Below are 72,089 nucleotides of genomic sequence, written 5' to 3'. Positions count from 1 at the left end.
TGGGCAAGGCCCATTGTGATGTATTCGTGGCCTATGGGCAAGGCTCATTGTGATATGTGTTAGGTTCATTAGTGCGGCCCATTAATACAGCCCAATTGATGTATATGAGGCCCACTGGTGCGGCCCATGGGATATGGCCCACATGATATGTATGAGGCTCATTGATGCAGCCCGTGGATGCGGTCTACTTGATGTATATGAGGCCCATTGGTGCGGCCTGTAGACACGGTCTACTTGATGTATATGAGGCCCACTGGTGCGGCCCATATGATATGACCGACTCAATATATATGAGGCCCATTGGTGGGGCCCGTGGATGCGATCCACTTGATGTATTTTATGGCCCATGGGTTGAGGCCCAATGTGATGTATATAAGGGCCACGAGTAAGGCCCAATGAGATGTATGTGGGGCCTTTGTATGGGGCTGAATGTGATGTATATGAGGTCCATTGCGATGTGTGATTACTCCATGATGTATGTAATGATGATTATGGCAAGTCATGCCTTGGGAGCAATGATAGTTTACTGTCCACATTGATGGGCAATAATGGTTAAATGCCCATATTGTGACCTTTCCTTAGGCCCTTTGTTAAGCTGATTCTAATTATCGAGGCCGATTCTGATCATCGAAGCCGATTCTGATTGTCGAGGCCAATTATCGATTCCAATTATCGAGGCCGATTGTTGAGGTTAATTCTGATTTGTCGAGGTCGATTCCAATTGTCGAGGCCGAGTCAGATTGTCGAGGTCGATCCCGATTTCGATATTGAGGCTGATTCCAATTGTCGAGGCCTATTCCGATTGATAAGGCCGATTCTAGTTGTCGAGGTCGATTACCGAGGCTGATTCCGATTTATCGAGGTCGATTCCGATTGTCGAGGCCGAATCAGATTATCAAGGTCGATCCAGATTCCGATTGTCGAGATCGATTGTCAAGGCTGATTCCAATTGTCGAGGCCGATTCTGATTTCGATAATCAAGGCCGATTCCGATTATCGAGGCTGATTATCGATTCTGATTATCGAGGCTGATTATTGATTCTGATTGTCAAGACCGATTTCGATTGTTGTTGCCAATTCTGATTGTTCTGGCCAATTTCGATTGTCATGGCTGATTCCGATTGTCGATGTCGATTCCGATTGTCGAGGCTAATTCCGATTGTTGTGGCCAATTCCGATTGTCGTAGCCGATTTCGATTGTTGTGGCCGATTCCGATTGTCGAAGCCAATTCCAATTATCGAGGTCGATTGTTAAGGTCCATTGTTGATGCCCATGTGATATGACCCACTTGATGTATATGAGGCCATGAGATGAGGCCTATTTGTGGTGCATTTGAGGGTCAGGCGATGGAGCCCATTGTGTTGTATATTAGGCCCATGTGAGAGGCTCATTGTGATGTGTATTAAGCTCTTAAGTAAGGCCCCTGGTGTTGTATATTAAGCCCTTGTGCGAGACCATAGGTCCACTATATGTTAGGCTCTATGTGGGTCATTCCTTAGGGGCAATGTTGGTTAAATGTCCACATTCTCGAGACTGATTATTGATGTCGGTTATTGATATTGATTATAAGTATGTGACAGCATAGCATCATGATACATGCTCATACGCATCATCTACATGTTTATTATGAGATGTGGTTGACCATTGCATATGTCATTGGGTAGGTTATTATGAGACTCCCTGATAGGTGGAGATTATCTCACATGAGCGCATGGTATGCGTAGGATTGATGCATGACTGAATTGTATGACTCATACATCTTGTATTGTGTGTTGTGATTACTATACACCCTAGCCACATCAGGGTCGTAGCCTCCACAGACATATCGTGGATGGCCAGATGAGACAACGAAAATATGTTATTAGCATCGGGTAGCCATAGATGACCCTGAGTGAAAATCTCTAAACCCTCTTGGTACTATAGGACGTCCCAACGTCGAAACCGAGTGGATATATATAAGTGCATGAGGGCCGTATACCTATAGGTCGCGTCTCCCACTGTGTCGTAGTCGGTTGGGAGGGGGTGTGGCCTTACCCGCCTGAGGGAGTAGGTAATGCTAGGCTGAGTTTGACCAGCTCGTGAATGGGTCCGCTATCGACGTGCCAGGTAGATATTGGCTGACTACTGGTCAGGCGGATAGTGAGGTCTCTTCCACTTACCCAGTTGTGCGCTTGATGGGGCGGCAAGCTGGTGTAGAATGTATTAGACCCCGGTGATGATCCCAAAGATATACAGTACTGATTTGTGGAGCAGGAGTTGTATACCCATTCATTCATTCATTCATTCACTATCCACTCGGGCTGGTGGTGTACAACTATTTGTTACGTGTACCTTTGCAATGGCCAAGATTTTAATTAGGGCACACGACTAACCTAAGATCAGGAGTTTACCATATTGAGTCTGACTATCCAAATTAGGTATGGGACTGGTTTGGATAAAAGTCCCTTGTGATGGACCTCATAGCCTGCGATACTACATACTATCATCCCGACTTCACACTCCAGTATGGTCATTCCATTTGCACTGCATATTGCATTACATCTGCAGTATATGGCATTTTGGGTTACTGTGTTTTTGCATTTATATAGTCTAAATACGGTTGACGGTATTCGTGAACTCATCGGGAATTGTATATTACATTGCATCCTCGGCATCTGATATTTGGCTCTTATTGACTCCTCGTTTGCATAGCTGATCTGTATTGCGTACTTTGATATTGTTTGACTCATGGACTTGTCAGTATTTTCGTTTCATCTAATATCGTACGATCCATGATCTTAACAGTATTTTCGATATTGCATGATTATGACATTATATTGAATACTTGGCACTTACCTTGTGCACACACTTACACCACCCTCTAAGCTTTCTATAAGCTTATGCACGATAGATGCGTGCAGGTGACGATAGGATGCAGTCGAGCTGGGGCAAGAGCGTGCAACAAAGCTTCTAGAGATTTTATTATATGCATGTATTTTCTTTTCAATATTGTACTCAAATGATTATATTAGTAGATATGTGGTGATGATGTTGTTCTTATGATTTAGGTATACTTGTGGTTATGCTTCTTATGAAACAATTTCATGTTGAAAATCCTCCTTGTAGGATCCCAGGATCGGAATCTGGCGTATGAGCGCTGAGAGCCGAGAATGGGGTACTACAGAGGTTATTGGCACTAGATTCGGCAATCGGTAATTTTGTGAGTCTGGTTTCCGAGTTTGGGACGTAACACTTATCTTCGATCTTCAACTTCCAAAGGCTCAACTGACTTACTGACATAAGACTCACGTGATTGACAAATAGGTGTACAAATAAGTGCACTAACGAAGCGAACTATGACTTTTGTCACAGTCATTCCAGAATATATGGGTATAAATTCTACAGTTGAGCCTGTGATCACTGCAAATTATCATGTTCAACCTCATATACAAACAACTAATGAAGGAAATCAAAATCAAACTCAATAAGGTGATCCCTTAAGGATATCACAAAGAGAGAGAGAGAGAGAGAGAGAGAGAGGAAGCCTATAATTCCAAACGATTACATCATATACTTATAGGAACACGAGTTTTGCATGGCGGTGAAAAATGATCATAAATACTTTATACAAGCAAAAAAAAGTGTTAACTCTTCTCGATAGATTGATGCCATAAATGATGAGTTAAAATTCATGAATGATAATAAAGCTTGAGATCGTATTAAATGACCCAATGAATAAAGCTGATTGGTTGTAAATTGGTGTTTAAAATCAAATGAGACTCCAAGAGTAATATTAAAATATATAAAGCCAAACTTGTTGCCAAGGGTTTTAACCAATGTGAATGCATTAATTTTAAGAAGACTTTGTCATCTGTATCTAAGAAATACTCATTCAAGATCATAATAACTATTATAGTTCATATAAATTCGGTACTGCACCACATGGATATAAAAATTGTTTCTCAATGAAAATCTAAATGAGAATGCATACATGTTACAATCAAAAAAATTTACAACCGATGTCTTAGAATATATTGTCTACAACTTAAGAAATCTATGTATGGGTTAAAACATTCATCACAATAGTCGTACCTAAAGTTTCATAAGATGATCTCCTCATACAATTGTGTAGAAAACTTTGTAAATGAGTGCATTTATGTCAATATCAGTAGGGGTAAGTTCATCATATTAGTTTTATATGTTGATAACATTCTATTTGCTAACAGTGACATTAGAATGTTATCGATACTATAAAATTACTAGCGTAAATATTTGAGATTATAAGTGCTAATGTTTTAAGCACACATGTAGTTGTCAAATTTTATAGACAAAATATGGTATGAATCTTCATCACACTTCAGTTCTCTATGATACTTCAAGAGCGTGACTCAACATCTTAAGAATAGAAGGTTTGGAATGATTTCAAGTGAATGATCAATTGTATACCAACGTATGGGTAAAGATAACCTTAAAAAAGACCCTAAGATATAGTGCATTATCATGGCTTTTCAAACTTTAATTTTTGAAATTTTTACATGAAAAATTGAGGGTGTTCGGTCAGCTCAACCGAACTATCTCGGGTCAGCATGAGATCAGCCAAAGTCAAGTTTCCAACAACATGTATTTTTTATGTTGGAAATTTGGTCAACCCGACCCTGTGTTCGGCCAGCCAAACTTAGCTTAGCTTAGGTCAGTCCAAGGGTGACCTGGGTCAAGTTTACAGCAATGCATGTTTTCGGATTTCTTAGAGCTTGGGCGAGTCGAATTCTTGCTCAAGTAGCCTAATTTTTTATAAAATCAAATCCCACGAAATTTGATAGCCGTTAGAACAATATCATGAAAATTTGGCTAGCCGAAGAGATTCTTAGGTTGACTGAAGATCCAAAACCTTTGGCTATAAATAAAGACATTTTTTTATTATTTTAAACATGAAAAAGTGAGATAATTCTTCCACAAACAAAGAAAGAAACTCTAGTATTTTCCAAGCTATTTGTGTAGTAATTCTTATTTTTTTTATAACTTATTCAATTCCCTTCTCAAGTATATTTATATTCAATTAGAGAGTATGTTATATTCAACTTGAGATTAGATAATTGAATCTGCAACTTTTATGATTTTATTCCTTGAGAAATTATATATCCCTAGATCCTTTCTGGTTGAGCATACATTGATTCATCATCATCCAAGAAAGATAGTCGCTACATTGATTGAAGCGTCTACTTCTAAAAGGCTTCATTAGTATCTTCGGATCGATATTCGTCTTTGAGAAGATAAGTATTTAATTTCCATATATTACTTTCATTTTAGGTTTATTGAGATTGTCATGAAATCTCATCAAGTTGTGTAATGATTAGCTTAGAAAAATTACTTAAGGTTTTATTGTGTTAAGCTTGTGAAAATCACAAGAACTATAAAAGGTTGTTAAGATGATCCTGTGAAAACATTAAAAATAGTGAAAAGCTAAAATTATGTGGAGTAGTAATTTTAAGAGTAGAGTGGGTATGTGTTAAACACTGAACCACTATAATTCTATGTGCATTATGGTGATTGATAATCTTATTATTTAATTTTATTATTTTGAAATATTAGTTTCAAGGACGTCTAAGGTTTTAGGTGAAGGTTGTCTTACGACTTGGTTAAAATCAAGGTTTTAATATCTTTTGCAATTGAGAAGTTATTTTCCACAATTGATTATCATAAATTACTTTGGTCCTATTCACCCCGACATCTGTAGCTCAACTTATAGAGATGAAGGATCTTGGTGATGCTTCCTTTGTCAATGGTATTGAGATACACCGTGATAGATCATATGATTGGTTAAACTTGTCATAGAGGGCTTATAATGATACGGTACTCAAAAGGTATAACATGCAAAATTGTACTCCTGGACAATCACCCATTGTAGATGATGATAAATTCAGTCAGTTTCAGTGTCTTAAAAATGATTTGAAAAAGAATTGTATTAAAGAGTTTTCGTACGCATTAGTAATAGGAAGCATCATATATGCTCAAGTATGTATGCAACCAGATATAACTTTTGTAATTAAAATGTTAGGCAGGTATCTCTCCAATCTGAGAATGGAGTATTTGGTAGCTGCAAAGAAGATTTTATAATACCTGTAATGGACGAATGACTTAGGACTCACATATAAAAGATCCAACTATTTTAAGTTGGTTGGATACTTTAATGTAAATTTTGTTAGAGATGTTGACACTAAGAAGTTCATTTGAGGTACATCTTTATGATCATTAATATGTTTATGTGATGGAAGAGCATAAAACAGTTGACGACAACCTCATCCACTATGGAAGCTAAGTTCATTGTTTGTCATGAAGCTTGAAATCAGGTTATTGTGGGGAAAACTAAACTGGCCTACCATACGACAAATACAACCAATTATAAAAGAAATGCCTTAAAACTTAGCCGATTAAAATACCAGGATGAGCTTCCCGAGCTGATAAGGCACCAAGCTCAGAAGATATAGTAAGTGACCCTCCCAACAAAGAGATGAGTCTTGAGCCGACCCTGAGCTGAGCTACTTAAGGGCAGAGCTCAATGATGAGAATCATCTCTTGAACTGACCAGATCAATCCCGAGGCGAGATGGAAAACTCAAAAAGAATCTCACCTTAAACTAAGAAATGAAATATTTTGCACGATTCTACCTGAACATCGCGTCGACTGAGGCGAGCTCGGCAAAACTTTCAAAAGTAGATTTTCATCCAAATAAGGACCCTCTAGTGAATTTAGTGGATCCCACCAAGATACATAAGTCTTGAAGCCGCATAAACACCATATAAGTACACGCATTGCAATTGGAGGGAGGTAAGTAACAAAAAACCCCAACTCATCGTTTCTACTTTTAATCTATCCGCCTGGCTCAGGCATTGGAGGGTCCCCGACCGCAATCGATACCCCTGTTGTCCTTTACATATTTTTGGTGCAGGTATACATGCATCTACAAGCGGCTACATTTGTCCATTCAGATTCAAGTAATAACAGAGGTAATATAGTCATAGCATTTCTTCTTAGGATTGTAGGTGTTGGAGCATATATATTCCGAAAGCATTGAGAATCCTTTGTGATAACTGAGTTGTCATTTCCTTCTCAAGTAATAAGCATTTATGAAGGTCGAGGTATATCGACATCAAGTATCTTGTCGTGAAAGAAATAGTAGAGAATTTTCTAGTTCTGTAGAGTTCATCAGCACTATGTAGATTATTGCAAATCCATTCGCTAAAGGACTCCCCACTACACTATTTCAGGAGCACGTGACATCTGTGAGAATTATTGATCCCACAAATGTATTCAATTAGTGGGAGTTGAGTATGATATATCTATTTTACATAAACATGTATAGAGATCTCATTTTTAAAAATAAAAAATTATGACTATGATATTAAAGTTAGGGCCTGTTTGGCCTGGCAGATCCCATGGTATTAGGAGGGACGGGATCAATTTTAAGGTAATGATGGTGGTGCCAGTGGATTGTCTTAAAATCCATGGGATTGCTTATATCCCGGGACAAGTTCACTGGGTCTGTTTGGCACGCCGTGCATATCCTGGGATTTTACCTTCCCAATCCATCCAACCAAGGGATAGGATCAATTTTAAGGTAATGATGGTGATGTCAGTGGATTGTCCTAAGATCCATGGGATTGTTCATATCCTGGGACAAGTTCACAGGATCTATTTGGCCCGTCATGGCATGCCTATCCCAGGAGATTGCCGATCCCATCCCTCCTAATACCGTGGGATCTGCCTGGCCAAACAGGCCCTTAAATGCATGTAAACATAAATGATGACTTTCTTTGTTAATTTGCTTATGTTGGCCTCTAGGGTTTTTTAAAAAGAGATTTGGACTTCTCACCTAAACTCGGCAGGCCCTACCATAATTCACGTACTCTATCTATGCCAGTCATTCATTTGTCAGATCATTTTAAGACATGAGCCAAAAAATGGGCAAATCCAAAACTTCGTTTGTCTACCGAAAGTTTTCAGTGGTAGTCATTCAAGGTTCGCTGATTCCTGTGGTGTAGTCAACTAGAGCCTTGGATCTACCTCATTTTTGTGGTCATGCCCTGGAATTAATAATTCGGAAAAAAAAAAATATAACGTATGTACATCATGGTGGAGCCCACCTATTACCAGGTTGAGTTTTACTTATTTTTCAGACTAAATTCTCACATTAAACAAAACGATCACTTGTCATGATTACTTATTTACAGCTAACCAAACAGAGGATGGTGTGGATCGGTTCCACCGTGGTGTACATATACGCGAAAAAACACCCGCTACGAGTAGTAGGCGTTGCAGAGAATTTTACTCTATGGAAGAAGCAACATCACGATGGTCTCCCTTGTAAAGAAAAGTACGCCATGCATGTTTTTTTTTTTTTTCAAGGATGAACTTAATTGATTAAAACTCTAAAAAGCAGAACAAGAAGACTACAACAGAAACAGCAACAGCAGAGAAACAAACAAAAAGCAGCAAAAATGAATTACAACACCCCAACCCCTATGTTAGGAAATCCACTCCCTTAACAAGGAAAAAAAAAAAAACCCATTTTAACTATACAAGCAGAGGAATGATTGTTGTCCCTGGAACATCTCTCAATTCCTTTTTTCCCACCCTTTATTTTCTATTAGAGGTGTATCAGTACCACTAAGTGTATACAGATGTGAAAAAACACATGCGAATAGCAGGTGGATTGTTGCCACTGTAGTGTATGTAGATGTAAGAAAACAGAATTACTACTAGATAGCTGTGGACGAAATCAAACCCCTCCAAAACAGACCATACAAGTGGATCACTGCTTCCACAGATCGCGGAGAGATCCTATGGAAAAGATTTTTTATTTTTTCACACACCCACTTCACTCTTCTGCCAGTTCTACCTCACTGTTTCTCTCTATCATGAGATGCCAGGATTTTTCTACTTCTTCTTTGAGTCACACCTCAGACATGGATTCTGTCTTGTTAGTGGAAGCACCAACACAAACACAGATGAGACCCCCAGTAAAAGGGCTGATGAGATTCCAAGCATGAGCCCCAACAAAATACGAGCATCATACAAGCTTTTTCCTTCATCCACCTTATCAATAACATATCGCCTGTTTCTCTCGTCGATGTTCTTAATCCTCATAATGATTTCTTTCAAGCGCGCCACGAGCCGATGCCTGAAGATAATTTTCCCCGCGAGATGAATGGGGTTGAAGATGAAACCCTTGAATCCACGATTCTTCTTCCTTTGCATCTGTCGGGTGTAATCGTTGATGATTTCCTCCACAGCGTTGGTGACCTCTCTCACTTGTTTCACCCATGTTTTCCTTCTTTGGTCCATATCTTTCATTCTATCAGCATCCTCCAAGAACGATCGCATGCTATCAAGTTCCCACTTGAGTTCTTCGACTTTCTTCGTTAGTCCTTCTTGAAAGCCTGCTTCTTGCTTGATGACGCTGATCACCTTTTCGAGCATGTATTGGAGCAAATCATCCGCCATGATCACGCTGCGAGAAGCTAGGGCTGGAAAAGCTGTGATCTTCTTTGTTATTTGGCCTTCAATTCTCTACCACAAAAGGGCTCTGGACGGACTTCACTTTTTAAGAGTTAGTGGGCTATGATCTTCTTTGTTGTGTGGACTTCACTACTCTACCACAGAAAAGGATTTGGACGGACTTCATTGTTTTTTTGGAGTCTAGTGCATTTAATAATAAGGTTTTTATTTTATAATTCTAAATACCCATGAATGGGACACTTCCGATCGAGGTACGTGTACGGTGGACATTTCAGATTGGGAAGCGGATTAGGTGAGACCCCGGACTCACCCAAGACGGTGCGGCCCTTACCATGGGGCCCACCTTGATACGTGTATTCTGTATCAACTCCGCCCATCCGTGTTTTCAGATCGTTCAAGGGCGATATCCAATTAAAAAATGAAACGGATTTAATTATCAGGTGGACCACACCATAGGAAATAGTGGTGATGACCATTAATGAGGCACGACAGTTTTGGATCAAGCTGGTATTTATTTTTTCCCTTAATCCACGCTTATGCGACGTTATCAACAGATTTGATGGCAAATAAATATCATGGAAATATTAAGGTGCACCTTAAGAAGTTTTTAATGGTAGGGTGTTCAGTCACCATTGTTTCCTAGAGTATGGTCTACTTTAATAATTGGATCTTCTTCATTTCTTGGATACTGTCCTAAAATGATGGGGAAAACAGATAGACGGGGTGGATACAGAGTAAAACCACCAAGGTGGGTCCCACAATAAGAGTTGCACCATCCTAGGTGAGGTGAGGGTCTCACCAACTCTGATCGCGTGACGCCCTCGTTGTGTTGCACTACGAAGATTTGAGGGGATTTAAAATCTCCGTGTCTGTTTGTCGCATGATTATTTTACAGTGCCAAAGAGACAAAGATTTTCAATCCTCTCGGTCGGAACTTTATCATGGCTTAGTAGTAGACTCACGGGAGTTTCAACATGAGTTCATGGGTTCCGGCACCCATTATAGCGTGAGTGCACCAGGGTGTTGGGTGTGTGAACTGCCAGTGAAATTAAAAGAAATAAACCTTCAAATATAGGATTCGAAATCTACGATTTCGTGTAAAATGCTCTCATAAGTAACAGCATGTGTGACATGTGTCACTAGGCTACTAATCTATTGAGCATGTGACCCACCTTGATGTATGTATTCTATATCTATGATGTCCATCCATTTGGCTGGATTATTTTAAGTACATGAGCCTAAAAAGAAATAGATACAACTCTAAGGTGGATCATAGTATGCCAAATATTGATAATTGACCATAAAAAACCTGTGGCACACCGCAGAAGCTTTGTATTAAGCTGATATTTGTTTTTTCCCCTTCATCCTAGTTTGTATGACCTTATCAACTGGACGGATGACAAATGAATATTATATAAACATCACATAATGGTAGAGCACTCAATCACCACGGTTCCCTATAGTATAGTCCACTAGAGACTTTTATTTACTTCATTCTATGAATCATGGCTTAAAATGATCTAGCAAAATAGATGGACAGCATTGATATAAATATATACATCAAGGTGGGCCAAGGGCCGCAACTAATTCACTCCACCATCAGGACCTTACAGAATTCTCAGACCCGATAGAAACCACTCCCGAATCCAGTGTGTGCATGGACGAGAAGCTGACAAAGCATGTGTAAAAAATATATTCAATTATTGAAGGGAAGGGCTACCTCGATGTGTGGTTGAGATTGGGAGGCGAATTAGGTGTGACCAGTGGGTGTTAACCTTGGCATGAGGCCCATCTTGATGTATTTGTTATATGTGTTGTTGATGTCTTAAATTTGTGAGCAACAGAGTTTGTCGATGCCATTGAGAGATTGCTCAATGCTATCAAGCAAAGTACAATGTCATCGAAAAAATCAAAAAAATCCATGTCTTCTTACTGGAATGTTTTGGTGATTTCTCGATGCCATCGAACTGCCATTGAGCGCGTGCGCAAAATCGCACAAGTGCAGGATTTATTTCTGATTTTGATTGTAATTCTCATAAAGGTTATATATATAGGTGTAATCTGGATTTGGGTAGAAAGAGAGGTTCTAGGTTTTTTTTAATCCGTTCCTAGGGTTTCAAGGGCATAGCTTGGGGAGTTTCGAGGCTTGTTCAAATAGGGTGATCTCTATCTCTTGTAATTTTCTACTTCATAGTGTATTACTGCGCTTTGTGCTTTGGTTTTTTTCCTGCAAGGGTTCTTCCATGTTAAATTCAAAGTGTTTGTGATTAGACTTGATTGTGTGATTAGAATACTTCACTTGATTCATCTCTGTATGCTTTTGCGGTTCCCCAATAAGTGGTATCAGATATTAACGTTGGGATGCAATTGAATCTGAAATCATGGTATCAATGGCTTCTAATCATAAGTTCAATGTTGAAAATATTCTGAAAAAAATAATTTTGAATTATGGAATGTTAAGATGATCAGTCTTTTAGTTCATCAAAGATTGGACGATACACTCCTTGAGAAGAGACCGGAATCTATGACAAATAATATGAATGAAACAAGATTGATAAGAAAGCGAGAACCTCTATCCAATTGTGCCTAACGGATGAGGTCCTCTGTATTGTCATGAGAGAGAAAAATTATAGCAAGTACATGAGCAAAATTAAAGGATATCCACGCGAAAAAATCTCTTGAGAATCGCTTATACTTAAAGTTTCAGTTCTTCAATTGAATATGACAGATGGAGCTAATGTTGAGGCCCACATTAATAACTTTAACAAGTTAATTTGCAAATTGTTGGATGTGGAGAAAACAATGAAAGATGAATATCAGGCATGCATCCTATTGAATTCTCTCTCTGACTTCGTATGAGTCATTCAAATACTTATTGTGCACTGGTAGATCGACCATTGGCGTCGATACGTTATCTCAGCCCTCATGGAAAGGCAATGAAAAATAAAAGCAGTGATGTGGGCACATCTACTAATGCAGGCACATTTATTGATACAGTGGTTACGAGGGGGGTAGAATTATGAGTAGGAAAATGGATCTTCTCAATCAAGGTCCAAACCTAAAGACAAGTGCAAATGTAAGTTGAAGTACTCAAACTGTGGGATGTCTGAGCACATGAAGAAGGATTGTCAAAATCCTAACGCAAGAAAAGAGAATTCAGAAGCGGGTGGAGCAATCAGTTGGATGTCGAAGCTTCGGTCTATGGTGACTCTTTTTACAATAGAAGTTGAGTATATGGCAATGACGGAAGAGTTCAAGGAATGTGTTTGGTTGAGAGGGATGATAAATCAGTTAGGGTTTCAATAGGAGGTTATGCCGATTAATTATGATAGTGAAAGTGCAATCAAATTGACTAAAAACTTTGTTTATCACTAACGTACTTAACGTATTAGTGCATCGGGTATCCACGAGCTAAAATCACAACTCATAACCTAGGTGCACCTATCGAAATTGTAACCTGTCAATCAGCTACACGACATTTCAGATCTGAAATGTCAAATCTGGATTTTAAATACACACACACGCACACGCACAAAAGTCGGGTTTCAAATCAGTCAAGTCAGAACCAAGTTGGATTTCGGGTCAAGTTGAGTTGAGTTACTGGGTGACTCGAACTTGGCTTGATTTGAGTTCGGATTGAATGAAGTCTACTCAGTTTTGATCGACTCACACACTTGGCTTGAGTCAAGTCGGGTCCGAATGAGTCGGACAAGTTGAGTCTGTTGAGTCAAGTCGTCCCGTGCCCAACTCTATTTGTTACAACGCTCGTGCCTGTAGAAAGTTCCTGTAGCGGGGGCTACATGGGCCTACTGCAATATCCATGGAAGATCCACTTTGTCCATCAATTTCATCAGCTCATATTATCAGCTCATATTATGATATAAATACCAAAAAAAGAAGAAGAAAAAAGCAAACCTAAAACACAAGTGTTGCATGACACATGAAATGAATGGAGATTGAACGCCTATCATTAGAACTTTTGCAGAGACATAATTTTTAGACCATGCTAACATTCATGTTTTCAATTAACCCGTCAGGAGTGAGCTCATGACTGTTTCAATTGCATAAAAAACATCATGGCATCTCGAGAAGTTTCTAATGGTGGGCGTTTCCATCACCACCATTTCCTAACCAGTGGCCTACTTAGAGATTTTGATTCGCTTCATTTTTAGGTTCTAGTACAAGTTTGAGAAATTGACAAATAAAATGGATTTCTCATGGACATCAGGATGGGACCTTCTAGCAAAAAGTCATCACTTTACATGTAGCTCGGTCCTTCTTTCCTCGAGTGTATAGCCCACACCCTCTATCTCCTACCCATACCTTTTTTTATCCCAAATAGGTCTACCAATGGGATAAGTTTGAACCTTGGGCTTTCAGTCCTGGCCCACCTTGGGCCGAACTTGGGCTCAAGTATCTGTCTAGAGGGCTGAGCTTGGGCTTAAAATTCAAGTTGCTCATCAATCAGACAGACATGAACCATGTACAATAACCTATCAACCCCACCCAGTAGGTTTACAAGGGAATAAAAAAATACTACTAATGATAATTAGTACTACTAATCATATACTAATGATAAGTAGACCAAGTGGGCCCATCGAAATGTTTATGTGAAATCCATCCCAACTATCAAGTGTGTCACCCCACTTAGGCCCATCGCCCAAATATCAACCTCACCTGTGATTCAGGTGGATTACATGATTGGAAACAATGTACAGAATAATGTCCACCCTCCAAATCGTTTCTTTGGTGTAGCCTAGTTGAATCACATATGGGCTTGAATTTTGGGCCCCATAGCTACATTTTACCCTGGCATCTAATGGTTGGAGTGGATTTCATATAATCATCAGGATTGACCCTACAAAAATCAAGGGTGGACATCTCTTTTCCATTTGATGTGCCCAAACGAATCATAGGTTAGCTTGGCTTTCTGGCTTTGGGTTGAATTTGGATTACACATCTAATGATAACAATGGATTTCAAACACATATCACAGTGAGCCTATGAAAAATCAAGGGGTCGCTCTCCCAACCATTTAAGAAAAAAACCCCACCAATGTAGACTTCCACCGGTATATTAAGAATGAAATTTTACAACAATAATAATAATATGAATTTACATGCTGGTACATTTTTTTAATTCGGAAAGCTACCTTATTGATCAGTATAATTATTATTCCACTACCTTCCAGTAGGTTTCTTTCATTGCAAGCTACATGGGTGGACCTCAGGGTGATGTTTATGTAAAATGCACCCTTACCACCAGGTACATCACCTCATGTTAAGCCAACATACCAAAGATCACCGAATCCCCTATTAAGGTGGAACACATGATTGAAAATAGTACACATGGCAACGATCACCCTTCAAGCTGTTTCCCTTGGTATGACCCATTTGAATCATAGATAGGCTTGAATTTTAGGGTGTAGGCATAATTTTGGTGTGATATCTAATGGATGGAGTTAAATTTGATATAATCATCATAGTGAGCCCTGTAAAAATCAAGGGTGTGTGTCTCTGCCCCAAATGTTTCTTTGTTGTGGTTGACCGAAGTCACAAGTTAGCATGATGTTTTTTGGCTCTAGGCTTAAATTGGGATTATGCGTCTAATGGTTGAAGTGGACTTTTCACATACACATTACTGTAGTCCCCACCAAAAATCAAATCGTGTTGCTCCTTCTCCGTACTAAGATTATTTTGAAAAAAAAATATATGGAAAAAAGGAAATTAAATGGGACATAATTCTTCATTTTAATGGGATTCACCATGATGTTTATGCAATATCCACTTAACCATTAGATATTTAATTCCATAACAGGCCCAAAGACACAAATCATGTTAATTAGTGATTTTGGTTGGCCACATGAAAGGAAACATTTGGGAGTGAAATGTTCACCCTTGATTTTTTATAATGACGGTGGTTCGGCTAAACCTTTTAGCTAGGGCTAAGAGGTGAAGCTTGTAGCATGATAGGGTGGTTTCTATGGTTTGGATTCATGTTTAAGTTGAATTACTTTGATTTTAATTTGATTATAAAAAATGCTTTTAGTTTTAATGATTTATTGTGACTTAAATTACAATGGATCTGCGATAGCTATGAGCGTATTCTTTTCATTATTGAGGTTATGAACTTCGGAATCCCTGTTGTTCACCATCGTCTCACGGGCATGGTTAGGTGATGGAACCTTTCCTAACGTTCATAACTCCCTTAGATTGGAGGTAAATTAGCTAAATTCTGTTGTTTGCTTTGTCTCATGAGCATAGTTTTGTGATGGAATCAATTCTAATTCTCATATTTATTTGCTATTGAAAACTGGATTAAAGGAAGTTCAAATTTGGATTTTAATAAAATATCTTCCAACTGGATGAAAATGGGACTCTGAATCCAGTTGCGCTTATGAATCAGGCATAGATTTTTTTGATCTCTACAAGTGGATCCTTGGCACCCTAGTTTTCCACTTTTAAATATTACAAGTTTTATTAAAATAGTTCACTATTATTCTCCTTGATTTTACTAATATTTAAATTACATCTTCGCCTAGTTCTAATTCTAGTTACTTTCAGAATATGTAAAAAGGTTCAGTCCTTGTGGATTTGACCTCGGTCTTTTCGAAATTATTACTACATCACAACCTTATACTTGGGGTGTGAACAAGTTTCCGCGGCTAGTGATTGGTTCTCTGTGACCCCACCATGATGTATGTGTTTCATCCATTCCGTTCATCCATTTTTACAAGTCATTTTAGGAATTTATCCGAGGAATATAAATCTCAGGTGGACCACACCACAGGAAAACAATAGTGATTGGATATCCACCATTAAAATCCTCAGCCCACTGTGCTGTTTATTTGACATCCAATCTATTTATTAGGTCACACAGACCCAGATGAAGGGAAAAAACAAAGATCAGCTTGATCCAAAACTTTTATGGCCTTAAAAAGGTTTTTAATGGTCAACGTTCATTCAACACTGTTTCCTGTAATGTGGTCCAATTGAGATCGTGATATACCTCGTTTTTGGTCTCATAACATAAAATGATTTATAAAAATAGATGGACAACATGGATGAAACACATACATCATGGTGGGACCCATAGAGCACGACCACCAGCCATTGGCTGGTGGCAAGGGAGTAGATGGTTGGTGGAGGGGAGTAGCCAATCCATTTCCCCTAAAATGAGCTTTCAAAACAGATGGACGCCCTGGATGTAAGGCATATACATTAAGGCGGCAAGGGATTGGCTACTCCCCCTGCCACCACCCAATGGCTAGTGTTCGGTGCTCTATGGGCCCCACCATGATGCATGTGTTTCATCGATGCCGTCCATCTATTATTATAGATCATTTTATGGTATTATACATAAAATGAGGTATTTCCAAATCTCAATTGGACCACATTACAGGAAACAATGTTGAATGAACGTTGACAGTTAAAAACTTTTTGGGGGCCATAAAAGTATTGGATGAAGCTGATCTTTTTCCCCCCCTTCATCTGGGTATTTATAACCTAATTAACAGATTGGATGTCTGATAGACAGTACAATGGGCCTTAGGAGGATTTAAATGATGGATATCCAATCACTATTGTTTTCCTGTGGTATGGTCTACCTAAGATTGATATCCCTATTTTTCTTAGGATAAAGCCCTAAAATGATTTTTAAAAATGGATGAACAGAATGAATGTGCCCAAATGAATCATATGTTAGCTTGGCTTTCTGGCTTTGGGCTGAATTTGGATTACACATCTAATGGTCACAGTGGGTTTCAAACACATATCACAGTGAGCCTGTGAAAAATCAAGGGGTCACTCTCCCAACTATTTAAGAAAAAAACCCCACCAATTTGGACTTCCACCAGTATAGTAAGAATGAAATTTTACAAAAAAAAAAAAAACTAATATGATTTTACATGCCGGTACATTTTTATTCTTCGGAAAGCTACCTTATTGATCAGTATAATTATTATTCCACTACCTTCCAGGAGGTTTCTTTCATTGCAAGCTACATGGGTGGACCTCATGGTGATGTTTACGTAAAATCCACCCTTACCACGGTGCATCACCTCATGTTAAGCAAAGGGACCAAAGATCACGGAATCCCTTATTAAGGTGGAACACATGATTGAAAATAGTACACGGGGCAATGATCACCCTTCAAGTTGTTTCCCTTGGTATGACCCATTTGAATCATGAATAGGCCTGAATTTTAGGGTGTAGGCATAAATTATGGTGTGATATCTAATGGATGGAGTTAAATTTGATATAATCATCACAGCAGGCCTTGTAAAAATTAAGGGTGTATGTCTCTGTCCCAAATGTTTGTTTGTTGTGGTTGACCAAGTCACAAGTTAGCATGATGATTTTGGCTCTAGGCCTAAATTGGGATTATGCGTCTCATGGTTGAAGTGGACTTTTCACATACATATTACTGTAGGCCCCACCAAAAATCAAATTGTGTTGTTTCTTCCGGTGCTAAGATTATTTTGAAAAAAAAAAAAGGATGGAAAAAAGGAAATTAAATGGGGCACAATTCTTCATTTTAATGGGATTCACCATGATGTTTATGCAATATCCACTTAACCATTAGATATTTAATCCCATAACAGGCCCAAAGACACAAATCAGGTTAATTAGTGATTTGGTTGCCCACATGAAAGGAAACATTTGGGAGTGAAATGTTCACCCTTGATTTTTATAATGACACTGTGATGATTATAATAAAATCCACTCCAACCATTAGATTTCACACAAGTATATAGGCACGTGACCCATAAATTGCATCCCTTCATGATTCATGTGGGTCACATCAAACAAAACAGTTGAGAGAAAGCCGTACACTCTTAATTTTTACATGGCCCATCAGGGTAATTAAATGGCACTCTAAAATCTAGGCATGAGGCCAAAATTTTGTCTAAATGTGATTTAGGTGGGCCATACTAAAGGAAATATTATAGAGGATAAGCATTGTCCACTACACTATTTTCAATTGATTGGTTTATCTAAACCACCGATGAAGCTGATATTTGAGCCCTGGTCTCAAAATTGGGCGTCACAACTGGTGGCTAGGGTGGATTTCACTTGGACATTATGGTGGAGGCCACTGAAGCCGCTGGCTCCTTTCGGGGCTGCTTCCATGTATCCATCACGTAGGTGGATCCCTGTCTATGGAACCGCCTTGATGTATGCAAGACTTATATCCACATTTCATTTTAAGACATGATCCTAAAAGTGAAGCGGAAGCAGGTTGAAATTTTAGATGGACCATATGACAGGAAACAATGATGATTGAATACCCACTGTTAGAAATTTCTTGGGGCCACTGGAATGTTTGTTTGCCATCCAACGTACTGATAAGGTTAAAAAACTTGGATGAAAGGACACAAACACCATCTTGATTCAAAACTTTTGTCGTCCTGGAGAAGTTTTTAACGGTCACTCACCAGTACTGTTTCTGTAGTGTGGTCCACCTGAGGTTTGTATCCCTGAAATGGAGAACGGATTGGCTACTCCCCCTGCCACCAGTGATGGGTTCTCTGTGGCCCACCATGATGTATGTGTTTCATCCATTCCGTTCATCGTTTTTTCTTGATCATTTTAGGAACTATGGTCAAAATTGAGAGGAATATAAATCTCAGGTGGACCACACCACAGGAAAACAATAGCAATTGGATATCCACCATTAAAATCCTCCTAAGGCCCACTGTACTGTTTATTTGACATCCAATCTGTTGATTAGGTCATGAAGACCCAGATGAAGGGAAAAAACAAAGATCAGCTTGATCCAAAACTTTTATGGCCTTAAAAATGTTTTTAATGGTCAATGTTCATTCAACACTGTTTCCCATAATGTGGTCCAATTGAGGTAGTAATATATTTTATTTTGATCTCATAATATAAAATGATCTATAAAAATAGATGGACGGCATGGATGAAACACATACAACATGGTGGGGCCCAGAGAGCACCGACCATCAGCCATTGGCTGGTGGGAAGGGGGAGTAGATGGCCGGGGGCAGGGCAGTAGCCAATCCGTTTCCCCTAAAATGAGCTTTCAAAACAGATGGACGGCCTGGATGCAAGGCACATGCATTAAGGCTACCCAGGTGGATCCGGGAATCCACTCAAGCGGCGCCCTTCCGTTGCTGCCACGCTACCTGCTCTCGTCTTTCAAGCAGCAGCCCACGCCCCTGTTTCTCAATTTTCCAAGCTCCGAAATCTTCCTCTCTCTCATCTTCCAAGCTCTCATCTCTTCCTACCTTTCGCCGATCACCGCTCCGCCGGATTTTCGCCGGTATCCACTCCGAATCTGACGCCATTCTCGCCTTATAGCCTTAAACAGGTCAGTCTCTCTCCCGATTAGAGAAACACTCAGTGTCAGACGCAGCATAAAAATATCAGGCTGTATTCATGCTGGAATATTTTGGCTCGTCATGGGCTCGGGCTGGACTTGGGTCTATGTTGAACAATGCAGACCGGGCTTGGACACAGCTTGGCCCGGCCCGTTGACACCCCTACCTATACCCTTTCCATCCCAATCCTAACTCTCTCTCGCTGCCTCTGTCTCTATTTAAAACCGCTTCCCATTCCTATCATCACATATAATTTTAGGGCTGAGGTTAGGAATGTGTTGAACGAACTAGGGCTTAAGCTGCGAAGTGGAAGAGGAGAAAAAAGATATGGGTGCAGAGGAGGCGGTTCTCAGCTTCCTTGAATCGAACGAAGAGATATCGGATTCGGGTAAGTTCTCCGCTACCATCGGGATCGACCACAATGAGATCGTCAACATAATCAAGAGCCTCCACGGCTTCAGACTCGTCGATGCGCAGGTTCGTCTTTGATGGAACTTTCACGAGATCCACCCTGTGCATCAGGTACCCAGCCACATTTTAACCACTGGTCCCAAAAATCATGATCTTCCAAAACTCAGGTAGGCCACACCACAGGTAACAGATGGGTTGGAACACCCACCATTAGTTTTGTGTAGGACCCAGCATGGTGTTTATATGCCATCCCATCTATTCATCTGATGTGCCTCATCAGGATGAAATGATTACCCAACAATCACAATATTCTGTTATTCAGGTGGGGCTTACCGTGTGAATTTTGAGGTTGTAGGTAAAATAAATAAATTGGGGTGGCCCACATGAGTGTTGAATCATCCTTATTTATGGGAGCGTGGCCCAAGGAGGTGTGGTGTGTGTGATGGACAGCGTGGATTTCATGCGTGCTTAGGCATTTCTCCCATGTTAGTGAAGTAGGTACCTAGCATGAGATACCCACATATTTACCTTTTTAAAGTCAGCTTGTTTCAGAATTTCTCTTGTTATGGGTTTCTATGAAAATGGCTGTTAAAGAACCTGTTTTTATCTTCTATAACAATGGTTTCTTCTTGGTGGTGCAGGATATCAAGAGGGAGTGGTGGGTACTTACTGATGAAGGTAGATCATACACTGTTGCCGGCTCTCCCGAAGTGCAGCTCTTCTTGGCTGTACCCCCGGAGGGGATCCCTCGCGAAGAGCTACAGGTTAGGATGGCAAAATGGCCAATGTTAGAAGATGGTTTGAAAATTGCACATTATTCAATATTCTCGCTTTTCGTTCCTTCTTGTTCAATGCATGAAAATTATTAAAGGATGTTAGGCGCTTAATGAACCACAAGCTACACGACACTAAGGGCCTGTTTGGTTTTTCAATTACAAGGTAAATGTCCGTAAATGAGTAATGATTATTTACTCTTGTAATTATGTGGTGACATCATCGACATTTGATTGCAATGATGATTTTGCTACATTGTTTGTTTCACCCATAAATCACTGCAAAATTGGTAATTTTATAATGTGAAAAATGTAATGATTACAAATTACTTTACCTACTTTCTTTACAAGTGTATTTGACTCTTGATTTACAAGTCATAATTCCTGTTTAAACAAACACCTAGAAGTGATAATGATGGCTCATTTATTTTGCATTTCATAGGAAATTGGAAAACTAAACAGGCCCTAATACAAAGGTGACGATGCATGCCTGTACATAAGGCCAATCTTGGTATACCATGGTTTTAAAATCTGTTATATATGATACGTGATGCATCTGGGCCATCTATATTAATTGGAGGACCCCCCTTGTTTGTGGGGCTGGATCTAAAACAGCCCATACACAGGCTATTTTGGTTATTTTGGGAGGACGTGTTGCGATTTAGAATATTTATGTTAATTGTTATTCCTGAAGACCTGGCCCTTGATAGAGTGGAATGGCCGAATATGATTCATGTAACCAAACCCGGTTAATTGGGATAAGGCTTAGATGATGATGATGATGTTAGTTGTTATTCTCCTTTTGGATTGGATATATAGATGTCAAATTTTAGATTATGATTTAGATTTAAAATCAATGGAGTCTAGATTTGAAGATCTCTTTATGTCATTATCATATATATATATATATATATATATATATATAAGGCCATGCGTATGAGGAGTTGATGAATAATGTGATTGGAATATAAAAGAAGTGTGAGGTTGAAGAACTTCTTTGAATTGTGTGGGTTGTTCATAAATATGTTATTCTCATCCCATTTACTTTTTCATCCATCTTTTGTCAAATTGCGCAGAAGTATGTAAACCAATGGACCGTGGAGGTGTAATTCTACGAGATTTGGAGGTAATGAATAGGGCATTGTTGGGAAAGTGGGTCTGGAGGTTTGGGTAGAGGTAGGCAGCTTGTGGAGAAAAGTATCGTGTAGAAAATATGATGTTGAAGAAAGGGGAAGGTGGACAAAAGCATCATCTTTGTATAGGGCCTCCGCATTATAGAAGTCGGCAAATTTAATGAAAGAATAGGTTTGGGAAAATGTGGGGCTCCTACTCGGGAATGGTAAGAAGATTCACTTTTGGGAAGATGCATGGGTCGGGAGTAAAAAATTGAGCATCTTATTTCCCCGATTAGCAGGTATCGCCACAAAGCTGAATATTTTGGTGGAGGGGTGCTTCTTGTTTCATGGTGAGGCAGTCATTTGCACTCCTTGCAGAAGAAATCTTAATGATGAAGAGTTGGAGGAGTTGGGGCTTCTAGATCTCTTGTCAAGTCGGCATCCATTACCCCTTGGGGGAAGATAGATTGGTATGGCACATCGAAAAATCCAGTAAATTCTTTGTGAAGTACTTTTATAAGGATCTAGCTGGTGGGCTGTATGTTGGGCTGGGTGCATGCAACTAACTTTTTGGCTGCTGATCAGTTTCCAGTTAGTTGGCTAGTGTTATAAAGTTTTTAGTCATATTGTCTTTTTTGCTTTTCTTTGCATTGTCTTTTTTGTGTTCTTTGGCCTCTAGCCTTTCTTTTAATGAATTTCATTATCATTGTTTCAAAAAAATAATCTTTGGGCTTGTGTAAGGCAAATGATGAGCACCGAGGGGAATGTCATGGAGGAAATTATACGAAGATATGATTATATGGAAGTAATGCTCTATGAGATTTTAAGTCGACTAGATAATTGCTTCTATCTATACGACTTCAAAGAGGGACTCTTGTGCGAAAAGGTGGCAACATCTTGGAATTTGATTGTAGCGGTTTTGATGGTGTTTTCTTCTCTCATCCTCATTGTAAAAGAGAAGACTACTTGAAGGATTGTGACTGTGTTTATGATGCAAAACACAAGATGCTTGAGTTTTATGAAGAATATGAGAGTTTCAGAGAAAGCAAATAAAATTCATTAGAAGAAGTGTCCAAATATCCGACGAGTGATGTGCATATCAAAAGTGCTGAAATTCAAGAAGAGAAATTATTGTTGCGCGAAGCGGTAATAAATTTAGGTGCGGGAGAGGACAATAATGTTTAAAATGTAAACAAGTATAAATGGGTAGAAAGTGGGAGTGAGAGTGAGAGTCTGAACCACGACTCTAAGCGGGAGTGGCACCTAGTTGGAAGGATCCTACAACTAATACATGCGAAGAGTTTGTTGGTGGATCAATAGATGAATTTATCAACAAATCATATGATGGATTAGTTGATGAAAGGATTATAGATTGACCTTTAAATTGGAGGAGATGAGCAACTCAATAGTTGAATTAGTGCTAGTGTAGTTAAAAGGCGTGGGGCAGAATTGCCCCTGAAACGCTTGTGATTCTAGGCGCAATTACTTTTTGAAATTGATTTTTATATGATACATTTTATATAGAGGTACATATTGTTTTAATAGTTTTAGCTATAAATCTAATTTTTACATAGTAAAATATAACTAATTGTAATGTTATTACATATCTTAATAGCATGAAAGTTAGACACCACTTCAAAAACTCACACCTACTCAATCATTCAAATGAATCCATAGAACCCTAGAATTTCAAATCCCCCAATTTCCCAGACATTGAAGCCCTAATCTTGTAAAATTTCTTCTTACTCCTAGCTCAAGATCCCAATCTCAAATTTTCCTTAAATTTGGCTAATTATAAACCCTAAATTTTAAGTTTCCCCAAATCCTAATCCTAAATTTTATAATTCCCCAACTTCACCAAATTCCTCAACCCAAAATCATAATTTGCTAAAGTCAATGAGTTTACAAACCCTGAGGGCTTGCTTGGATCGTGGGAACTGCAACTCCATGCGGGAGTGGCAACAACTAATGCATGTGAAGAGTGTCTTGGTGGATCGATGGATGAATCTATCAATGAATCAATGGATGGATTAGTTGCTGAAAAAGACTATGGATTGACCTTTAGATTGGTGAAGGAGATGAGCAACTCAACGATCAAATTAGTGTTAGTGTAGTTAAAAGATGCTGGAAGAACTGCCCCCAAAATGCTTGCGACTCTAGCGCAATTATTTTTTAAAATTAATTTTATATGATGTGTTATATAGAGATACATATTATTTTAATAGTTTTAGTCCTAAAACTCATTTTTGCATGGTAAAATATAACTAATTGTAATGTTATTATCTATTTTAATAGCATGATAGTTAGACACCACTTCAAAAAATTATATCTTCTCAAACATTCCAATGAATCCACCACAAAACCCTAGAAGTTCAAAGTCCCCCAATTTCCCAAACTTATAAAGCCTAATTTCTTAAAATTTCCTATTACTCTTAGCTCAAGATGCCATTGTCAAATTTTCCTTAAATTTGCTAAACTATAAACCTTAAATTTTCAGTTTCCCCTAGTCCTTACCCTAAAATTTCCAATTCCCAATCCAAAATCATAATTTTGCTGAAATCCCCTTAGTTTGCAATCCTTGAGGGCCTACTTGGATTCAGGGAAAAGAAAAGACAAGACAAGCAAAGAAAACTCAAAGTTTTTCCATTGTTTTGATAACAAAGGAAGTACTAAGATTTGAAATAGTATTCATTAGCCTTTTCCATAGTCAAAATCTAAACATGACCTTAAAAATGGATTCCAAATAAGAATATGGTTTAGATTTAAAATTTGTGGAGTCCAGATTTGAAGACTCTATAGATCATTATCTTTTGTATTTAGTCCTATATAAAGATCTTTAAGCTATGTGTATGAGGGAATTGAATAATCTGATTGGAATTAAAAAAAAAAGGAAGTGTGAGGGAATGAGTTTGGAGAAAATATTCTCTTGCAAAGGTAGAAAACCTAAGACTCAACTTTGAATTGTGTGGGTTGTGCAGAAATATGTTATTTTTCTCTCTTATTTACTTTTTCATCCATCTTTTGTAAAATTGGTATCGAAGAAAGTTCATTTGCGGGCTTGTATAAGGCAACTAATGATCAAGGAGAGATGTTGTGGAAAGAAATAATAAGAAGATATGATTATGTGGAAGGAATGCTCCATGTGATTTTAAGTCAACTAGATAATTTGCTTATGTTGACACAACTTCAATGAGTGGCTCCTCTTGTGCGAGAAGGTGGCGACATCTTGGAATTTGGTTGTGGTGCTCTAATGATGTTTTCTTTTACAATCCGCATGGTAAAAGAGATGACCGATTAAAGGATTATGATTGCGCTAATGATGTAAGACTTGATCGAAGGATTATGATTACACTTTTGATGTAAAACTCAAAATGCACAAGTTTCATGATGAATAGGAGAATTTCAAAGAATACATTATGAGATTCATTGGAATAAGTTTCTAAAGATCTGACAAGTGACGTGCTTGTCGAAAGTGCTAAAATCCAAGAAGATAAACTATAGTTGCAAGAAGTGTGAAACGAAGTCACAACAAATTCAAGTGCAGGAGCAGGGATGGGTCTGTTTCAAAATGTAAACAAGCATAAATGGGTAGAAAGTGGGAGCAAGAGCAAGAGTCCGATTCGCAATTTGAAGAGGGAGCGACACCTAGTTGGAAGGATCCTACAACTAATAGACATGAAGAGTTTGTCGGTGGATCTTTAGATGAATCTATTAACGAATGAATGAATGGATTAGTTGATGGAACATACTATAGATCAACCTTTAGATTGGTGGAGGAGATGAGCAACTCAATTGTCCAATTATTACCAGTGTAATTAAAAGACGTTGGGCGGAACTGCCCCCGAAACACTTGTGATTCTAGGTGTATTTTTTTTTTTTTTAAAATTGATTTTCTATGATATATGTTATAAAGAGATAAATATTGACTTAATAGTTTTAGCTCTAAAACTAATTTTTACATAGTAATATAACTAATGGTAATATTATTATATATTTAGTAGTGCGATAGTTAGACACCACTTCAAAAACTTACATCTACTCAAACATTCTAGTGATTCACAAAACCCTAGAAATTCAAATTACTCAATTTCCCAAACTTTTTTTAAAAAAAAAAAAGGTCATGGCTTTATTAAGGAGCACAAAGGCTCAACGAAAAACAAATTTAAATTACAACTAGCCAAGAATGACCATTCACTTTGGCATATATCATTAGAACATGACACCCACCCAATTACATCCATTCTAACCCTAGTCTTAGAGACCCTAATTTCATAAAATTTCCTATTACTCTTAGCTCAAGGTCCCATTCTCAAAATTTTCGTAAATTTGCTCAATTATAAACCTTAAAATTTTAATTTCTCCAAATCCTAACCCTAAACTTCCCAATTCCCAAACTTCTCCAAATTCCCCAGCCTAACATCATATTTTAATAAATTCCCAAAGTTTACAAACCCTAAGGGCATGCTTGGATTTTGGGAAAATAAAAGAAAAACCTCAAAGTTTTTGCATTGTTTGGACCTTTTGCGTTGTTTGAATAACAAAGGAAATACTGAGATTTGAAATAGCTATCATTAACCTTTTCCATAGTCAAATCTCATGCACAGGATATGGGTGAAAATTGTGAGAGGAATATGAGATTTCCACTTGCCATCCAAATAAGTCCCTAAAAAATGGAATCCATAGGAATCCATATTTTAATAGTGCTCAGGGAATACATCTTGGATAATCATTGCACTTTTCTTTTCTTTCCCACAATCCAAATATTCTTAAAATCCAGAATTTCAATAACATCAAATCCTCTAATCCAAAATTTCTGATTCCCCTAAAAGCCCTCCCAATCAAGGTATCCCGTATCAGTATCGGTTGGCGTAAAGGTGCCATCCAAAACCGATACGGATACGGGGGCGTAATGGCGATACGGGGGTGTAACGACGCAAAATTTTTTTTTGCCAAAAAAATATGGATTAAATCCGAAATATTCCAAGCATTCCAAATATGCATTCATTTATAAATTGGAACATGTTTATGATGGTGTAACGGTCCACTCTTTGGTGAGAAGTTGTATCAGACTATCTGATTAATTTTTGAACCAGGTAACCTGAATTTGACTACAAAATTCATATATTTAATTTTCTAAATATATAATTTATATACTTAACAATTTAATATCTTTCTCCCAATAGTTCTTTAAAAAAATGAAATTAAATTCAGGTAGATGGCGTTGCCAATTTCGGGTTGACTTGGAGGACCAATCTATGCCCCAAATTAGCCTCAAATTCATGCAATTTATTGCCATTATCCCACTTATATATTGGTGGACATTTATTGGATAGTGAATCATGAAAAAAATCAAAAGGCCCTATTTTAAAAAATAAAAGTCCACCAAATAACAATTAAAACTATTCAAATAATTTGATTTTGACATTGTGAGTTAGCAATTACAGTTCATAATTTAATTAGTAAATTTTAAGTTAATATATGTCTCGTGTACAATTTTTTAAGGGCCCGAATTAGGCGGGACTCGGATTGTGAAGTGTAGCACATGTGTCAAAGTTTTTTGGGCCCCACTCGTGATGAATGTGTTATATTTAAATCGTCCATTCATTTGACGAGATCGTCTTAAGGCTTGACACGAAAAATAATACAGATCTAATTATCAAGTGGACCACACTGCAAAAACCAGTGGGGGATTGAACGTCTACCATTGAAACCTTTTTTGGGATCACAGAACTTTTGGATCAATATGAAATTTGTTTTTCCTCTTCATTCAAGTCTTTTTGACCTTATGAACAGATTGGATGGAAAATAAATGTTATGGTGGGCCTATGAATTGTTTAACGGTGAAAATCATCATCTCCACTGCTATTTTTGGTGTGGTCCAGACGATCTTTAGATATGATTCATTTTTTGGGTAATGCTCTAAAATGATATTTAAAAATAGATGAACGGTGTAGATATAATAAATACATCACTGTGGAGCCCATATCACTTTGATCTCCTTTGAACTGTTCGTACAACTCGGAGCTCGAGGAGTGTCAGCGTTCATCTTAGCGTGACATGTACATAGCAGCTAAGCTGGTGTGTGGTACACCTGCAACAAAAAAAAAAGAAAAAAAAAGAGAGGGAAACCGAAAAGAAAAAAGAGGGAAAGAGGGAAAGAACACAGAGAGAGAGAGAGAGAGAGAGAGAGAGAGAGAGAGAGAGAGAGAAGAAAACTGCAGCCGCAACCGCAGCTGTCCGAGAAGAGGAATAAGAAGAAGAAGAAGAAGAAAGGTAAGTTTTTTTTTTTCAAGGCTTGTAATAGCCATTATGGGTCCGTAACAACCGTTACGGTTACAAAATCGGCCCATTGCCCGTTACGCCCTCGTATCGCGTAACGGGCCCAACCGTAACCGTTACGGCCGATACGTAATCGATTTGGGATACCTTGCTCCTAATTTATGTTACATCTCTTCTATGGTATAAATGGAAACCCAAGTTGCTTGTAAGAAGTCGGATGTAGTGCTTAAAACAGTAATAGAAGAAAGAAATTAAGAAGAAAAGCTCACGGGTTTATGAAAAAAATCTATCATTTGGTGAACCTTTTTTTTTTTATTTTCCCCATAAATCAAAGCTTTTAACCTAAATGAAATGAGGAAAATGTTATCGAAGGTGGTTTATAAGATGTCTTTCCACCCTTATTGGGTGTCCAACAACCCAAATAACCATTCTTTAAGGTACTAGAAAAGCATCTCAAAACATTATGAAGGGGGAACCCAGGCTCATCTAGTGTTTGAGGAGTTGGTATCGCTACATGTTTCGTTGGCAAGAGAGAGAAGCAATATCGTTATTGCCGATAATCAGAAATGCAGGGGAACATGGGGAAAACAGTGGAATTTTTCAGTGAAACTCTAGGAGATGCCTAAATACATATATTTACATTATTAGGAATAAAAAAAAAGAAAAAAAAAGAATGCATACATAATTGGTTTTCATTTAATGAGAGCTTAAAAACATGTGCTACCGTAAGATGGTGTGGTACACTAGAGATTTGGATCTGCTTCATTTTTGGGTCCATGCCATAAAATGATCTGGCAAAATGGATAGATGACGTAGTATACAATGCATGCATTGAGGTGAACCCCTTGGTCAGGGTCCCACCCACATCTCTAGATACATGCTCGACTTAGGTGTCCCATCTGAGCACGGCTCGGCTGTGACCCCGAAACTAGTGATGTTGGTGGGACCTTGACCATAGGGCCCACCTTGATGTACGTATTGTATATCCACATCGTCCATCTGTTCTGCCAGCTTATTTTAGGGCATGATCTAAAAAATGAAGCATATACAAATTTTAGGTGGACCACACCATAGGAAACAGTGGCCATTGAATGCCCACCATTAAAAACGTACCAAGGTCCACTGTAATGTTTATTGACCATCCAACTTGTTGATAGGACACATACCTAGATGAAAGGAAACAATTTCTGAACGATCCAAAACTTTTGTGGCCCACAAAAGATTTTAATGGTCAATAATTATTGTTTCCTATGGTGTGGTCCACCTGAAATTTGTATCTGCTTCATTTTTGGGACGCTACCCTAAAATAAGTTGAGAAAACAGATGGACGATGTGGATATACAATGCATACATCGAGTTGGGCCGTACGGTCAGGGTCCCACTAACATCGTTGGTTCCTGGGTCTCTGTAAAGTTGCGCTCGTCGTGTCCAGACGCGGAGGATGCAAATTGCCTGGTGAAAGCCTTTTGCATGAACTTTCTGATATGGGAAGTCAGGAAGCTAGGTGGGGCTCACCGTCATGCTTGTGAGAAATCCACCCTGTCCATCTTTTCTTCTAGATCATTTTAGGATATGGGCCCAAAAATGAGAGATAAAAAACTCAAGTGGGTTGCACAACAAGAAACAATGAGAATTGAACGTACACGGTTGTAACATTTGTGGGGCATAGAAGTTTTGGATTTGGGCCATCAGGCTAATATTTTTTTATTTTCAGTTCATCCCAGTAGGAATGACCTTATGAACAATATTGATGGGGGCCATAGATGTTTTGGATTTGGGCCATCAGGCTAATATTTTTTTTAATTTTTAGTTCATCCCAGTAGGAATGACCTTATGAACAATATTGATGGCATATAAACAGCACAGAGTTTTGGACCTGCTTCATTTTTCGGCCCAAGTCTTAACATAGTATGGCAAAACAGATGGATGGGGTGCGTTTCCGACAAACATCATAGTGGACCCGACAACCCCCACTTAGCTTTCTATTGCAGGAAGTTCCTGCAAAAGGCTTTCAGGCTTCCATCCCACATTTCCAGCAACATGGGTGGGATAGGACTTGGTCGTGGGGCCCACAATGTATATGTTGTATATCTACGTCATCCATTTGTTTTGTCAACTCATTTTAGGGCATGGACTTAAAAATTAAGCAGATCCAACTCTCTAATGGACCACTGACCACACCACAAGAAACAGTGGTCAGTGATCGTTAACAACTTTTTGTGGGCCACAAAAGTTTTGGATCAAGCTGATATTTGTGTTTTCCCTTCATCCAGGTCTGTGTGACCTATGAACAACTTGGATGGGAGATAAACATTACGGTGGATCATAGGAAGTTTTTAATGGTGGGTGTTTAATGACCACTATTTCTTGTGGTGTGTGATCCACCTAAGATCTGGATATGTATCGTTTTTTGGCCTATGCCCGAAAAATGACATGGCAAAATGAATGGACAACATAGATATACGACGCATACATTAAGTTGGATATTTAAAAAAAGGAAAGCTAACCTGGTTCTTTTAAAACCCTAAAACCTCTGTATACAAAAGGAAATAGAAACCCCCTTTTCCTTTTATACCCTAAAATCCCATTCGGAACCATCTTCAACGCCAATTCATTCTGGGAAAATAGCCATCAAAGGAATTTTTGACTGAAATTCCCAACAAAAATACAAAAAGCTTACCGAAATCCTTGAAATTCATTACCCTAATCGAAGACTTTTGGGTTTATTTTGTACCTTCTAAAGACTGGAGTTAACAATTTGCAATCCAACTGCCAACAATCTTCCAGAACTCTTCAAAAGGTGTCAAAATTTACTTTCTCAAACATTTCTGAAAGAAATAGGTATTTTCTATTTTTTTTTTATAAAAATTTCTAGTATTTACGGTGAATGTATGCTTGATTTTGTCGCCGATGATCAACGAAAATGTTGACAATTTTACCATTTTATTGGAAAAGCAAAAAAAAAAAAAAAAGTATTGGCGAAATCTCACCAATATCTGGTAGATATTTGAAATTTGGGGTTTTCAGTTTTGATGAGAAATTATCGGCAATAATTCAATATTTTTGCCGACAACTTAAACACTGGGCGCACCTAGGCGCCAGGTATTCGGTGCGCACCCTAAAGACATGCCTCAGGATGGTGCCTTGCCTATGGCATAGGCGAGGTGCAGGTGGCCTAAAATGCTTAGGCGTGCGCTTGGAATGCTTTTAACTACATTACCTTCACATTATTGGTGTATGTCAAAGCTGAGATGGTCAAATTGGTTGCATCTTGAGGATGATCAGAGTGCATAAATCAAAGGCCATTTGTTTCAAGGAAAACACTAGGAGCTGATAGGCGTAAAACTCCATTACTACAGAAGTAGGAGCTGACTTTTATGATGTTTCAAATATGAAACAAGATGTGGCATGACCTAAAACACCATCAAGCTCCGTGAAGCCAGGGAAGACAAATTATATAGTCATCCAATGGATCGTTACGGGCTATCAACTCAAGGTCAAGTTTTTTGGAGCTAGGGAATCAATGCATCTTGGCCATCCAATCACCATTAGATGGGACCCCTTTCGATTGTGGGCTGGATGTAAAACAAACATACGAAGGATGTTTTAGTTATTTTTTGGAAAATCTTTTGAGATTTATTATCTTTTTTCTTGTTATTTTTTAAGACTTGATGACCTATGGCCCTTGATAGAGTGGAATGCTGGAATGGGATTCATGTAGCTGATCCCAATTAGTTGGAATATGGCTAAGATGATGATGACTTGTTATTTCCCCTTTCAGATAGCTTTTGAAAAAAAGATGTCAATTTTGTGATATGATCTTGATCTTTATTTATTTATTTTTAATTTAAGATACTAAATTTATTAGGCCGAAATGGCTTTTAAGAAAAACAAGGAGGAAAGAATAGAAAAAACAACCCAAAAGAAAAGAAGAAAAGGAAAATACAATCAAGCCGATTAAGGCATCCGCTCCCTTATAAACTGATGAACTCTACAAATAACCCCCAGAGCTGAGCTACTTCTATTTCGGAAACAACAATCATTTCTCTCAACCGAAAGGGACTAGATAACAGCTAATAAGGCGACTCTCCAGCTAGGAAGATCTTTTCTCCCTAGGCCACACAATTCTAAGATCGATAAAACTCAACAAAAGAGTTCGACATCACTCAAGAGAGACCAAATCTAAGCAAAACATTGCTCCAAACCTCTTTTGCTAGGCGACCATTTATGAGAATATGATCCACTTACTCAGCATCCTTGAAACATAGTGAATGAGAATATGATCCACCGACTCCGCATCCTTGAAACATAGGAGACATATACTAGGAAGCACCATTCTCTCTTACAAAGATTTTTTATAGTTTGAATCTTGTTTCAGCTAGACAACTAAGCGAAAATTGCTACTGTTAGAGGAGCTCCATCGAACCACACAACACCAGTGTGGCTGCACGAAACTCGGAATCAAAACTGGAAATTAGGAAATAGAAAGATTTAACTGTAAAATACTCCATATTTATCCCAGTGCCAGACTAGAGAATCCTTAGCATCCGAGTTTTCCTGCAACCCCTGTAGTCGAGAGATGAGGCTGGTCAACTCCTTAGATTCAACATATGAAAGATGAAAAGTCTTTTTCATCTATCACATGCAGTGTTCGAGTTGTCGATATCGCTACAATTTTCGTTGGCTGGAGATACTGAAACAATATCGTTATCGCCGATAATCGAAAATGCGAGAAAAATAGGAAAAACTGTGGAATTTTTCAGCGAAACTTTAGGAGATGCCTAAATACACATTTCTTTTTCATATTTAAGAATAAAAAAATTACAAAAAGAATGCATGCTTAATAAGTTTCCATCCAACTGTCCAATCCACCCACCCACCCACCCATCCATCCATCCTCCTAATCCAACCATCCCATCCATCCATCCTCCCATCCAACCATCCCATCCATCCATCCCTCCCTTCTACCCATCAATCCAAACCATTCATTGCATAATCCATATAAATAAAAATTTTAACTGTTTTTTCATTATATATATATATTGTTAATTTATTTTTCAAAAATATTTAAAAATAAATAATTTAATCCTTTATTTTTCTTTAAATAGAACCAATGGATCCTAATGGACCACTTTCGGTCAGCATATCCTCATCATATGATAAAATGGGCCTCAATGAGCCCCATTTAAAGAAATAAATGACTAATTTATTATATCCCAAAAACATATTTATTTTAATATTAAAAATACAAAAAATGAATTCTATATGCAGGCACTTAGAAATTGCACACATGGCACACAAGTAATCTAATTAAATCGTCCAAATTATAGTACCTAGTGTAGTTATATCATAAATCCAAAGTTAAGTATTAGAATGGTGGACACTAATTGGACGGTTAAAATAAAAGAAATCCAATGGTCCTATTTTCATAAACAAGCATCCATGAGTTAAGGTTATGATTGTTCGATCAATTTGTCCATGAAATTGTGACTTGGCTAGAGAGGGTTGCTCACCTATGAAATTGAAATTTACATTTTACAGAAAATTAGTTGGGATGCAGATTGCTTACGAGAGCACATGAAGCTGGGTGGGGCCCACTATGATGTTTGTGAGAAATCCACCCCGTCCCTCTGTTTTTCCTAATCATGTTAGGACATGGGACAAAAAAATAGGCAAATCCAAAAGTCAAGTGGGCCACACGACACAAAACAATGAGATTGAATGTCCACCATTGAAACATTCGCAAGGACACAAAAGTTTTAGATCAAGCTAATATTATAGTGTTTTCAGTTCATCCTAGCAGGAATGACCTTGTTAATGGTTTGGATGGCATATAAACCTTACAATGGAGCCCGGGGAGGTTTTAACGGTAGGCATTTCCTTACCCACTTTTTCCTGTCACGCAACCCACTTGAGTTGTGGATATGCCTCATTTTTTTGGCCCATATCCTAACATGATCTAATGCAGGGGCATTTTCACACCAGGCTCAAGTGGGGTAGCCCGTAGGATGGGGGGACACACTCGGGGTGGGTGACCCATGTGATTTGGGGCCCACGGGGGAGGTCTCGTGTTCGAGACTCCTCACCGAGGGTGATTGATGCACATTTCACACCAGGTTTGAGTGGGGTAGCCTGTGGGATGCGGGGACACACTCGGGGTGGGTGACCAGATTCGACCCAGTTCGAACTAAACCGACGGCCTGGATCGGTGCGGTTTGGGTAGGATCAGGCAGATCCGACCGTTTATCGGATCAGGTTCGGATCAATGTCAATCCAGATCGGACCGATCCGAAATCCGATCCGATTCGATCCGGGCCATATATGGTGTGTATTTTATAGCTTCTAATAACTTTCATTATATATATGTATGAAAAAAGGGAGAGTTGATAAGAACTTACATAGGTTTTGAGCTGGTATGCTAAAGATCATGATTCTTTTGCCATCTGAGTTGCAAAGAGAGAGAAAGAGGTGCAGTTCTTTGCTTCTTGCTTGATATGCCAGGCAAATAGACAGGAAGCGGATTGGCTGGTGTACCTCACACCAGCTATATAGCTGCTATATTGACATCAGTAAGATTTGTGGGTCTGATATTCAAACTGTCCAACCATTTGGCGAGCTCATTTTAAGGCTTGAGACAGAAAATAAGACGGATCTAACCATCAACTGGACCACACTGCAAAAACTAGTAGGAGATTGAACGTCTACCATTGAAACCCTTTTTAGGGCCACATAAGTTTTGGATCAATATGAAATTTGTTTTTCCTCTTCATTCAGGTACTTGTGACCTTATGAAATTTGTTTTTCCTCTTCATTCACGTACCTGTGACCTTATGAACAGATTGGATGTAAAATAAAGGTTATGGTGGGCCCTACAAATTTTTTAACGGTGAAAATCATTATCTCCGCTGCTATTTATGGTGTGGTCCAGATGATCTTTGGATATGATTCATTTTTTGGATAATGCTCTAAAATGATCTCTAAAAATAGATGAACGGTGTAGATATAATAAATACATCACTGTGGGGCCCATGTAACTTTGATCTCCTTTGAACCGTTCGTACAACTCGGAGCTCGAGGAGCTTCAGTGCTTGTCTTCGCACGACAAGTACCTAGAGCAGCTATATAGCTAGTCTTACCTACAGACAACAGTACTTGGGAATTACAAAGCTTCTTCAGGAAGCTATACAGCTTGTGTAAAGCTTCTTCAAGAAGCTATATAGCTGTTGTGAGCTATAGTACATTTTTATCCTACTGAGTAAACTATGTGGGGCCTGTCTTGAATTTTTTTGGTTTATCCACACCGTCCATTAGTTTTTTCAGATCATTTTAGGCGTTGATACTAAATTTTAAGTATATCCAATAATCAAGTAGATCGCACCATAGGAAACAGTGAGAATAATGATTTCCACACCGTTGAAAAAAAATGAACGATTCGAACCTTGCCCAATCCGATCCGACTCGGTTTTCCTGACTGAGTCGAATTCGAATCGGTTTGAGTTAGATGACCCGGACTCGGCTCCGGATCGGATCGAGTTCAGGTCAAGCCCTGCAAATTTCGAACCGAGTCGAGTTAGACCCAATCCGATCCAAGTCGGTCCGATGCCCAGCTCTATGGGTGACCCATGTGATTTGGGGCCCACGAAGGGGGTTCGGCCGAGGTCCTAACCCATGTGATGTGGGGCTTAGGCTATGAGATAAAGGGATTAATTCGTCATATTCTAACAGTTCGAGCTTTCAGAGCAAGTAGTTAATTGTCCTGCATCAAATTGGTATCAAAGCGGGACTCCTCACCGGAAGTGATTAATGCAGGGGCATTTTCACATCGGGCTCGAGTGGGGTAGCCCGTGGGATGCGGGGACACACTCGGGGTGGGTGACCCATGTGATTTGGGGCCCACGGGAGAGGTCTCGTGTTCGAGACTCCTTACCGAGGGTGATTATTGCGCATTTCACATCGGCCTCAAGTGGGGCAGCCTATGGGATGCGGGGACACACTCGGGGTGGGTGACCCATGTGATTTGGGGCCCACGAGGGGGGGTTCGGCCGAGGTCCTAACCCATGTGATGTGGGGCCTGGGCTTTGAGATAAAGGGATTAATTCGCCATACTCTAACAGTTCGAGCTTTCAGAGTAAGTGGTTAATTGTCCTGCATCATGATCGGGCAAAACAAATGAATGGGATGGATATGTGACAAACATCATGGTAGGCCCACGACACCAAACTAGCTTCCCTGTACAGGAAGTTCCTGCGGTAGGCTTTTGTGTAGACCTTGAACCAGCGATGTATATGTGTTGTATATCTAGGCCGTCCATCTATTTTGCCAGTTTATTTTAAGGCATGGCTTGAAAAATGAAGTAGATCCAAATCTCAGGTGGACCACTGACCACACCACAAGAAACAATGGTCATTCACTATTAAATACTTTTTGTGGGCTACAAAAGTATTATATCATCCAGGTCTATGTGACCTTATGAACAACTTATATGGCAAATAAACATGACAATGGACCCTAAGAAGTTTTTAACAGTGGGTGCTTAGTGACCAGTGTTTCTTATGGTGTGGTCCACCTGAGATCTGGATCTACTTCTTTTTTTGGCCCATGCCATTAAGTGACATGGCAAAACAAATGGATGGCCTGGATATACAATGTGTACATTGAGTTGGGCCCACATAGTCACACGCATGATACATTGCACGTTTTGCATGCCGGAAGTCGTAAACAAAAGGGGAAAGTGGGAACGAACCTCGACTATTTTTCAAACCCTAAAAGGATGTTTGGATGCATCTTCACCAGGTAAACACAAAAATCAGCTATTCTTTCCAATAAGGTAAGAGGAATTTTCAATGAAAAATTCCAAGAAGATTACTATCCAGTCATTGAAATCTTTGAAATCCCTGAAATTGAAGATTTTTTAAAGTTATTAGACCAAATGATGTGCCGAAACTCCTTGCAAGGTGCTGAAAAAGATTTTTTCAAACAGATTTGAAAGAAAGAAAAAAAGGTATTTTCTTTTTTCTTTTATTTTTTTAATTTTGCAGTTTATATGCTGGGCCATCACTTGATTTTATCATCGAAAATCAACGAAAATGTCAAAATTTTAAAAATATCGGCGAAATCTCGTTGATATCTAGAAGAGAAATGATATTTGTGGTTTCGGGTTTTGTTGAGCCGGTGACAATGAAATTATAGGCGATAATTCGATAAGTTCGCTGACAACTTAAACACTGATCCTATGCCAATGTGGTCTTGTTGACCACATTGCATATCCTTGTCAACTCCCCCTGATGCGCAATATGGGGGCCTGATACAAACTATATGGGGCTATATCGTCCTATATCATACGGATAGTTAGGGAGCCCTTATGTGGCCTGATACTGATATCTGGCAGACTTCACCTGGGGGCCGTTTGGATGAGAGTAAATGGAGGTAAATGGGGGGAATTGGGAGTAAATGGAGGTAAAGGACATTTGAAGTGTGTTTGGATGGGAGTAAATGCATGGAAATGAAATGGTAGTAAATGGGCTAGCAAATGAAATCCTCTCCACGAGAGAGGATTTGGAAGTAAATGGGGGTGAAATGCCTTTTTGAGTTCCTTGGAGAGTCGCAGAAGTAAAGAAAAGTGCCGCTACGTACATGTCCATCGTACCTGTGGCATGCTAATGATACTCCAAAACAGTCTTATTATCGGCTACATCACTAAAATCACACCAATAAAATGATTCAAACAATCCAAAGGTTGACCGTCAAAATGGACAGTTAAAAAATGTTAGCAAGTTACTTGTTTGTGATCCTTACGGTTGTGGCCCACCCGAGGCTCAAAATTTCCTCTTTTTTGGCTAAATTATATTATTTCAATGGCCTTATTATATCATTCTATTAAATATCACATGTGTACACTGATTTGAAATATTAAAGCTGATTTGGATTAATTATATACATTCATGTGAATATATTGAAAAATTCCAATGCATTCCAATTCCTCCCATTTACTCCCATCCAAACAGAATATTTGGATTTAAAATGCATTTCATTTACTTCCATCCACACACAACTGAGTAAGCCATTTACTCTCAATTCATTTACCTCCAATTCCATTTTCCATTTACCTTCATTGACATGCTCCCAATCAAGCCCTTACGTATTGGCTACATCATTGGCCTCACAATGTCGATATATGTCCAAAACATGTTTCAACTTCTTCTGTTTCACATTTTGCCAAAATTGAGTGGCAATTTGTTTTTCACCTATTTAGATAAGGGTTCATGATTTTTTGTAACTATCATTTTGACTTGTTGGAGCCTGGGCTTAACTTCAGTGTTTGGCATGCACATCATTGAGTTTGCCTTATGGCCTTGGTTTGTTGACCTGACAAAACTATTTGAAATTATGGCAATGTGCTCTATAGTAATCACTGGTCACTGCACTGTTCTTGACACACCAACCCATTACGTGGTAATTTGTCACACATATCAAACCCTAACTGTCGATTAGACTTCTCTAATGCTTTTCTTGTAGGAATCTCACCCAATGGTCAAGGGCTGGTATACATAGCAAGTTAACTTGCAATGGGTTGTAGGTGAATGTTTTAAATATAGAAAATAAGATATCCGTGCATATATTAAGATGATGTGGCAATTTTGCTGGTATTAATTGCACCTGCCGGTCCTCGGCCCGCTACAAGAGGGTCGATATCAGGTGGGCTGCTGCTCATCAAAATACTGCAAAGTAATCATGAGAATTAAGTTTCGAATCTTGACCAAGCTAGGGTGTTTCTCTGGAAGTGACAGGCTGCTGTAAAGCCAGTTGTGGTACAAAGGGAGCAAGGGTGCACTATGGCGCAACTTGAAAGCGATGCACGACAAATTGTCCGACTGGTTGTGGTGGAAAGTATGCAAGGCTCTGCTGAGACGTTCCCTAGAAGCTATCAATATCTGGTTGTAGAAGAGAGGGGTTAAGGGTTTCAACTATTCAAGATCCCAGGTCATGCTTGCAAACCACATTTAGGAAGTTACAAAGGCAATTTCCTCTGGAAGAGGTCATAAATTCCGCCAACTAAGTTGGGAACATGTCCAAAAAAAGAAAGGTGAGGGGGGAAATGGCATTGGAAGAGAAAGGTGAAGGAATTAGGCTCTTTCTGCCAGTGGTGGGGGAGAATTGGGTGGGAGCAGGAGACCCATTTGGAGGAGGTCAGGTTGTGGTGCAGCTGAGTCCTACCTTGGGATGGCTGGCTCACCAGGCTTCAGACCAACGCCCACAAACCAGGCTTGGGGAAGAACTTTAGACCCATGGGTGGGACAGGACTAATTTCAAGCCCCGTTAATAACACAATAGGTCCCAGACCAAGGTTTGAGAACATTTTCTGTTGAGGTCCAGTATCAGCCTGGTCCTGGACCATTTATGACCGAAAGGGGACAGGACTGGGCCTGAATTTCACGAACCATCTAATAAACTGGTCGGGACTGGACCTGGGTTTTATGAGCTAGCAACTAAACAGGGTGAGACCTGATTAATAAACAGGCTGATCATGGTCTGGCTTGAATCTGGCTCAACCAGGTATATTGCTTCCCTAGGTTTTAGATGGTCTTTCTTGATAATTGAAATATATCTCTGCTTTTAAAGCTTGGGCATTCCACTTGTGCTTTTGTTCATATAAATCTCTGCTTTTAAAGCTTGGGCATTGTACTTGTACTTCTGTTCATATGTGTATCATATGTTGTTGAACGTCTGAGGACAGATTCTTCTTGCTTTTAATAATTAAATCATCCTCATTGCTATGCATGAAGTTGTTTGACTTGTGTCATTTTCGATGCAGAAAAAGGTTGATCCCACAGTTTTCAAAATTGGTTGCTCCCAGGCGATAAAGAATAAATGGGTGGAGATGGGAAAGGGGCTAGTGTCTAGAAAGGTACAATTTCAAATGAATGATTTTGTTATGCCTTCTATTTTCTGTTTTTATTTGGAATCTGGTAGATAGAAGCTTGCCTTGTACTCCATGTGGGTAATGGTATTGCTGACCGTCTGGCAAAAGGAGTAGCTAGACCTTTATTGGGCTATCCACGACTCTTGTTTATTTTCATCCATCCAAAGCTTATCATAACAAGTTTATTAGTTTTTAGAAAATAAGAATTGCTTTGGATGTCACTTCTATGAAGTTTGGTAATTGTTTGAAACTGGGGAGCATGTAACAAGTTTTTGCGTAGTCTAATCATCTTAACACTGTAAAGCTCTGAAAATTGCCTTAAAGATTTGTCTGTGACTCTGTGTGTGCTGGTACGTCAAGTCTCCCTTTTACTCTTTCGGTCATCATTTCTAATCTTTGATTCATGTAGGTGTTTTAAGAGTGCTGCATATTTTGAAAACTTGTGTTGCGACCAATTTTGAGCTTCTTTCTTCTTTGTGACTGTTAGATATATATATATATATATATTAGTATGTGAGTTTCAAGAGATCTCCATCGACGATATATCTATGTATGTATGTGTGTGTGTGTTGTCATAAAGAAATTGCACTGATCATCCATGTGCAGTTGTTACTTCTTCCATAACTATTTAAATATGGTACTTTTTTGGAACGTCCATTTAGATATGATACTTATAATATATATTTAAATTACTTTTTAAATGATAATTTTGTATATCTATGACTTATTTATCAATCAAGTACTTATGTCCATAGTTAATCTGCTCTCATTTATTAGTAAAAAGAAAAGAAAAAATATGTTTGATAGAAAAATAAAATATGAACAATGCATACTTTCAAAACCATGTGTTGTCAATGACATGAAGATTCAATTTAACAGATACCCTAGACGAAACTGTTTCTTGCATGGTGTTACCAAGTTACCATGTGGGAATCAGTGTTTTAAATATCAACGATATCAGTCGATATAACCGACGATATATATTGTATCCCACCTGTGCGATACAAAATGCACAAATAGTGCCGATATATCCCACCTATTCGATCCAATGAGTATTTTCAATTTTTGATCTATGTTTTTGTTGTAAATCATGTTAAACCAGTGTCAAATGGTTCCAGATATATGATTCTTCATGTTTTCCATGAAAAATCATGGATTTGGAACTTCGATTTTGAGATTTGGGGGAGATGGGTCAAGTTGCGGAAATTTGAGAAAAATCAAAATTTCTCAATTTCTTACAAATCAGTTGCAATCTTTATATACAAACACAAAATTAAACTTGTAACCTGATCTAGTGATTCTTCTTTTGCTTTTGAATGTTTTGCTTGTGTTTCCATACATGTCTTCTTACGTTTATAAATTATATGAATAGACTTTGTTCGGATGTGTGAGTGAGTGAAGAGGTGTGGGCTGGATTATTTGTTTCACGATAAATATCAATGATGAAATATTCTTTGCTTTAGTCCTCACGTTTTTTACTTCTGTAGGTTCAACATGTGGAGGATCGAGTCAAGGATTTGCTTAAACAAATACAAGATGGAGAGGTGCACATATGCTAATGCATTTTCTCTATTGTAGATAGGACATCGATATCATCTATCTAGCATGTGAACCTCCTAGAATGGTGGTACCTGTACATTCTGATCAACATTACCTATAAGGACTGATGGTGCATCTAGTGCCAGAACTAGCCCTCAGCTAGCATAACTGTATCAAAAAACATTGTGAGTAGTGCTTGGAATGCAAATGAAAATGCTTATCATGATGAAAGGACAATATCATATTACATGGGAGAGGAGTTTATGCTTGTGGGTTGTGCTAAGATATTATATATGCTGAGCTTATCATATGCTGGCTTCTATACAATCTATATGAGTAAGCAAAGCATCCTTCAATTCTAGACCGAGGAATCCATTTTCTTCCCACTTCTCTTTTTTATTTAATTTTTCTAATATGAAATTTTGTTGAAGCCTAATTTTGATTAGCAATAATTTTTAGCTACTCAGATCTAGCATTAGATGCCAATAGGTAAACTGGACCTTGAAAGTGAAATCTTTGTTGGTTCCTGAGTTATAGGACAACATTCTCTTTTGCTTCATAGTGGAAGTGGCTACACTCTCTTATTGTGCTCCACCCTGCTTAGAAGCAACTGGTCTGTATCTTTTGATACGTGGTGAACCTTGTTGGGTATACGACTACACCAAAACAAGTGGAAAATGTTCCTCTTTCCTTCTTCTTTTTAAGTTAAAGCATTTCGTTAACACTGCATTATTCATGCAGGTAATTGATGCAAAAGATATCGATGAGCTGAAAAGAAGAAAGCTGATTGCTTTGCAGTAAGCCCCATTTCATGCACTTAGCTTGTTCATACTTACTTTTTACATTCTGGTAATCCATCTTTGTGATAACACTGAGTTGATCAGTAAACAAGTCTTTACCAGTGTTTTAAATATCGACGATATCGGCTGATATATCCCATGATATTTCTTGTATCCCACCTGTGCAATACGAAACGCACAAATAGTGAGATATATCCCACATGTTTGATTTGGTGAGCATTTTTTATTTTCAATCCTTTTTTTTTCTTCTGTAAATCATGTTAAATCAGTGTCAAATTGTTACAAATCCATGTTTTTTCATGTTTTGCATGAAGAATCATGGATTGAGAGCTTCGATTATGAGATTTGGAGGAGAATGATCAAGTTGCGGAAAATTGAAAAAATTAAAAATTTCCCAATTTCTCACAAATCGGTTGCATTCTGTGTCCAAACATAAAATCAAACATGTATGTAACCTGATTTACTGATTCTTCTTTTTCTTTTGAATATATTACTTGTATTTCCACACATCTTCTTACATTTATAAATTATATGAATATACTTGCATCAATTCAGTTAGACAACGCATAGATTAGGACCCCATATAAAGAATACCTATTATGTGCACTTGTTTTTTGTAATGTTTTGATTTATAGGTCTGTATTGATGTATTTTTTAATAATCACCGAAATTTCATTGAAAAATTTGACCAATTTCCAATGTTTCCCCATGTTTCCAACAACAGCAATACATTACGTGATACAACCGATATATCCCATGCGATAACCGATACGTATCCGTATCCCAAGGATGCGATACGTAACGTGATACCGATATTTCGAACACAGGTCTTTAGTATGCTTTCTTCATCAGAAGTGCCTTTTTGTTAGTACTGGAGCTGAGCATGATATATGTACTGGCAAAATAATGTTGTTGAATCTAGTATTGTTTATATTTTTGAGTTTTTTTTTTCTTGCTGAATTGTGCAGGACATGGAAGGGCTATTCACTAAGGAAAGGTCCTAATTTTGCTCCGAAAAGGGTGAAGGCCGTCACTGACTTAACTCGAGAACATTTGCAGAAGTATGCCTCCCTTTTTTTTTTCTTTTTTTTTTTTTTAAAGGGCTGTGCTTTTTATTTTCTATCTGAACTTCAAAACAATAACAGATGCTGTCTTTTGCTGTGACATGTATAATCCAAAATATAGCTTAAGGCTACTAATATGATCCATTCATCAACTCTAATATTTTGTTAAGATATCCCCCTGAAAGGTAACCCATGAATTCACTACTTGCTATCCAATTTTTCAAAAAATAAAATAAAATAGTGACCACTTGTTGGCTAATGCTGTGTTTTGATGCAACTGTCAAATTGAATTGAAATTACTAGATTAAAGTGCAGAATTACCAAATTGTAATTTCCTCCCTGCCATTCCTATTGAGGGTATCTACTCCAGAGTGTAATTAAAGTTGGGATGAAAGAAACAACTGCTATTTGAAGGCTTCCTTGTAACTAATACTTGGAAGCATCTTTGCTATTTCCTCTTGGTTAAACTGAATTTTTGCAATTCAATTTGTGCATCTGATGCCAGCCTAAACCCCCCTTTCAATACCTTTACAACCCACAGTAGGCGCTGCCCAACTAAAATACAACGGCCCCATTTAACTCGATCCTGTTTGACCATGTGATTTGTGACCTGTTGTCTTATTTTAACCCCTTCAAATGAATCTCAACAAGAGTTAGCATCAGTATCATGCTGACTGCACAATGGCATCAATTTGTGTCCCAAATTACCACATTTATATTCCTTGTCCTCCACCTTGCTGCATTTTTTTTATTTTTTATTTTTGTTAAAGGTAATGATAACTTGGTGAAAAACAAAACGAATTATGACAGTGAAAAGATAAAGAGGAATCCTCTATCCTGGAAGAAGATTGAATCTATACTCCAGCTACTTTCTTAGAGCTCCAGAGGACAATTTTCAAAGGCTCTCAAGGACATTGTCATCCCATCACTTCCATTCTGGCACCAAGGAACACTGCCCCTGGTGTTCTAGCGGAATTATGGAACACTAACCTTGCTGCAAAAGTTACACGGACTTTTTTTTAGATCCATCCATGTGTGCATCTTGAAGGCCTTATGGATCTAAATGTGTGAATCCTGTGCATGCTGAAGTCTGATCCAGCGCATTCTGTACGTGTCGTAAAACAGTTATTCCATCCTACCCTGCTTCCCTTCCATTTTCCATGTTATTCCTTGTTAACCAGTTGTTTTCCAGATTGGTTTTGAACGTTGGGAACCTGAACTTTCTTGATCTTGAGCTCCCTCAATTTTGATTTGTTTGGCTCTGATTCTTGTGTAAATTGATATGTATGCGGCTACATAGACCATAGTTTGCCAACCCGGACTTGGCAGGTCAACCAGACTGATCAAGAAATTTAATTTTTAATTATGTGTTTTACCATAAATTTACAAATAAAACAAAAGCATTCAAAAAATCTGAAAAATGAGCCCTGCCACCACATGCACTATCATGGCAGACGGATAAAAGATCCAAGCCTAACATTAGGTTGGACCCGCTATGAAGATGCCTTGGCTAAAAATTCATGCCAGTTGACTTTTCAGCTGGCCACAATTTACGAATTAAATGGATGGCTAGAACTAGAGTGTTTGATGATTTCTAGGATTGTCAGCTACACAGATTACAGCTTATGTTTGGAACAGATCATTTACATGGTTAGATTGATCTTATATACAGCTTGGATTTTGTTCCCATATGCCATAGTGGCGCATGTCGTGGCATGTTCACATGAATGCCCTAGAAAACCTCCTTCCAGAAGTCAAAAAGGTGCGGGAAATTGGAGCCTTTTCTGATGCCCAGGTGTGTACAACCCTGTTCATGTACACGCCACTGCTGGTGGTATTGTGGCATACATGTGCAATATCCGATCACTTCATCAAGTGGGTGACCGGTGTCTAGATTCTCTAGCCCTAAAATTTTGTAGTTTTACTAATCCAATGGACTAGAGTGTAAAAACAAATAAATGGCTAGAGAAAAGCTTGTGTTATAAATTTGTTCCAAACACTGTCACCAATCTGATGAGTGGGCACGCTTGATTTTTGGCACAAAATATTTACACGCGGTGGTCCACCTGATGAACTGCTTGGATCTTTGATGTAGAGCGGGTCGCGGACAATTACATGGCCAAGATGGATCAGAAAAGGCCCGGTCGACGACAGAAGTGATCCAGACCGTCGAACCTTAAATCGAGCGTATCTTGCAATCCGGAATGAGTTATTTGACGTAAAATATATGATTTTGGGGTAGAACGAGCTACTGAAGCCAACCAACCCAGCTACGCTGGGTTGCGCAGCCCGGAATTGCGAAAAACCCCTGGATCGACGGTCGTTTCCCTGTTTTAATTTCATTTTTACTATAAATAGTAAGTTTTAGTTTGATTATAACTCTTCATCCGTCGGGCTTTAGGAGTTGCGCCCAACGTGAAAAGAGCTTAGAATAATTAGGAGACCGGTTTGGTGAAGCCAAATAGGACACTTAATTTTTGGCCGAAAACCTTGCGCACTAGTAGACATCACGACCGTCTATAAATAGTAAGTTTACTATTTATAATAAGTCGCGGATTCTAGGAGTTTGAGTTGTAGTTTGATTCTGATTTCTTTCCCATTGCTTGGTTCCCCTATTTAAAGGGTTGTGAACTCGTTTTTATTCATCAATTAATCAATTTCGAATTTCTTAGAATTTATTTCTATTTTCTGCTTTCTTTCCTCGGGGATTCGAGAAGTCTCTGTGAGGAGTCCAAAGAAGCTCCGTAGATTCGGAGTAGTTATCCTCATCACGTTCATCCCTGCGTCAATCTTGCTCATGTTTACCAGATTGGATCATGCACTAGCATGTACTTGGGCAGGGCTGTAACGCCCATAAGATTAGCAAAAGTCAGAAATTGGTTATAGAGAAATATGGCGATACTCAAGAGTGTGATGGATGATACACAGGCAGTTAAATTTTTGAGAAATTGCACACGTGGTGGCATAAAAGTGATCCAGGTGAAACTGCCCAAATGATGGGTACCAGTTTAGATGTATTGTGACCCAAAAATTACTCTTATTTGGTTATATACTAATTAGATTTCTGGACATTAATTGGACAGTTAAAAATGAAAATATCCAATGGTCTTATTTAAAAAAGTGTCCATTAACGAGAGGTAAGGATTCTTCAACCAATCTGATTTTTAAATTGTAACTTAGCGACATTTGTCAGTTTAATTTGGGTTAATATTTTAAGTGCCTGTGGTTTAAATAACTCCCCTTGGAAATAACCAACTGGCATCTCCTTCATCTCTTTTGCTTGTCTAGCTGAGTCGAGCAGGTTGAAAGGAATCATTTAAGACTTGGCTTACTTGGGCTACTCACACTGTGGTTAGATGCAAATTGAGTGTAACTTGATCTGGTCACCCATTTGGTGACAAGGTTGAGTAGACTTGCCCAAGTCCCGGGTCAACCTACACGGTAGGCAAACTATGATATAGACAATATAGACACTAAATATTTAAATTTATTTATTTTTATGGAATACATATATTCATGTATGCAAATATTCTTGTATCTAAAAATACAAAAGACTCATAAACAGACATCTGCGGAACCACTTTGTTCAGTTTTCCTCTTATATATATATATATATACACACACACACACACACACACACACACACGGAAACGCTCACCTGCGAACCAGTTCGTACGTACTACATACGAACTTTTTTGAGAACCCATCATACGTGATGTGGATCCAAAATCTGAACCGTTCATGTGAAGCAGCACCTCGTGAAACGCCCTGGGACCAAGTTTTACTTTGATCTAAAACTTTGATGGGCCATGAAAAATGAAAACAGTTTCCTCCCTTGATTTGCATTTCTCTTTGCTATGGCCCACCAGAATTTTAGATCAGGGTGAAAATTTGTTACATAAGGTTTCACGGGATTCCGCTTCACATGGACCGTTCAGATTAGACACCCATGACACGTGTGCAAAGGTGCGCACGTGCGTAGGTGCGCAGGGGAGCATGACTCTCTCTCTCTCTCTCTCTCTCTCTCTCTCTCTATATATATATATATATATATATATTTATATATATTTGGTTGCAAAATTATGTAAAATAAATGCATGTCTGTGGCCTATTATAGTGACAGTTATTGTTTGGTTGCATGTGGTTTTAAGGGGTGATTGGAAGGGTCTAGAATTTAAAGACTATAACTACAATGCTCGAGGCGCGACCTTGGAAGCAGGCCATCTCCATCCTTTACTCAAGGCATGAACTTCGCTGTTTGCCCTATTTCTTTTATATTTATCATGTGATGTCCAGTAAGCTTCTAGTCATTGAAATATCTGAGCAACATTTACTGTAGAAACTCTTGGCTGAACTCATTTAGTAAAGAAGCGCTCCATCACAGCAACTAATGCCCTCTTTTGTCACAAGCAGCAACATTGAGCATTTTGTTACATAATGTTATCATACATGATACAACTAATTTTAGAACCTGAAAACTCAACTTCAGATTGATAGTAAATGGCACAGACTTTTGCATTATTTCTCAGGAGAACAATTACAACATGTTTCTTATTTATGAAAATGATAGGTGACCACTATGGGACTCCATTTGCAGCTAAATTCACTTACATTGGCCAACGGCTTACCTCTACTCAAGAGGAAGGCTTATCTCTATGCATGTAAGGGGAAGAAACTGTTGCCCTATGGAAGTTTCAAAACTTGGTTGTCTGATCAAATTTGGGAGCAGTGTAACTGGTTGATGGTGCATTGCCCTGTCACAAGTACCTATTTTGCTTCTTCATTTTCTTTGGTCTATCTAGAGAAATGAATGCTTGATTGATTAAAAAAAAGCTGGGATATATCATGTATGCACTCATCAATTAGATGTTGTCCTATTTGAACTCTTTGAAGAGATGATAGATTGAGATGAAAGTACCTTTTAGTATCTCTATTCATTTTATTGCTTAGATCTATGTAGAGCCACAGTCTTGGATTTGATTTCCCAAGTTGGGTGGCATCTTCATTTCTGGTTTCCCTCGTGTAGCTTAGCCTTAGCAAACTATCAATCTGCATCTAACCATACCAACTTTTTGAATAAGCAATGACAATTTAATAATAGAGGAAAAGTGGAAAACAGTGGCTCTAGATGTGTAACAAGATACATACAAAGATTGCTTAGATACGCCCAGTGTTCAAAATATTGGTATCGCGTTATGCGTTGCATTCTTAGGATACGGATACGTATCGGTTATCGCATGGGATATATTGGTTGTATCGTGTAATGTATCGTTGTTGTTGGAAACATGGGGAAACATTGGGAAATTGGTTGAATTTTTCGATGAAACTTTGGTGATTATTAAAAAAGACATCAATACACACTTATAAATCAAAACATTACAAAAAACAAGTACACATAATAGGTTTTCTTTGTATGGGATCCTAATCTGTGTTATCTAACTGAATTAATGCAAGTCTATTCAATGTCTATTCATATAATTTATAAATGTACGAAGACGAGTGGAAACACAAACAATACATTCAAAAGCAAAAGAAGAATCACTAGATTAGGTTACAGACATGTTTGATGTGATGTTTGAACACAGAGATTGCAAACGATTTGTGAGAATTGGGAAATTTTGATTTTTTTTTTTTCAATTTTTCACAACTCAAAATCGAAGCTCCCAATCCATGATTTTTCATGCAGAACATGAAAAATCATGAATTTGTAACAATCTGACTCTAATTTAACATGATTTACAAAAAATAAGAGCATCGAAATTCGAAAATGCTCACTAGATCGAACATGTGGGATATATCGCACTACTTGTCCGTTTCGTATCACACTGGTGGGATACAAGATATATCGTGGGATATATGGGCCGATATCGTCGATATTTAAAACAGTGGATACGCCACCCTTAGCCAAAACATTAGCTCATGAGTTGGCCTTAGGGGCAATAAGCTAAGAGAAATAGGAAAATTTGACATCAGTCCCTTATTTTCACGCATGCTTCCAAGTTCTCCGCTAAGAAAGAGCGCACTTGAAATCACTCTCTATAATTAGCCAATCCAAGGATCCAAAGTGCGACTTAGCCAAGGATAACTAGTCTTAATTGCTTATAATTCCGTCAGGTTGTAGTTGAGCTTCCCCAAGGACTGGAGAAAGCAATCTTAATCATGCCATTAGATTCCGATGACTCCAATGCAAATTCAGCAAGGTTCCCCATTGAGACCCATCAACGTCGAGCTTCAGTCATCCTACTGGAGGAAGCATCCATCTAAGGCCCTGTTTGTTAAATCTGAATTCTGAAGCCTGAATCTGAAATTTGAAGTAAAAAAAACTTGTTTGGTAATTATGGCTGAAGTCTAAAAATTAAGTATTGAATTTGAAACATCCTGTTTGTTAAGAAACATCTAAAATGTCTGAAATATGTTAATTTGACACATTTGCCCCTATCTCCTGTTTGGAAATGTTTTACATTATAAAGAAATTATTTTTTATCAAATAAAAATAAAATCATTCTATTTAATTCAAATAAACTAAAGTACTTAATAGAAATTAACATACCATTATTCATAAAAAAACAGATAAAAAATCAATGATGTTTATTTTCCATCGAACCTGTTTATAAGGTCACATAGAGCTTAAAATATATATGGATCTAAATAAATATCATCTTGATCTAAAACTTCTGTGGCCTCCAGAAAATTTCAACAGGAGGCTTAAAATCCCCATTACTTCATGTGGTGTGATTCACTTGGACCTTAGATCTGTTCCATTTTTGGTATTATGCCCTAAAATGATCTTTCAAAATATACGAACGGTGTGGATAAAATATATAGATCATAATGGCCCCACAGAGCCCATGACATGATCGTACATCTTTAGTAGGTGGATCCAGTCTTGGATTGCCTCCTTGCACTGTGCAGACGTAGATTTCCTGGAAAGCCTTTTGCAGGAAGTTCCTGCGCTTGGAAAAAGGTGGGGCCCACCATGATGTTTATGAGAAATCTAATCTGTCAATCGATTTTGTGAGATCATTTTAGGACTTGAGACCAAAAGTGAGTAGGTTCCAAGACTCAAGTGGGCCGCACTAAAGGAAAAGGTGGGTAGGGAAATTCCTACTGTTGAAACGTGCATGGGATCGACAGTGATGTTTAAATGCCATCCATACTGTTCATAACGTCATTCCTACTGGGATAAACTCGGAACACAAATATTACTCTGACTAAAAACTTCTGTGGCCCCACAAATATTTCAAATGTGGACGTTCAATCCTCACTTTTTCGTTCCACTTGGGTATTGAATCGAGCTCACTTTCAGTCCCATGTCCTAAAATAAACTCACAAAATGGATGGGCGGGGTGGATTTCTCACAAACATCAAGGTGGGCCCTACCTACGTTTCCAGCGCAGGAACTTGCAAAAGGCTTTCGCAGGAAATCTCGTCCCAACAACGTAGTAGATTTGGATGGGGATTGCTTGCTGACTTGCCACATTGAGGTGGCTATTGAACAGTGTTGTGTGGCCCCACCACAACGTACATGTTTCATCCATGCCATCCATCTATTTTTTTAGATCATTTTAAGGAATGATCCAAGAAATGTGGAATATCCAAATTTCATGTGGACCGGATCATAGGAAATAGTGGTGATTGAATGCCCACTATTAAAAGCTTTGTGGGGACAAATGGTTCTGGATGAACCTAATATTTGTGTTTTCCCTTCATCCATGGTTGCGTGACCTAATCAACAAGTTAGATGGTAAATAAATATTACAATGGGCCTAGGAAGTTTTTAATGGTGTGCGTTCGAACACCTCTGTTTTCTTGTGGTGTGGTCCACATGAGATTTGGATCTATCGGTGCAGATAAAACACATTATGATGGGGGCACAAAGAGCATTGTTCAATCCATCCTCACCGTTGGCAACGTCAGTGTACAATCTGCATGGGATGCGGATTTCATGCAGAAGCCTTTAGGAGGAAGTTTCTGCCCATGGATTTTGGGTGGGGCCCCCTCGATGTTTGTGAAAAATCCAACCCGTCCATCCATTTTAAGAGCTCATTTTAGGATATGCGATAAAAAATAAGGTGGATCCAAAACTCAAATGGGCCACACGAGAGGAAATAGTAGGGATTTAGTGACCACCATTGAAATAGTTATATGGCCACAAAAGTTTTGCATCGGTCTAAGTTTTTGGTGTTTTCACTTCATCTAAGTGAAAATGACCTTATAAATGGGTTGGATGGCATATAAACATCAAAGTGGAGCCTAAGAAGGTTTCAATGGGAGGCATTCCTTTCCACAGTTTTATCCCATATGGCCCACTTGAGTTTTGGATCCTCATTTTTGGTAGCATGTCATGAAATAAGCTCAAAAAATGGATGGGCGGGTTGGATTTCTCATAAACATCACGGTGGACCCCACCTTAGATCCCAGCACAGGAACCTCCTGGGAAAGGCTTTAGCATGAAATCCGCCCGCATGCGATCCAGCGATGCCTGTGGAGAAGGGCAGCCATGTTAGTGGATCTGTGGGGCCTACCATGATGTTTATTTTTTATCCACACCGCCCATCCATTTTTTCATATCATTTGGGGGCATAAGCTAAAGTGGGCCACACTGCAGGAAATAGTGAAATTTGGCATCTATCGTTGAAAAATTCTTAGGGCCATAGAAGCCCTGATCTAGCTGATATTTGTTTTTTTTTTCCTTTTTCATCCAGGTACATGTGACCTTATGAAGAGGTTACATGGGAAATAAACGTCACATTAGATTATAGGACAGTTTCAACAATAGTTATTCAATTTCCGTTGGTTTCTATGGTGTGGTCCACTTGAGTTTTACATGTGCCTCATTTTTGGGCTCATGCTCTAGAATGATCTGAAAAAGTTGATGGACGGTGTGGATCTAACACATAAATCATTGTGAGGCCTAAAGAAGTTTAACATGTTAAAAATTGGGTTATGTATTACACAAACTATTCTAAAGAAAAAAGATCTCCATATTAACTTGAGGATGGGTAATTTTGGAAGCAAAATTTTTTTTTTTAATGGAAAAAATCATGGAGCGCATTCCGTATTTCACCATTAAGCCAGACCCATGTCACCGAAAAATCACATAGCGCTTTCCGAATTCAACGTTAACAAACAACACTTAATAGAGAGCATTTTCTCAATTCCGCATTAAGTAATATTTTGTGGAGTTAATAAAGAGGCCCTAACTGTCCTCATCCAGAAAACAGAAAAAAGAAGAAGAAGAGAGAATCAATATATTTCATCTCCGTGCAGTTGCAATTCTTGATATCATGGGTGCTTATAAACTCTTCTCATTTCAGGTGCGGGAACAATTCCGAAAAATCTTCCTTCAAATGGGGTAAGGCTCTGCTAACTCTGTCTAGTCGTTTAACTGTTTATATGTATTATCTTGGAGAATATTGTTATTGAAATTGCTAGATGTTCCTGAATGCCCTGCATTGTCTCCGATGCAGTTTTGAGGAGATGCCAACAAATAACTTTGTCGAAAGCAGGTTTCCATCTTATCCTACACTTCAAGTTTTGTTGCCAAACTTTAGTGTGGTGCCATTGCAGCCTATGTTACTTGAGTAAGGATACAGGGATGGGCACAACTTTGCAAGGTATACATGTTCGGTATGGATAACAGTCTTGGTGCCAGGCTCAATTGACCCACAAATCTCAGGGGAAATATTTTGCTATTTTATTATTAAAATAATTCAAGCACTTTCATCCTCAGCATCATCATCATCATCATCATCACCATCACCATCATGGCATCCTCTAAGCCGTTTCCCAATTAGTTGGGGATGGGTACATAAATCCTGTTCTGCCATTCCACTTGATCAAGGCCCTTGACTTCCATGAGGCCATAAGTCAATCAAATCTTTTCATTCTACCTCCATCCACATCCTTTTGGGCCTTTGTCCCATAAGCCATCGGTTCTAGAATACTGTATTAAATGTTTTGTATGTTTCAATTACTTTTGTATGTAAATATCTTGATACAACTGAACAATATATGAGCAGTAAACCTGAGGGATTAGGTGGATGGCTTGAGGCATATATGAGTGGTAAACCATGTCAAGGGTCGTGGCTTGAGCATCTAGGAAGGCTTTATATTATTTAGTCATTGGTAGAGGATGTATATGGGTAGGGAAAAGGTTTCCATGCATTAAACTGAGGAAAAAAGATCAACTTCTACTAATCAAATGGCAGTTACCTATCTTCTTCTTATCTATTTTCATATGGATATAAATATATCCATTCCACCATCCCATGAGTCTGCATGATCTTTTGCTGAAATGGATGGGGCTTGATTAATTTGATTATGCTTTATGTTGCAGCTTTTGGAATTTTGATGCCCTGTTCCAGCCGCAGCAACACCCTGCTCGTGATTCACATGATACTTTCTTTCTACAAGGTCAGTTCGCCTCAGCTGCCAACTCAACCCAGTACTTTTCTACTTCTGCACATGCTAGAAATTAATCATTTTGACTCTCATATTTGCAGATCCTTCTACTACAAAACAGCTGCCTGAAGACTATGTTGAGAGGGTGAAGCATGTTCATGAATCTGGTGGTCATGGGTCTAGAGGGTATGTTTTATATTCTGCTGTTTAATCCTATATTAGAAGTTTCTCAGACGAGTCCCTTTTAGTGTAGATATGGTTATGAATGGAAAAGGGAGGAGGCAGACAAGAACTTGCTCCGGACCCACACAACTGCAGTTTCGTCAAGGATGCTTTACTTGCTTGCACAGGTACACTAAACCTTGATATGTCCACTCCAGTTCATTCTCCTGAAACTGTTCAAGCAATTGGTTTCTTGTATTCTCCTTTGGCAGGTTTCTTTTCCTTTTCCCCAATACTATGGCAGACTATTCTAATAAAAACAACACGCACACACACGGAGAGAGAGAGAGAGAGAGAGAGAGAGAGAGAGAGAGAGAGAGAGAGAGAGAGAGAGAGAGAGAGAGATCATTTTGTAACGGTAACGATGGCCGTAACAGCCACCACCATTACCTTTACAATACGGGTTGTAACGGTCTCTCTCCATTTTTATATTGAAAAAAAAAAAAAACCCTCTATCAGCCCTGTAATGGACCATTACGGGTAATTTTTTTTTCCATAACGGCACAACCCTGTAACGTATAACAGTTGCCACCGTTACCTTTACGTAAATGCGTTTATGGCCCTAAGAGAGAGAGAGAGAGAGAGAGAGAGAGAGAGAGAGATGGCGAAAAAAATGCAGGGTGGAGCAGGAGGGGTGGTGGCCCAAAAGTTCTTTGTATAGGGCGTCAGGGGTGTGATGGAAAGAGGGGGGGGGGGGGGGCTGATTCAATGTGATGAAGGGAGGTTGTTAGTACACAGACTTGTGTACACCCAAGGTGTACACAACACCCGTGGTGTCCATTGTATAAGATTGGTATTAGTCATAAGGTAAATTGGAGAAGTTCTTGGTGAAATCTTTTCATTCCATGCCATTGGGCATTTTTATTGTAGATGGCAAAGTGCATACTCTCTCTTAGGTCCTCTTGAACTCCCTCAAAGGTGGTGCCATTCGTATGGTTAGTGGGTTGGAACCAACGTTTGAAGTATCGGTATTGCTACAAGTTTCGTTGGCGGGGAATAGAGAAACAATATCGATATCGCCGATAATATCGTTGATAATCAGAAATGCGGGAAAACATGGGGAAAACGGTAGAATTTTTAATGAAACTTCAGGAGATGCTAAAATACACATATTTGCATATTTAGGAATAAAAAATTTGAAAAAAGAATGAATACACAATAAGTTTCCATTTAATGGGTGCTTAAAAGCATGTGTCATTGTAAGGAACAATCTAACCATCCAATCATCCATGCAACCTTCCATCCAAACATCCATCGATATTGCAGAATATCGATTACTCAAGATATTTTTCCAAGAAATCATTGACAATTGGAAATAAAGCGAAACATTGTGGTCTTGATATCGCGCATGTTGCGATAACGAGAATATTGAGATATTATCAATATTAGCAATGACAAATTGAAAACTGTATACAACAATGTGCTCATAAAAAATTTTGAAATATATATATTTTTTTAATAAACAAACTCATTGGCAATATTATTGAAATATCGCCGATACACTTGTGATACAAGCGTCACCTAGAATTTACACAGTAAAAAATATTGGTGATATCAATACATTGGCAATACAAGCGACACTTGGAATTTACATAATTGAAAATATTGGCGATATCGATATGTTGGCTATACTTGGTGATACATTGCTGATGCCTGTAACTTCTAATACTACCGGTGTTATCGGTATCGCCAAGCTGAAGATAAAGATAATATCGGAGATAATTCAAACAATGGTTGGAACAGGGTGTCAACGATCGGAAACTTGAGAAATAGGAGCTTCATGGTCATCAATGTTTGTCCTTTGCATTGGCAAAGCAAGGAGTTGGTAAACCATCTATTCATGCATTGTCATTTTCAAGGGAGGTGTAGGAAAGTTTATTACTTTGAGGGGGGGGGGGTGCCTCGTGGGTTATGCCTTGGTCCATCAAAGGATTTTATGGGCAGTGGCATGATGGAGGTTTTGAAAATTTCAATAGTGGCATGGAGGATGTCAGGGCTTTGGTCTATATGGAGGGAAAGAAACAACATATGCTTTCAGGACATTTTGCCCATTCAAAGGAAGTCTTCCATAGAGAGAAATTGAATGTTATAAAATGGGTTGCGGTAGCTTTTAATTTAAAGGTTTCTAGTCATAGTGGGCTTGGGTTGCATTGTAATGCCTTTTTTTTTTCTTCTTCTTTTTTGTTTTTGTGTTCGTTTGGATTTGCTGCTTCAATTAATAAAATTGTCATCCTTGAAAAAATTTGTTTCAGGTTATAGCATCATGTTATCATCCATCTTTGGCTTGTAATAATAGATTCCATAGAAAATGATGGAGAAAAGAGAAGAAGAAAAGAATAAAAATGAGAGGAAAAGGAGGAGTGGAGAGAGCTTGGAATGCTCTACACACCCCCACATCCCTTTTATTAGTGTAATCAATACAAGAAAATTACAATTATACCCATCTGACGAAAAGATAAAATAAACCAATGATTTATGGGCCTAAAGACTATGGCCCAAACATATGACAAAGGCCCAACATATGAGGACCACATCAGTGACTGTGGGACCACGTATAGTCATAATGCATCAATACTCTCTCGCAAGCTAGAGCATATATATCATAGATGCGCAGCTTGATAAAGAATCTATCCAGATGAGCTCGACTTAAAGCCTTCGCAAACTTGCCCACCACTTGAACTTGGGACTTAACAAATGGTGTGAATATTTTTTTGTTAGCAACCTTCTCCTTAATGAAGTGACAATTGACTTCAATGTTCTTGGTTCTTTCATGATAGATTTGATTGTTGGCAATGTGAGATGATGCGTGATTATCAAAATACAATCTCATAGGAGCATCTGCCTCAAACCCAAACTCACACATTAATGTCATTAGCCAAATAAGTTTGCATGTTGCGTCTACGTTGGACCGAGCAACAATATTTTACTTCTTGCATTTCCATGTAGTTAAATTTCCTAACCCGTGGTTGACTGCTTCTTATAAGGAGAGCTAGCTCAGTTTGCATTAAAAAACACTTCTACTCTAAGATGTCCATTTTACTTGTCGAGATTTCCATGGCCAGGAGCTTTCTTTAAATATCTAAGTATGTGAAGCATGGCCTCCATATGAGACATATGGGGAGCCTACATAAACCGATTAACTACACTGACCAGATAAGTGATGTCCGGTCGTGTAATTGTTAAATAGATTAATTTGCCAACTGATCGGCGATATTTCCGTGAATCATTAAATAATTTCATGTCATCTGCACTCAACTTTGAATTAGTATCCATGGGAGTTTTAGCTGGCTTATACTCCAATAGACCTACCTCTTCTACTAAATCCATTACATACTGTGACAAGTTAATTCCCGCTTTTGACCTTGCAACCTCAATACTTAGAAAGTATCAAAGGCAACCTAAATCTTTTGTACAAAAGTGTTACTGCAACTGCAAGAACTTCTTTAACTCAAAAATGCATGTATTATCACAATCAATAACAATTATATCATCCACATATATAATTAACATAATAATATTTGTCTTGCTCTATTAAACAAAAATCAAATGTTTTGCTTGACTACATTTCATCCCAAACTGGGGCACCACCCTACTGAATTTGTCGAACCAAGCATGAGGAGACTGTTTTAATTTATAAATTGACTTCTTTAGGTGACAGACTTTATTTGACTCCACCTAAGCAACAAAGATGGGCATTTGCTCCAAATACAACTCTTCAAGCAGATTTCCATGAAGAAAGGAATTCTTCACATCCAATTGGTACAAAGGCCAGTCTAAATTTGCAGCAATAGAGGTCACCGGATGTATGGAATGAAGCTTGGCCACAAGAGAGAAGGTCTGTAAGTAGTCAACCCCTAGAATATGAGTGCATCCCTTCGTAACTAATCGAGCCTTTAAATGATTCATTGAGCCATCGGGATTGTATTTGACGATATAGTACCCATCTACACCCTACTGCACGTTTTCCTACAGGTAGTTGAGCTAAAGTCCAAGTTTGATTTTGATGAAGTGCAACAATCTCCTCTTCTATAGCTAGCTTCCACTCATCACTATTAAGAGCCTCTTGGAAAGAGCAATGAACAAACATAGAGGATAGACAAAGCAAACTCTCGAAAAGAAGGTGATAAGTCATTAAAGGAAACAAAATTAGAGATAGAATGCTAGGTACAAAAGCATATACCCTTACAAATAGCAATAGGCAAATCATCTTCATCAGACAATATTGGTAAAGACTCGAGAGAATGATCTTGATGGGGTGGCAGGATTGATAGAGGACATGTTGGTTTGCATTTCATCACCTCGCTTGGAACATGTGGGGTAGACCTTCAACAGTGGCGGATCTAAACGTTGCACAGGAACTCGCTCTATGGATGAAAGTGTTTTTTTTTTTTTTTTAAGACACAGGGTGTCCCCACCTCTTTTTTGAAGGGAGACTAATCCCTGTGGATACACACAGTGTTCGAGTTGTCGGTATCGCTACAAGTTTCGCTGGCCGGAGATAAAGATATAATATCGTTATCGCTGATAATATCGCCGATAACTGGAAATGCAGGGAAAATGGGGGAAACATAGAGAAAATGGTGGAATTTTTCAGTGAAACTCCAGGACATGCCTAAATACACATATTTACATATTCAAGAATGAAAAAATTGCAAAAAGAATGCATTAAATTAGAAGTTCCATTTAATGGGGGCTAAAAGGCATGCGTTGTCATAAAAATCACTCAAATAGTAACCAAAATAAATTTATATAATACAAATGCAACTATAGTACAATAATTAAGATATGTAAAATTAAATGAACTAACAAAGCATACCTTTTTTGCCATCCCTCATCCTTACATGGAGTGATGAGGTGGCTTGTAGTCATCGTCTAAATCTTTATCGTAGGACCCACCTCAATGTATGCATTGTATATCCACGACGTTCATCTATTTTGCTGGCTTATTTTAGGGTGTGGACTAAAAAATAAAGTAGATACAAATTTTGTGTGGACCACGCCATAGGAAACATTGGTTAATGACCATTAAAAACCTTTTGTGGGCCACATAAGTTTTGGATCGAGCTGATATTTGTGTGTGTGTGTGTGTGTTTTTTTTTTTTTTTTTTTTTTATTCTTTTCATTCAGGTCTGTTTAGGTCTGTTTGACCTTATCAATAGCTTAGATGGTCAAAAAATATTACTGTGGACCTTAGGAATATTTTAATGGTAGGCATTCAACCACTATTTCCTGTAGTGTGGAAGACCTGTAATTTATATCTTCTTAATTTTTTTAAATCACGCCTTAACAAGTGGGCCCTATAGGCACCCACGCCACTGGTTCTGGGGTCACACCCAAGTCACACACTCTAATGAAGATTAGGTGCAAACTCACATGAGACGGTATAACCCTTAGTGTGGGGACTACCTTGATGTATGTCTTCTATATCCATGCTGTCCATCCAATTTTTAAGATTATTTTAGGGCATGACCGCAAAAAATGAAGTAGATCCAATTTTCAATTAGACCCTACCTTAAGGAAAAAGTGGTGATTGTCCGTTAATGGGCTACAAAAAATTTGAATCAAGTTGAGATTTATTTTTTTCCCTTCATCTACGGTCACGTGACCTTATCAACACATTGGATGTCAAATAAATATCACAGAAACATTATGATGGGCCCAAGGATCACGTGACCTTATCCATAGTTGTATACCTTATCAAAACGTTTTGGATGTGAAATAAATATCACGTGATCTTATCAACAGTTGTGTACCTTCTTAACATGTTGTATGTCAAATAAACATCATAGGGCCTTATCAACAGTTGTGTATCTTTACCGTCCATTCATTTTGGCAGATCATTTTAAGGCATCAGACAAAAAATGAGATAGATCCAAATTTAAGGTGGACCACATGGCAGGAAACAGTGGTTATTGAATGGCCACCATTAAGTGGCCATTAAAAACTCATCAGGAGCTACAAAAGTTTCGATCAAGCTGATATTTGTGTTTTCCCTTCATCAAAATCTGTGTGACTTAATCAAATGGTTGGATGGCAAATAACCGTTACAGTGGGCCTTAAAAAGTTTTTAAAGGTAAGCGTTCAATCACCGCTGTTTCCTTTGATGTGGTCCACCTGAAATGTGGATCTGACTCATTTAACGGCTCATGACCTAAAATGATCTTTCAAAATAAATGGACGGCGTAAATGAAACACATTACATCATAGTGGGCCCACAGAGCAGTGAGCACTTCATGTCTTACGTGTGGTCATCCCGTGAAAGGGAGCTTCGGATGCGGGAAACCATTTTGGGGAAAATCTTCCGAAGCCCTCGAATCCTTCAAATCCTTGAAATTTCTCAAATTCTCTCCAAAATTTAGGAAATATCCACCCATCTATGAAAGATTCTTTGCCGAAATTGCCGCTTCTTTGAAATCTTTCATTTATTTGAAGAAAAAAAAGGAAAAATTGAAGTTTTTTTTACATACGGAAGAACAATGCACGGATTTCGACGATCGATCGATTGGTGTGCTACCTCCAAATTTTGAATCCTCTTTTAAAGGTATCGAAAATATCCTCTTACATGGATCGGAATGATTTTTCATCTTCTTCATTTTATTTTTTTTAAATTTTTTTCATATTTACGCACTTCCGAAATTTTCGGTGGGTTAGCTACAGCGAATTTATCGCCGATAATTTTATTTATCGCCGAAAAATCGCCGACAATTGGAAGAGAAACGAAACTAGGGGGTTTCGGTATCGCCGGTTTGGCGACACCGATAATATCAGCGATATTATCGATTTTTCGCCGACAATTTGAACACTGGATACACACAATCACCCACAACCACATGCATCGGGTAAAGCCAAGGAGGGGAATCGAACCCTCACCTATAGGGAGCAAACCTACGATGAAGACCATTCTCCCAAACCTCGTTGGGTGAAAGTGTGTCTGACACCATTGGAAGAGTGATGGAAACTTCTGCAAGTTATGATGATCTTCCTTCCTTAGAAAAATATTGAGTACTTTCAAATAAGGTAACATCAGTTGACACATATGTAACACTTGTAACCCCATTGAGTGTAAGAGTATCCAAGAAAAACACACTTTACAGCCTTAGGTTCAATTTTATTATTTATCAGAAACATGGTCAAATTGATGTGCAAAGATTATACACCCAAAAACTTTAGGAGGAATGAAAATCGGTCGATGTTGGGGATATATGATAGAAAAAAGAGTTTTACCACCTTAAGAGTTAAGACCGATGAAGGCATCCAGTTTAATAACATGTAGAAAAACTATGTTACTCCAAAAAACTTTCGGAACCTTCATATTTAATAACAATGTGCCAGAAATCTCAAGTAAATGACGATTTTTACGCTCTACAACTTCATTATGTTGTAGTGTGTGTGCACATGATGTTTGATTAATGATGCCATGGGGTCAAAGATGGGAATGAAAATAGTTTGATATATATTCCTTAACATTGTCATATCTTAGATTACACACTTTAGCATCAAACTGAGATTGTATTTGCATATGGAATTCTTGAAAACATGTAAATACCTTAGAACGATCTTTCATTAAATATCACGATGTCATTGTGTTGTAGTGTGTGTGCACATGATGTTTGATTAATGATTCCATGGGGTTAAAGATGGGAATGAAAATAGTTTGATATATATTCCTTAACATTGTCATATCTTAGATTACACACTTTAGCATCAAACTGAGATTGTATTTGCATATGGAATTCTTGAAAACATGTAAATACCTTAGAACGATCTTTCATTAAATATCACGATGTCATTGTAGAGCAATCATCCACAGAGATAACAAAGTATTTAAAATCAAATAAACTGGAAACATGAACTGGACCCTAAACATCATAATGTATCAAGTAAAAGGGTTTATCACTTTATTCTCACGTGAAAGAAAAGATACTCTACGATGCTTGCTTAATTCGCAAGCTCCAGACTCTAGCCTAGACAAATATAACAAAGATGGGACAAGACTATTTAAATATGGGTGACCATGCCTGAAATGCCACTGATGAGGAGAGACGTTGGTCTGCAATGCAGCTTCAATTCATGTTATTCCATGATCGAGGTAATAGAATAGATTTAATTCATATCCTCCACTAATCATCATCCCCGTCTTTAGCTCTTGAAACTCACAATAGAAATGATGGAATTTAATAGAACAATTTAGTGCATTGGTTAGTTCACTAACAGATAAAAAGCTTAAAGAAAACTTATGAATGTACAAAACTAAAGATAATGAGAGATCTAGAGTAGGACGGACAATGCCCACCCTAGATACACAAGTTGATGTACCATCAGCCAATGCCACAGAAGAGATGGATGAGGACTGGACTAATTGAGACATCATACTACATTTATTGGTCATGTGATCAGAAGCACCAAAATTAATAATCTAAAGGTCACTCTTGGAAGAAGTAAAATAAGTTGTACTCGACTAGGTAAAAGTAGCTGAAGAAGAAGATGCATGGGTGGGATGATCTCTTAAAAGCTTGGCATATTCTTTCTTGGTCATAGTAACTGTCTCAACTATCACATTAAATACTCGGCCCGGTAGGAGTGGTGAACTTGGACGCATACCATTTAGAACCATCATCCAAGGAGCGAACTTGATTAGTCCAAGCTGGCTTTCCCACTAGGTTCCAACCAATGTTTTAAATATCTTGTAGCATGTAGCGTAGCGTTCGGCCTGCTACGCGGTACTTTTTATTTCTAATTTAAATAATATAAAAATACGGAGAGAGATTATGCAATCTACCTAGTCCCAAGTCACAAATTTATCCCACAATGTTCATGAAATTAATCCACATTATAACTAATAAACTTTATACTATAAATTCTAGACTCTAGATGTCATCTTCCTCATCAAGTAGCAAGTAATCTTCGTCATCATCCATTCCTCCACCAAGCCATTCATCATCTGCATCTCCATCTCCATCATGCACCTCTTCTATACCCTTATCTCTCTCTTCTACTACAGGAGAAAGAAATCGTTCCTTAGGACCTGACCTACGCATTAAAAAGAGATCCATTGGAATTTCTTTTCTAAAAAAAGTATATATAAAACTTCATATTGAAAGTTATAACTAAAATTACTCACTTAAAGGAGTTGTAGCCTTTCTTTTATTGAAGGGGTAGGATTTGGACCACCATCTAATGGTGCATTGCTACTAGTCGGATCAACAAAATATGGATTAGTAATGGCACTAACATCAAATTCTATGTCTCTATCGTTTCCGAGCCAAGATGTCTCTTTAGGAAGAGTGGGGTCTTCTTTCTTAGTAATCCACTCATCGTCAGAAGCAATATGATCGACAATATAGGGTCCATTGTAGCTCTCCTCTTCTTGCTTCTCTCCCGTAACTTTGTATTGTACATGACATAAAACCAAAGAATTCAACTTTTGTTTCTCCAGCCTAGTCCTCTTCTTTGTATGGACCTATCATATAATGATTCATGTCAAAAACATGCTAATATACTAATTACTAAATAGCCAATTAAGAGTATATCAAACTAAAAATAAAATAAAATAAAAAATAAAAAACATGCTAAAAAATACGCACTACATGTGAGACTTAAAACTCGGATGGTTATCAAATGCTTTCATCAATTATACAACCATACTATACATTATACACACACACACACACAAGTGCAAATATAAAAATACTTGGTGAACTATGCATCATGTTATCTATCGCTGACTTAGAGCCAAATCCCCTATTTTAAATTCATATTCATCCAATTGAATATCGGCAACAACACAATCTTTCCTATCAGAGATCATCCTCAACATGCACTCATATAGCCCACTTTTTTTTTTTAATCTCGAGATATAAAGAGTACTTGTCTGAATACCATATCCCAGGATTCAACACATACCCAGCCACATGTAAAGGGTGATGAAGCTGTGGAGTTCATCTTTCATCTATCTTGTTCCAAATTAGAAGATATATTTGCTTTACTTGATTGCAATTGAATGAGATTTTCTCCTTTACAGAGTCCAATTCATAAATAAAGCTCATTGTAGGCCTCTCCTCCGAATCCACTTGAATGATGCTCTTCACGCAAAAGGAAGCCTGCACCCAAAAGTTAGGATCAAGCATTATGATAGTCAATACTTTCACTCATTCTGGCTTTTTAGCTGAAGCAGCACAAGATGCCCACTTCTATGATGAGAACATGGCTTAAAGAGCTTGTTTTTGCTTATAAAGACTTCGAATGGTGAGGTACGCAGTGGCAAGGCATGTCACTGCTGACCATAGAAGCTCAATTTTTCGTAAAGCTTCTCATCATGCTCAGAACTATCCCATGCTCGTATATGAACTTTGTAATTTCTCTTGCTTACTCAAGTGTCTCGGAGAACATCTTCATCTTCCCATTATCTTCCAAAATCAAGTTTATGCAATATATGTCACGTGGAGTCCAATATAACATTTTTCTCTTCTCCATCAACTTCTTCCCGGCACTCTCATAGCTTAAATGGTTATTTGTAATTACCTACACTACATTCTCTTCCTCAATTTCTTCCACAACATCGTCAAGATATTTAAATAACAAATTGCCATCCTTTATAGAATCTAAGGCGTCGATGGACTTATAAAACATTGTTCTAGTTGGGCTATTTATTAAGAAATTGATGATGCTTCTATTTTTCCCATCCGTCCAACCGTCTGACATAATTGTGCAACCATATGTTTTCCAAGATTCCTTGTGTCCATGGTGTGCCGTAAAGGCTATTACGGGGCCATAAAGGCTATTACGTAAAGGTAACAGTGGCACAGCCGTTACACGTTACAGGGTCGTAACGACTGTAACAACTGTTATTGGAAAATAAATGAATAAAATTGTAACTACCGCTAATGGCCTATTACACCCCCTGTAAAGGCTGTAACAGCCCCGTAATGGTCCATTACGAGGTAAATATAGATTTTTCATATATTTTTTTCAACGTTATGAGGTAGATCTAGGTTTTTTGGGGGGGTTTTGTTTTCAATAAGAAAAAGATACCATAACGGCCGTTACGAGGGCCGTAACAACCATTACAACTCATATCGTAAAGATAACAGTGGTGACCGTTATGGCCACTGTTACCGTTACAGAATACCTTGCTTGTATCCCTTCATTAAGTTGTCAACATTATTCACTTCCTCCTTGAGGATCCATGTCCTCATCTTATGCATAAATAGTGGCTTTAAACCAGGTCCAAACTTTCCAATAGCCTTACACATATCAGGAAAGTATGGGCTATTACACAAGTTGAGTGACAACGCATTTACATATTAAAAAATTCTACCAATCACTTTACAAACTTATTCTCTCTTCTTTTTTCCACTTCAAATTTAATGTCACTCGTCTTCTTTCGCTACTTTCGTGCTCTTACTGGTTGGTGTACCATGCCAGAACCAGACCCGCTACAAACCTCAAATACGTCATTACCACCACCTCCTACGTTACCAAACTCAAATAAATATTTTGATCCTCCTCTCACAATGTCATGGAACACTTCCTATTTTTTTCTCTTCTTCATGATGCTCCTTAAGAGCCTTTGAACACTCCAACTTTGCTTCTTCTTTTACTTTCAGGCATGGCTTAAATCCCAACGTGGATTCCAATCAAGTGATGCTTTAAACACGTCACCCCTCCCGTACACCTTTGCCTACAAAACTTGCATAGTCCATAATTTCTATGTGTTCCTGACTGATCATCAATAACATATTTCCATGCAAAATCTCTCTTTGCCTTCTGACATCTTTAATCTCTTCCTTTTAATTTATTGAAACATCACAAATTCAAAAATCAACAAATATACACAATTTTTTGTAGGGCCACAGCTACACCATAGAAAGAAAATAGGTGAATAAACATTAAGCAACTGACAGTGGCAGTACGGAATGTAACAACCAATAACTAGTGATAATAATTCAGTTAGTTTGTCCTAAAATAGTGGTTGTAATGTATGCAACGCTAAAACAAACCATTTTGAGTGCCTGCAGGTGGGCCATTTCCATGCAAAACTATAAAACAGTGACTGTATGCAACCATTGCTTCTCAAACAAGTTTATTCTACAGAACCATCATCTCCAACGTGAAGAAGAAGAAAAAAAAAAATTTAATAAAAAAAAGCAGAAACCAACCTAACGAGGTTTGGGCGAATGGTCTTCACCGTAGGTTTGCTCCCTATAGGTGAGGGTTCGATTCCCCTCCTTGGCTTTACCCGATACACATGGTTGTGGGTGATTGCGTGTATCCGCGAGGATTAGTCTCACTTCAAAAAAGAGGTGGGGACACCCTGTGTCTTCGAAAAAAAAAAAGGTAGAAACCATACGGGGAAGGAAAAAAAAAACTGAAAGAATATAACTAAATGAGGTTAGTTACTACTAATAACCATACATTTAATCTCTTCGAAATCAAGCAAAAATCTCAAATCGGAGGCCTACAGCCGCACGGACATCAGATTGGGGAAATCCTTTTTTCTTCTTTGTTTTTGGTCCAATGCCTCTCAAATTCCATCCATATGATCCTCTGATATGACTGTTTAAACCCTTCAAATCTTGCTTCAAATGGATGTGTATTTTGACATAATCGAAAATCTTTTCCTTTTTCTTTTTTTTTTTTGCACCGGAAGCAGCATTGCTGGAGATGGGTAGGGTTTTCAAACCCCTTTTCGTAGGAGGTTTAAGTTGTAAACTTTTTTTAACTTATGAGTCTGCTACCAGTTATCAGACCTAAAGTCTCTCCAACCGTACAATTTCAAGTCCAAAATCAAATGGTTAAGATTGTCCCGATGGATGTAACTGTATGGATGGAGAGTCAGCACGATAGGGACCACAATTTGGTGCAAGTTACTGCCACGTGTGATGTATGTGAGTCACCACCATTTCCAAAATATCCTAAAGACTAACATTTTAATTAACTTGATAAAATAAATAAATTAAAAAAAAAAAAAAAAAGAGTTGTTGGTAGCGTACGCTACCAGCAATACACACTACATACTCTGTAGCTACGCTACATATTCCGTAGTGTATGTTACATGGGAGTTAGGCTACCAAAAACACTGGTTCCAACACATATCAACTGTGTAATTGTTGAGGCTACAGTGTATGTAATGTCAATTACCAGGACCATAGCCATGACCACCACCAGAATCTGCGCCACAACCACTCCCAAGTATTCTTGCCTCCAACATGACCTCGTCCTGAGTCTCTACCTCCAAACCAACCACCACCTTGACTGCCCCCGTCACGTTTGCCAAATGCAGAGATAAATGCAGACTGATCAGATTATGAGGAACCCTGTGTGGTCATACAAGTTGTACACTGAACTCTGATGAGTGCCTCTATAACTGATGGGATCTCACTTCCTCCAAGAATCTAAGCTCTCATGGGTTTGAACTCAGGTTGGAGGCCAGAGAAGAATTTAGCGACACAAAATTCCTCCCTTTGCCTTAGCATTCAACATCGATTGATATGCATTCAATCCTTTCCACATGCCCTCTAGGGCAGAATAATACTCTCCCACACTCGTCTCCCTATTGGAATGAAATTATATTATGTAGAAGCTCATAAATATGACTTGGGTTTTTGAATACATCTTGTTCAAGTTATCCCATATTTCTTTGAGTATTGAAGGAGATGACATTCGCACTGATCTTTGGCTCCAAATTGTTCCACAACAATGCCCTAATTTGAGCATCTCTTTGACCCAATCATCAAGGTCCGTCGCAGTCTCATCAGGCTGGGCAAAGGCAGATATTTTACCTTTCTTTTTCTGGTTAGAAAAACCACTGCAGATGTAGTCAACTGTAGTAGTTTATTCCATTCAGTTTAGTTTATGTGATTTGGGAGAGACATCGACTCAGATGGAGATATAATGCTGTTCTTTGATTGATTCTTGGTATCCATCTTGAAAAAGGGTAGAACTTTGGATGCACGCTAAAGAAAACTTTCAACTGAATTGGACATCACACAAGCAAAGGATGTATATATCCACGAACATAATCAACTAGATCATTACTTGCTTTTTGGCTTTCGCCCGTATACTTGTTCTTTTCTTTTCGATCTGTCCCATCAATAACCTTCACGCATAATTTCTGTCTTCAAATCTGACCATAGAACCAATTGTCTAGGAGCTCAGTTTAGAACTTGGCGTTTTTTATGTTTTGAGCTCATAAGGCTTTTGATACATCACTCTTCTTGGGAGGGAGGGAGGGAGAAACCATGGCAGAAAAAGAAAAAAATTGTGAAGTGTCCTGAAAGTTAATGCTGTCTGGAAAATGATAACTGTCATTCTTGTGTGGGAGTTTCCACAATGGAAATACATCACGGGACTTTCTTAAGTTATTAAATATTATGTGTACAAGGTGGCAAGCATGTGTTTTCATGAATGATTGTTTCATGTTATTTTTGGATTATGATCCATCTTTGACCAGCTATAGTAGAATCAATACAAGCTTTGAATATAATTTAGACGGATCATCTAAACATCCAGAAGTCTGGAATCATTTGTCTAATACATCTCTCAATTTTCTATTTCTTTCTATGTCCATGAATTAAAAAAAAATCAATAAAATGACTTTGTCCTAATGTTGCAAGTCCTAATTGCGTAGGAGCTCAGTTTAGCACTTGGCCTTTTTCATGTTTTGAGCTCACAAGGCTCTTGATACCTGACTCTTTTGACTTTTTCAAATACTTGATCGACTTCCATTTCGGGTTATAATGAAAACAGAGTTACCCATCCTCACCAGGCCAAGATCTCAATTGAGAACACTTGTTTCAGTGAGTTTTTAGCATACACCTGATCCAGTGAGTTTTTTGAGTGGTCCATCTAGTTTTTGGACATAGTCCTTGGAAGTTTGTTTGTTGGAAGTTGTTTTCTTTTTTATTTTTTCTTTTTCCTTTTGTTTTTACTAACTAGTGATATGTTATGCTCAGAAACCTTTTAGCCCCCGAAGGTATTTCTCTATAGATCGTGTTTTCCGGAATGAAGCTGTAGATCGAACTCATCTTGCAGAGTTCCACCAAATAGAAGGCATGCACTCTTATTGTAGATTTCTCCTGGCTTTTGAAGTTTTCTCAAATGCTTTTATAAATGACTGGCTTTTAGAGTTAACAAAGGAGTAAATGATTTGGTATGTTTGCTTTTTCTTGCATCATGGACTCACTTCAATTTGTCTCTGGATTCAGGTCTCGTTTGCGATCGTGGGCTCACTCTCGGTGACTTGATTGGTGTCTTGCATGACTTCTTCGCACGCCTGGGTAAAAAAATGTGTACAAACTTGAGTTGATTCGGAAATTCATTCTTCCATTCCTAAGTCTGACTCTGACCCCCTCAATTCAGCATAAAACATACTTATACACATGCAAGCATGCATCTGTGCGCATGTGCGTGTCTATATTGAACTGAAACTTGAATTTAATGTATGGAACGTGCTATACTGGGCTCTTAGTCAATTAGTGAGTTCTGGACTCTGTTTCAGCATTTTGCTAAGCATGCGCACCATCCTTGTTCTATTCTTTATACATGTTCCAACTGTTCAAGCGTTCTACATCATTTTATAAACGAACCCATCTTTGAAAATTTTCATTCCATCTTATGATTCATGTCTTGTTCTAGGTATGTCGAAGCTGCGTTTCAAACCTGCTTATAATCCATATACGGAGCCCAGCATGGAAATTTTCAGGTTGGAATCTTGCTTTCATGCATAATTTCTCTCCCCCTCCCCCGCAAAAAAAAAATTCTGTTTGAGATGCTGCTCCCGCTCTAGAATATGTGACAGATTCTTGGAGTCATAGAATTGCTTATTCTTAATTTCCATTGCAAAGCCCACTCCTGCTTGCTGCCTCTGGTCACAAGCATCAGACTCTGGGTTTACTTGCACCAACTCTATGTTTGATGCCTGGTAATTCTCTGTTGGTCAGTTATCATGAGGGTTTCAAGAAATGGGTGGAGGTTGGGAATTCGGGAATGTTTAGGCCTGAAATGCTGCTTCCGATGGGGCTCCCAGAGGATGTTAGTGTGATTGCATGGGGCCTTTCTCTTGAAAGGTAAGAGCTATTTTATCAGTGCCTGATATATTGGTCTTTTTGCTTCAATGACAGTTGTAGCAGTGGATGAAGTCTGAGATAGGACAGGATCAGCCCAAGCCTTGATTGTTGACCCGGCCTAACAGTTAGGCCTGGTCCTGTCCATTTCGCAAAAGCCCATCCATTAACATCACAAAGGGCCTGCTCTTGGGCTTGGTTTGGGCCTCAATAGAAAATATCTGCAAAATGTAGGCCCCAGAGCAACCCTTATATCAACTGGGCTTCAAAATCAGGGCCATGGGGCTGATCCACATGCCTCCCAGGCCTGGCCCGGACACCTGAAGGACCGGTCCTGATCAGCTGCCACCCCTAATGATATTATCTTAGTCATTGTCTGGTGTTGATTTTTGTGTTCTCTGCAAACCAGACCCACCATGATTCTGTATGGAATTGACAACATACGAGATCTTTTTGGACACAAGGTACGCCAAGATTACTTCAGAAAGACACAATAAAAGCATTTCATTATTTGTTATTTTCATCATACCTAACATTTTGTTTGTGCAGGTGGATTTAGGTCTCATCCAGACTAACCCAATCTGCCGCCTAGGAGTTCAGTAGGTTTCAGGTCCATTAAATACATATACATGTTTTTCCCCCCTGAGAATGAATTGGATGTTCTAGCCAGTTAGATGTTGGTGGGGTAATGGCAAAAGACTGGTAGTTTTAGCATCTCAAGTACCGTGTAAAATTATTTTTGGTGATTTGTTGTAATTGGAGGAGTTTTAGTGAATTTTTGCAAGAGTACTGATCTGGTTTGAACATGGTGACTGGGTCTTTTCCACTGCATGTGGAAAGTATGGTTGGATTTGTGGTTACTTGATTTCAGCGTTTCCTGAATTTTGCCAATTTTTTTAATCTATCCAACTGTGTCCTGATGGTTTTGGTAACTAGGGCATCATGAGCTGAAAGAATGCCTGTTTCATCATAGAAATTTAGATGGGAGTGATCGTCTAATGATGGCGATGTAGTCATGAATATGAACCATCAATCACAGCTTTGCCAGGTCCACTTTTGTCAAACGGCATTGTTTTATGGTGCAACTAAGCAGGAAGGGACAAGGGGAAATAAACCAGCAAAGTCAGTAAGACTAGCTCAGAACATCCAGTAGCTGCTTTGCTTTCTCATTTCTGCTATCTTCATGAATCTGTATGCATGGAGATTTTTAACTTCAATATTTTCTGGGAACCTTTGTAAATTACAATGCTCATGGTATCGTGCTTGTCATGGCCATTCATTGAGTGGCCGTGGCTATGTATTTTCCATGGCCTGACCAACAGATTTGAGTCCAGCCATATGGTGGGCCATGCTGATGGAAGATCGTTGATTAGATAGAATTGACTTAAGATCCATTGGAAGTATGTGGCCCAGCTGGTGACTAGACCAGTCTGATGTAATGGGGCCCAGCTGATGTCCAACCTCGAGTATCCTCAGAACTGCCGGCATCAGAACAGGCTTCCCTACTAATACTTGGTGTAAGCAGTACGCTGCCTTGCCTTGTAATTTCATTAGCCAGGGCCCAAAGTCAGTCCACCTAGTTAGATTAGATGGGGTGGACCGATGTTTGGATCCATGGCTCTAGCTGTATGAAAAAAGCATGCTTTGGATATCCTAT

At 38.5% G+C, this 72,089-nt stretch overlaps 2 protein-coding genes across 4 annotated transcripts; one reads left to right on the top strand and one right to left on the bottom strand.

Moving 5' to 3' along the window:
• Positions 1–8,394: 8,394 nt before the first annotated feature.
• LOC131254405 (probable disease resistance protein At1g59620) lies at positions 8,395–9,594 on the bottom strand. Its single transcript, XM_058255378.1, has 2 exons — positions 8,701–9,594; positions 8,395–8,644 (listed from the first exon to the last, which is right to left on the bottom strand). The coding sequence occupies exon 1, from the start codon at positions 9,479–9,481 to the stop codon at positions 8,915–8,917; it is 567 nt and encodes a 188-aa protein (XP_058111361.1). The 5' UTR covers positions 9,482–9,594; the 3' UTR covers positions 8,395–8,644; positions 8,701–8,914.
• Positions 9,595–19,590: 9,996 nt separating this feature from the next.
• Positions 19,591–71,238, top strand: LOC131254379 (phenylalanine--tRNA ligase alpha subunit, cytoplasmic). Of its 3 annotated transcripts, none has more exons than XM_058255377.1 (19): positions 19,591–19,831; positions 20,133–20,318; positions 20,894–21,016; positions 40,232–40,324; positions 41,827–41,883; positions 42,620–42,675; positions 43,647–43,739; positions 47,894–47,984; positions 53,060–53,097; positions 53,213–53,251; positions 54,082–54,158; positions 54,248–54,332; positions 54,400–54,496; positions 69,323–69,419; positions 69,575–69,646; positions 70,005–70,071; positions 70,310–70,435; positions 70,842–70,896; positions 70,982–71,238. In XM_058255377.1, exons 2-19 carry the CDS (start codon positions 20,169–20,171, stop codon positions 71,033–71,035), a joined length of 1,470 nt encoding a protein of 489 aa, XP_058111360.1. In that variant the 5' UTR covers positions 19,591–19,831; positions 20,133–20,168; the 3' UTR covers positions 71,036–71,238. The 3 variants fall into 3 exon arrangements, with proteins under 3 accessions (XP_058111360.1, XP_058111358.1, XP_058111352.1); XM_058255369.1 differs by having other exon boundaries at positions 19,595–19,831; positions 20,101–20,318; XM_058255375.1 differs by lacking the exon at positions 41,827–41,883 and having other exon boundaries at positions 19,594–19,831.
• The last annotated feature ends 851 nt before the right edge of the window (positions 71,239–72,089 follow it).

The sequence above is a fragment of the Magnolia sinica genome, chromosome 1 (assembly GCF_029962835.1).
Source record: "Magnolia sinica isolate HGM2019 chromosome 1, MsV1, whole genome shotgun sequence".
In the NCBI taxonomy this organism is placed as follows: Eukaryota; Viridiplantae; Streptophyta; class Magnoliopsida; order Magnoliales; family Magnoliaceae; genus Magnolia; species Magnolia sinica.
Note: the sequence above shows the minus strand (reverse complement) of the source record. Positions and strands in the feature narration are given on the sequence as shown.

What these genes read in the sequence shown, in the direction of transcription:
- LOC131254405 (XM_058255378.1), bottom strand. Translation starts at nt 9,481, where the DNA reads ATGGCGGATGATTTGCTCCAATACATGCTCGAAAAGGTGATCAGCGTC.
- LOC131254379 (XM_058255377.1), top strand. Translation starts at nt 20,169, where the DNA reads ATGGGTGCAGAGGAGGCGGTTCTCAGCTTCCTTGAATCGAACGAAGAG. An exon ending in TGATACTTTCTTTCTACAAG is followed by an intron (nt 54,159 to 54,247) that starts GTCAGTTCGCCT and finishes TCATATTTGCAG; the next exon opens with ATCCTTCTACTACAAAACAG. An exon ending in CCCAGCATGGAAATTTTCAG is followed by an intron (nt 70,072 to 70,309) that starts GTTGGAATCTTG and finishes TCTGTTGGTCAG; the next exon opens with TTATCATGAGGGTTTCAAGA.